At 47.4% G+C, this 70,712-nt stretch overlaps 2 protein-coding genes and 1 pseudogene across 3 annotated transcripts; 2 read left to right on the top strand and 1 right to left on the bottom strand.

The window, feature by feature from the left end:
• Nucleotides 1-4,618: 4,618 nt before the first annotated feature.
• On the bottom strand, nt 4,619-14,051 carry GHRH (growth hormone releasing hormone). Its single transcript, XM_027558154.1, has 5 exons — nt 13,979-14,051; nt 9,660-9,760; nt 9,288-9,392; nt 6,929-7,048; nt 4,619-4,757 (listed from the first exon to the last, which is right to left on the bottom strand). The coding sequence occupies exons 2-5, from the start codon at nt 9,737-9,739 to the stop codon at nt 4,742-4,744; spliced, it is 321 nt and encodes a 106-aa protein (XP_027413955.1). The 5' UTR covers nt 9,740-9,760; nt 13,979-14,051; the 3' UTR covers nt 4,619-4,741.
• Nucleotides 14,052-33,533: 19,482 nt separating this feature from the next.
• On the top strand, nt 33,534-34,872 carry LOC113902873 (annotated as a pseudogene).
• Nucleotides 34,873-40,608: 5,736 nt separating this feature from the next.
• Nucleotides 40,609-68,832, top strand: MANBAL (mannosidase beta like). 2 transcript variants are annotated; one of them, XM_027558589.1, is made up of 3 exons: nt 40,609-40,681; nt 50,040-50,248; nt 67,952-68,832. In XM_027558589.1, exons 2-3 carry the CDS (start codon nt 50,099-50,101, stop codon nt 68,057-68,059), a joined length of 258 nt encoding a protein of 85 aa, XP_027414390.1. In that variant the 5' UTR covers nt 40,609-40,681; nt 50,040-50,098; the 3' UTR covers nt 68,060-68,832. The 2 variants fall into 2 exon arrangements, with proteins under 2 accessions (XP_027414390.1, XP_027414391.1); XM_027558590.1 differs by having other exon boundaries at nt 40,658-40,681; nt 50,043-50,248.
• Nucleotides 68,833-70,712: the final 1,880 nt, after the last annotated feature.

Genomic DNA, 70,712 nt, shown 5'->3' with positions numbered 1-70,712 from the left:
CACAAGTAGGCAGCACAGCAGGTCAGTATCCAACTGACCTTTCTTCAGCCCGCTGGGCCTTAGTTTCCCATCAGTGAAAATGGGATAACACCTCTGAGGGCTTTATAAGGGTTAAATGAGGTCACATCCAAAACACACACCAGAGCGCCCGGCACTGACACTGACTCAGAGGTTGCTCAGATTAGTATAGACATTACTGTTGTTATTTCCTGTGTTGTTAGCAGGGGCCCAGGAGCAGTTTGTACTAGGTCCTTTTGTTTCTTTGTTGTTTGGTTGAATTCCTTTGCTTCCCCAGCATTTCCTGAGGGGCCTGGCATCTTGGAACAACACAAGGGCACTGTCCTGGAATCAGCTTTGACCCCTCCGAGCTGAAGGACCTGACCTCTTACCTCTGTTCTGCCCTCCCGCTAGGGCTGTGGTAGGGAGTCCATGAAGCAATGGATGAGAACCTCTTTGTGAGTTTTAATGCAAACATAAGGGATTATCATAAGAAACAAATCCTCCATTGATCAGAGCATGCTGTAGGACAAAAAAAAAATAATAAAAATAGCCCTTCATCTTAAGTGGGACCCTCAAGGGATCGGGAAGCTCCCAGCCCCTCTGTGGGCAGCGGTTAAGTCCTTTAAGCCGCCATTAGTGTGGTAGTTAATGGAGATAAAGCACCGGAATTGTGGCCATCACAGTCTTTTCCTTTATAACGAACGGCATTCACCTCGAAACCCACAAGTAGCAGCGGGCCCCAGCGGTCATTATTTCATTTGAAAAACTAATTGGAAGTTGAGAGAGCCCTCAGTCTTTGCTTTTGTGGGGACAGGCGGAGGAAAGAGATGAGCAGGTGGGTCTGGGGGATGGAGGGGGGTCGGGCTGGACACCATTCAGCAGCCGCCTCCTTTGTTCTGCTCCCCTGGCAGGTTCTCGGTGGCCGGCTCGGCTTGGTTGAAGTGGACTGCGGCCCTCAGAGGCCAGCCTTCTCCTCCGGAGGGGTCTTTTGTTCCCCATTGTGGGTATTGTCTGCTCCGTGGAGCCACCCGGGCTCCCTGTGGAGCCGTTCCCACGCTTCACATTCTTTCTTGGAGGATAAACTGTGGAGAGCAGGTGGTCTGAACGCTGTGAAACCCCAAGCTGGCTTTATGGTCCCGGTGTGGGAGACGGACCCACGGATCCAGCACTGACGTGTCTCAGACCGGAAAAGGACAGAGAGGAGATTGCTCACCTCCGAGTCCCCATCAACTCTAAGATGCTGTGAATATTTTCATGGTTTTAATCCAAACACACATCCCATCATCGAGACATTTCACTTAAAATTTTTTTTATTTATTATTATTTTTGAATTTTATTTTTATTTACTTATTTTTTTGGCCGTGCGTGCCTCAGGGCATACAGGATCCTAGTTCCCCGACCAGAGATGGAATCTGTGGCCCCTGCAATGAAAGCACAGATTCTTTTTTAAAAAAAAAATGTAGTTATTTAGTAGCTCTGAGTCTTAGTTGCGGAATGTGGGGTCTTTAGTTGCACTGTGACATGTGAACTCTTATTTGTGGCATGCCAGGATCTAGTTCTCTGATCAGGGATCAGACCCAGGCCCCCTGCATTGGAAGCATGGAGTCTTAGCCACTGGACCACCAGGAAGTCCCAAGGTCACCAATTCTTCAAAGAGGCAATGTGTTGGGATATGCCCAAGTAAAATGGTTCATGAAAAGAAAAAGTTGGGTAATCACTGACAAAGGTAACTCTGGACAGTGACTTCAACTCTCTGCTTCTCTTTATATTAATAGCAAAATTTCTCAAAAGAATTGACTCTGCCAGTGCCATCCAATAGAAATATAATGCAAGCCCCATTTGCTGTTGTTAAATTGCTAAGTCGTGTCCCACTCTCTGTGACCCCACAGACTGCATGCAGCGCACCAGGCTTGCAAGTTCCATAGGTGATTTGAAATTGTCTAGTAACCACAATAAAAAGGTAAGAAGGAAATAGGTGAAATCAAGCTTAATATATTTTATTTTAACCAAACTTATCAGATATATTATTTTAATAGGTAATCAATATAAAACATGAATGAGACATTTGGTATTCTTCTTTCATACTGTCTTTGAAATCCATGTAAAGCACATCTCAGTTGATATTAGCCACATCTTGTGTTCAGCAGCCACATGTGTTCAGTGGTCACCATACGGTACAGCCAGATCTCTACTCTCCGGATCTGATCCCTCTCGGACTATTTTCTCTTGAACCCACTAGAGTCAGACTTTTGCCTCCACCATGCACCCAATTTGTTCTTGCCAAGGTCATCATTGGCTTCCACGATCATTTTCACATTCGGTTCTCAACTGATGACCCATCAGCGGCATTTGGTACAGTCCATCACTCTCTTGAACTGCTTTCTGGAATTTCTCTCATAGTCTTTCTGCTTTTTCTTTCTCAGTCTCCTTTGCTGGTTCCTCATCTTTCCTCCAGCCTTTAAATACGGAGTGCCCTGGGGTAGTCCTTGTACTTCTGCTATTCTGTTCTTCTTTCTCGGTGATCTAACTCACTCTCCTGACTTTATTTTTAAATTTTTTTTTTAGGCTACAACCTCACAGCTTATGAGATCTTAGTTCCCCAACTAGGGATTGAACCTGGGGCCCCAGCAGTGAAAGCACTGAGCCCTAACCATTGGACTTCCAGGGGATTCTCTTTAAAAAAAAAAAGTTATTTTAATTAAAAAAATTAATTTCTAAAATTTAAATTAAATTTTAAAACAATTATATTAAAGTGTAGTTGATTTACAATGTTGTGTTAATTTCTGCTGTACAGCAAAGTGATTCAGTTATACATATATACTATTTTTCATATTATTTTCCTTTTTTTTTAAACTTTTTATTTTGTATGAATTGTAGTCAATTAACAGTGTTGTGATAGTTTCAGGTGAACAGCAAAGGGGCTCAGCCATACATGTACATGTATCCATTCTGCCCTAAACTCCCCATCCATCCAGGCTGCCACATGATTTTGAACAGAGTTCCATGTGCTGTATAGTAAGTTCTTGTTAAAAAATGAAAAAAAAATTTTTTAATCTCCTGACTTTATAGACCACCTAAAAGGTGACAGCTATCCAGACCTCTCTCCTGGCTTCAGACCTGCATACCCTGGTGCCTACTCAGCCCCCCTACTGGGGCCTTTAAAGGGCATCTCAGACTCAACATGTCTAAACCCCAACTCCTAATTCTCCCCCCACCTCCAAAGCTCCTAAATGGCGATTCCGTCCTTCCAGTTGCTCAGGCCTCAAACTTTGGAATTATTCTTAACTCCTCTCCAGTTCCCATACCTTATCCATCTACCCTGAGAATATATCCAGCATTTGACCCTTTCTGAGAGTGGCAGTAAATGCGAGTCAGATCATGTCATTCTTCTGCTTAAACTCTGCGGTGGCTCCCATCTCGCTGAGAGATCCTTTTGGTTCTTCCCACGGCCTCCAAGGACCTCCTCATGAGCTGGCCTCCCGCTCCCTCTTGGCCTCCCTTCCTCCGCTCTCAGCCTCACTGTGTTCTGGCTAGCCACACCGGCCTCCTGCGCCTCCTCCCTCCACACTCTTGCCTAGGGGCCTTTGTGTTGGGTTTTCACTGTTTTGAAAATGTTCCTCACCCAGTCATCCTCCTCTGAGTCATTCTCCTCAAGCCGACTCTTGAGGGACATAATTCAAATGTCCCTCATCAGAGAGGCCTTCCCTAACCACTGCACCACATACTCATTCATTATGGTTAAATTATCCCCTCCAGTACTCCCATTGCCTTAATTTTTTGCTCTTTGCAATCACCACCATCTTACAAATTCTGTATTTACTTGTTTTTATTATTCTTTCCCCCATTAGAATATAAGCTCTATGCTAGACTTCCCTGGTGGTCCAGTGGTTAAGAATCCGCCTGGCAATGCAGGGAACACAGGTTTGATCCCCAGTTTGGGAAGATACCACATGCCTCGGAGCAGCTAAGCTCGTGTGGGCACAATGACACAAGCCTGTGCCCCCTAGAGCCTGAGCTCTGTAACGGGAGAAGCCACTGTGATGAGAGCCCACACACTGCAACTGAAGTAGCCCCCGCTCTCAGCAACTAGAGAAAGACCATGCAGCAGTGAAGACCCAGCACAGCCAAAAAGAAAGAACGAACGTAAGCTCTATGAGGCCAGCGGCTTTGTTTGCCTAGCACAGCACTTGGCACATAGTGGGATCTCTAGAAACGTTTGTTGAGTGAATAAATGGCATTGCTCATAGGTGGATGAGTCACCAGTGAATGAAGGATGACTTGGGCTCAGAGTAGTCGAATATGGTTAAGAGCCCACTTCTGGGCTGGGTCCCCTATAGTTGAATCCCAGCTCTCTCCTTGTTGGCAGTGACCACGGCAATTCACTTCACCCTTCTGTGCCTCGGTTCCTCATCTGTGAAATGAGAATGATGCCAGTACCTCCTGTTAGGCTGTGTAGGGAGTCTATGAGGTTCTACACGTGAAGCTGCCCAGCTGGCACTCTGAGTGTTTGGTAAATGTTAGCTTTAAAAAAAAAAAAAAAAAGCTTGTAATACCACTTTGGGAAATGGAACTCTGTAAGATGTGAAAAAATTAGGCTGAAGATAAAAGAAAATTGAAATGCAGACCAGTATGGGGGAACTTTATTGTATTTATAAAGGAAAAAGTAGGTCAGAAATTTAAAAGGATTAACCGGATGCAGTTGTGTCTCAGCTGCAGGGAGCAGAAAATAGAGGCAGAATCTTCATCCTTGGGAATTCCTATTGCAGAAAGAAAGATAAAGCTTAGTCTGGGGGCACCGAAACCAAGGCAAGGTAGGACAGGACACTTGGAACTAGGGTGACCGTGACTCCAATGTTGAGACTGACCGACTCCCAAGATGACCTCAGTCTTAGCCCCAGCTCTCCCAACCCACTCCTATTGAGAGCCTGGGCAATCACTGGCCCTTGAAGAAGCCACTTCTAACTCCCAAACAGGGGTAGATGAGGTCATTCTTTCCAGCACACACGTTCACCACATCCCTTACCATTTATCACAAATTAAATAATCCACTGTGCACGTACTTGTTTAATTTCTGTCTACTTCAGTGTGTTATGAATTCCATGAGAGCAGAAACCAAGACTGGCCCATCCATGGCCATCCCCTCAGCCCAGAGCCTGGCCATCTTTGGATGACTTTTTGTTTTTTAAGATTTTTTTTTATATGGACCATTTTAGAAGACTTTACTGAATTAGTTACAATATTGCTTCTGTTTTATGTTTTCATGTTTTGGCCACAAGGCATATGGAATCTTATTTCCCAGACCAGGAATTGAACCCATGCCCCCTGCATTGGAAGGTGAAGTCTTAACCACTGGACCACCAGGGAAGTCCCTGGATGACTTTTAAGAGCTGGGAAGATGGAGAAACCTGAACTTATTAACTTAGAGGACTGTTATATGGACATAAAGCATGGTGGGTATGAAAGGCTGCTAACTGCCAAATCATTCTACTCTTAACGTATTAATGTAAGAATTCATTCAGCAGTTCTGTTTTCTCAGCACCGCCCCCCCCCCCCCGCCCCCGCCTCATGTCCTGGGATTTGCAACAGTTGAGCTGGAGGGGGAACAATGGCTGGGGCAACCTCTGGGGCCTTCCTGCCGCTCTAGGACTTTCAGCTCTGTGAAGCCTCTAGCTTTTAACCTGCAGGAACCAAGCCTGCATTCTTAGGACGTGGCCCTCCTTGGGGCCACTCTACCCCACTGGGGCCTGGTGGGAGCCCTGAAGCAGGTGAATAGTGACCTAATCCCAGCATGAGAGGCACGGGGCTGGGACGGTGTGGAGGGGGGAGGCATTATTCTCTAGGGACATTTATTTAAAAAAAGAATTCTATCCTCCAGGACCTTGGTGGTCATTGGAGCAAATCTGCTCCCTTCACAGAGGTGGGAACGGGGAAGATGACTGGCTGTGTGCAAAGACTTGGCTGCACAAGCAGACCTGGGGCTCAGGTGTCCATCCTGCCTCCGGGGTTGGTTCTCACCTTTGCTACGCTCTGCCTGTCCGCCTGCTGCGGCTTGCATCTCCCCAGGACAATACTTGGCCAGATCTCTGAGCTCTCGGTGTCTAATCAGGCTGGGAAGAAGGCGAGGGGGCACACGGAGAACTCTGCTGGGAACTGGATTTGCTTAATAGTTTGGGCTGGAGGTGTCTGGCAGAGTCACGCTGGGGCATGGTTGTGCTCACAGTTCAAAAATCGGGCTCTAAAATACAGCACAGTTTCTGCAAACAGTCGTGTCGTTTTGAAGAAATGGAGTTCGTGTGAAGGGCTCTGGGGAAGAAAGGCAGGTCTTGGGCCTGCCTAGTCCCTGACTTGGGGCTAGCTACTTCTTCTTCTTTGCCTCAGTTTTCCTCCTCTGTAAAATGGGAAAACTCACTCCTGATCTTCCCTGACTCCTCCTAGGATTGTGAGGGTCAGGGAGCTGGGGAGCGACTCATTCCCATCTCTCCCTCTCACAAGCACTACTCACAGTCCTCTACCCAAGGGTGTTGGGAGGGGCTGGTCTCCCTTTGATTTTACAGTTTGATGAACTTGGCAAGGGATCCAGGGCATGCATCTCAGACTAGGAGCATCAGAGTCCCCTGGGACTCTCGTTCAAATTCAGATTCCTGGGTCCTATCCCCAGGACTCATGAGTGAGGGACATTTCTGGACACAGACACTGAGGCTGGCCTCTGGCTCCACTGGAGATACAGGAGTGGATGAGAGCCAGACTCCATCACACATGTCCCCCCTTCTTCCGGTTCTTGATGTATGGAAGAACGGACCTCGTTCCCAGTTTTCTTGGAGAGGAGGAAAGTCCTTTTCCTGGCTACCCTTGGGGACAGAAGCCTCTGAGGTCCCTCAATACACACTTGTGCACACCTTCACACTTGTGCACACACACATATTCCCACCTGCGCTCCTGCAGCAGGCTCACCAAGGTGCTCTCCAGTGCCATCTGCTGTTGGTCTGTCCACACGCCGTCCACCTGACGGCCAAGCCGTACCTTTGCTCCTTGCTCCTGGTTTCTCTCTCTGTTTGATTAGAAAAAGAGGAACAACAGAAGTTGCTGTTTGAGTAGGAAGTGGAGGAGGCCTAGGAAAGTTCAGGGCAAAGGGAGCAGAGCGGGGGTGCATCCCTCGGCCTATTGCGATATCTGGCATAGATTCTTGCACCCAGCTGAATTAGACTCAGCAGCGTTTAAGAAGGCAGTGTGTATAGGAGTGAAGACTATAGGCTGTGAAGTACACATTTGCAAAATATCTTCCCACAGATGACTTATTAAGCACAAAGGAGAAGATGTTAACAGAGGAGAAACCTGGCAGCCGTCGTGTTACACAAGTGATCAAAGTTACCATCACCAATGGGTTCCAATGGGTTACAAGTGATCACCAATGGGACAACTGGACAACACGCGCCTCCCGGCAGGATGCACCGAGAAGGACGCATTACCTCTGTTGCATAATGTGAATCTATTCATGAGGAAGCACCCGGCAAGCCCAATATGAGGGACATTCTATGAAGAACTGCCCTTTACTAATAAAAAATGTCTGTGTCATAAAGACTGAGGAACTGATCCAGACTAAAAGAAACTAAATGCCACCTGGGGCTGGACTGAGTCCTGGATGAGGAAGATCAGTAATTGTTACAGGGACTTCCCTGGTGGTCCAGTGGCTAAGAATCCACCTTGCAATGTAGGCAACATGAGCTCAATCCCTGATGGGGGAACTAAGATCCTACATGCCACAGAGCAACTGAGCCCAAGCACCACAGTTCCTAAGCCCATGTGCCACAGCCAGAGAGTCCACGCGGCACAATGGAAGAGCCTGCGTGCTACAACTAAGACCTCACACAGCCAAAAATATTTTAAAATTTTTATAAAGGATATTTTGGGACAACTAGTGAAATTTAAATATGGACTCTAAGTGATAATTATACTGTGATTATATAAGAGAGTATCCTTTGATTAGCTATTAGAGGAGACACACAAAAGAACTTAAGGATAAAGGGTCATGATGACTATAATTCACTCTTAAATGGTTCAGCAAAACAATAATACTCATAATCATACCTGAGTTTGTGTACATATGTCTAGACCTGTATCTACCCATATATATATATATATAGAGAGAGAGAGAGAGAGAGAGAATGGAGAAGGCAATGGCACCCCACTCCAGTTCTCTTGCCTGGAAAATCCCACGGACAGAGGAGCCTGGTAGGCTGCAGTCCATGGGGTCGCTGGGAGTCGGACACAACTGAGCGACTTCACTTTCACTTTTACTTTCATGCACTGGAGAAGGAAATGGCAACCCACTCCAGTGTTCTTGCCTGGAGAATCCCAGGGACGGGGGAGCCTGGTGGGCTGCAGTCTATGGGGTCACACAGAGTCGGACACGACTGAAGCGACTTAGCAGCAGCAGAGAGAGAGAGAGAGAGAGAGAGAGAGAAAGAGAATGTGTGTGTGTGTGTATACATGCTCAGTCATGTCTGATTCTGCAACCCCATGGACTGTAGCCTGCCAGGCTCCTCTGTCCATGGGATTCTCCAGGCAAGAATAATGGAGTCGGTTGCCATTTCCTCCGCCAGGGAATCTTCCTGACCCAGGGATGGAACCTGCATCTTCTGCATTGCAGGCAGATTCTTTACCACTGAGTCATCAGGGAAGCCCCAGATATGGAGTAAGCAAATATAGTAAAAAAATATTAGGAATTGTTGACTCTTAGAGCAGGGCATGTTAAAGCCCTTTGTACTATTTCTGCAACTTCTCTGTAAGTTTGGAATTTTTTCAAAATGAAAATTAAAACATGTTTAGGCAGTCAGGCTGATTGGATGCTAATTTTGCCACTCATTGCTGTGTGTCCTTTAGAAGCTATTAATGTAACTTCTGTGTGATGGGGGTAAGAGGACATCCTTTGTAAAGTTGTTGGAAACAGCACATAAGAACCTGAGCATAATGGCTGACACTGCCAAGGGCTTGCTATGCACTGTGCCAGGTTGTATATTGATGAACCAGTGCAAAGTCTTTTTTTCTGGTAGAGTCAGTCAAGTGGTGACTGCTGTCAGTGTTACTACTGGAGCCCAACTCAGGGACAAGCATCTATGCTCAATGATCACTTATCAGTTAAGGGTTAAGACAAGGTTTGACACTGGAGCCCTTCTGCCCTGGCAAGTCCAGAAGTGACAGCTGCTGTGCAAGCGAAGACACCAGACTTGGTTCCTCCAAATCATGATGAACCGAGGGTGCAGGGAGAAGTCACGAGAACGCTGGCTCACCCCTGCTGCCTGTTCATGATATCCTGGAGTAGCTTGCGGGCAGACAGCTGGCCCAGAACCTTCCGGTAGCTGTTAGTGAAGATGGCATCTGCGTACCGTGGAATCCTAGTAGAAGGAGTCAGAGGTCAAAGGGTGGGGTGGGAGGCCCAGGGGACTGTGCTCACTTGGTCTCTGTGAGGTCTTTCTGTCGCCTCTTGCCCTGCTCGTCCCCAGAGAGGGCTGGAACCAGGGCTGGGTGGTGACCTCTCTGGGGCTCAGTCTGCCACCCTCCCAGAGATGAGCAAGGGAGGCTGCCTGAGGACCCAGCTGGGGACCAGCTCGAGTCTGCATCCTCAAAGGGCCTCTCTTGCTTCTCTTCTCAGAACTGCTTACCTGAGAGGCTGGGAAGGCAGGGAACCGTGGGAGCCGCTGCTGAGGGTGAGGGTCACGAGGAAGAACACCCAGAGCAGCATCCTTCACCCCTGTGCTGGTACCTGGGAAATGACAGACAGGAAGAAAAGGTCAGGCATAGCCATAGACACTGAGATGCCCTCTGCTAGCTCTGGCCCTCGGCCTGGTCCGTGAGAGCTATGATCCTTGTCTTTTGGAAGCTGTGGGGTAGGGAAGACAGAGCAGGCTCGAAGTCTGACACACCTGGGTTCAAGTTCTGCCTCTGCCAGTCACAAACTCTGGCCTCATTTTCTCCATCTGTAAAATGGTCATGATAAGGCTATGCCGCTGACCTCACAGGGTTGAACATACAATGAAAGACAATGGTGAAACTACCGCTTCCTACAGGGCATTCTACGTGGGACTCAGGCCTCAGCAACGAATAATATAATAATGTGTGCTAAATCGATTCAGTTGCGTCTGACACTTTGCGACCCACCAGGCTCCTCTGTCCGTGGGGATTCTTCAGGCGAGAAGACTGGAGTGGGGGAGGAGCAAACAGCTTCTCATATTTGCCTAAGTCCTCCCCTGCCCAGTGTGGCACTGACAGCGTTGAGTGGAGCTGACAGCTCAGGCTCTGAGTCAGAAAAACCCAAGTTCACATCCAGGCTTGGTCATCACTAGCTGTGCATCCCAGGACTAGGGGCTTCTCCTTTCCAGACCTCAGTTTCTCTATCCACAAAATGGACTCGATAACTGGACCTACTGCCTAGGGTCATGTGAGCATGAACTGAGATGAGGCGGCTGACGTGAGTGGTTGGCACAGGGGGTATTCTTCACGCACCTCTGCTCTGAGGACCTGTTCAGAGGGCAGGCTGTCTTGTCTTGTGTGGAGTTGGAGGGAAGGGAGAATGGCTGTGCCTCTTGCTCCAGAAGTTTAGATTTTGTCTAAGAGTTTTAGCCCTGGAAGAGACCAGGGACCTGGGGAGCCCGGTGGCAGAACCATCTCATAGATCATGTAATTATTCTTAATGGGGGCCTGCTGACACCATTCTCAGCAATTAGGAAGAATAGTCTACGGGGGACAGAGCCGCCTCTGCTAGGGCCATGCTCTGCTATCAACCCAGACTGCGGGGTGGAAACCGCTGGGCTCAGGGAGACTCAGTCACCTCAGGGTCAGGACTTCCCATCTCCCAGAGGCACCCCCCTGTCAGCCAGATGTCCCCTCTAGGGGCATACAGACCCCTCCAGATGCTTGGCCGGCCCTGGAAAGGGCAAGAGACAACTCACGGCCCACCATCTCCCTGAGTGTCTCCATTTCCGGCAGGTCCTGCTCAGAAGGGATTTCTGGCAGGTGGGGCAGCCCAGGAGGAATCCACTTCCATCCCTGGGCTCACTTCTCCTCTTAGGGTATCACCCTCCGTCTCCCAGACACTGGGATCTGGACTAAACCCGGGAGGCCTTGAGATCCCAGGAAGCATCCCTGCGGACTGTTCACTGCTGCCTGAGACCCTTGCACCCCCAGAGCTGGAGGGAGCGAGCAGCCATCCAGATCTCAAATGCGAGCCTCCTCTTTGATGTGCTCCCCTCCATCCCCCTCCCCCCAACAGCCTATGGTCCAGCTTCAGCTCAAACACTGTGAGTGACAGGGAGCTCACTACCTCCAAGCCAGTGTGTCCTACTTCCAGGCAGCTTTTCCTGTTTGGAAGCTTTTCCCATTGTGTCAAGTCCAAGTCCCCTTATCCTGCAAATATTTGTTAAGCTTTTACCACTCTGGTAAGGATCGGGGCTAGAGAAAAGATGAGACCATGGCCTCGCCTTTGACATCCACCAGCTGTGCCTCCCAGACCTTCTGTACCTTTAACCACACGATGAGCCCTTTAGATGCGTTTTGCACCTGATTTAGACCTTGGCTCCCCAGACCAAGGATCTTTAGCTTTCTGTCCTCATCACACATTATCACACCCATCTCTCTTTTCTAGACCTGCTCCTCTGCTGGAGTCTCCTAAACAGGGAGATCTTTGGGAGCAAAGGGGTCTCCTTGACATGACCACTACTTTTTCTGTCTCCCAGCTGCAGTCTGGGCTTTCTTGCCTTCTTTCCAGCTGCTCTTTCAATGACCTGAGCACATCCAAGCTCGCAATCACCTCTCTCACCTCTCAGAAGCCCTTGGCATTCCACTCCCTCCAGGGCAAAGCCCAAACCCCTGTTTTTGGCCTAAGCGCCATCTCAGCCTCTCCAACGCTTACCCCTTCTCCCAGGGATTCCCAGCCCCTGGGCCCCCCTGTCCCTCACAGCCCACCCTCACACTCACCCTCGGGAGCAGGTATCACGAGCTCTAGTTTTAGACAGCCAACGAAATGAACCCAGAGAGAAGGGCTTTTTTTCCATGGTCCTCCATCAAATTAGTCGCAGAGTGGGCACTTTAGAATGGGCCTCCCGCTCTGCGCGGCAGCCTCTTTGATACAATCCCCTATTCACAGGGCTCCCTATTCATGGTGGCGCTCCAGAATTCATCCCCTGCACATGGAAAGCAGTTCTGAGAAGACTGAAAGCGTTTGCTCTTTGTTACTGAGTCTCTGGGGAGGAGACAAGGGGGACAGACAGGAACACCTGCTTGGCTGGCCTGTCCCTGTGCACAGCAGGGGTTTGGGGAGCTGAAAATAACCTGAGATTGGCAGACTTTGGGAGTCAAGTCACAGGAAAGCCAGTAACCCCAGATCATTCAGAGGGAGGCTGGGCAACCTCATAATCTGGTCAACCAAGAAGCACAACATTCACCCAAAACCACGTACCCCAGGGATGGGTCAAAACACCATTGTAACTTCTGACCAGTGATAAGCTACTCCACGGGGTTACAAAATCCCATTGGACAAAGAGGGAAAACAACAAGAATCATCCAGTTGCTGGTATGATGAGGATAGATTGTGCCGCTAGGAATAAAAAAGTGGTCGTGGCAGACAGCTTCCACAGGGCGAGTCTAAGAAACTAGAATTCACTGAATTAAATCAAGCATGAGTCCAAGAACACCATCAACACCTCCTGGATGGTTCTGAAGGCATTTTAGGATTTATCGGCTGTCATTATGTGTATCAGTTAGCTCTCCACCATGCTTACAAACTAATTCCGTGATTAGATATATTTGAGGTCGTCTGGACTCAGGATAAATGGGCACTTAATCTACATTAGTTGGCACATTTTGCCAGACTTCATGCCAGGAATGCTCCAAGAATTCTGCAGACAAACTTTCAGTTAACAACAGAGGTAAGGTCTCAAGTACAAAACCAGCAAGGCCACTTTTGAACTTCTGGAAAAAAAACAAACAATCTTTTACCTCTTTTAAATCTTCTGCTATGTAATTTAAGAACCCTAAAGCAATGATGTCCTGATTCACTTTATAAACTGTTTCACCGCTAGTGTTCCAAGTCAAAGGAGATCTAAGTTATTCATGAAGAAGCATCTTGAATGGTCATTCAAAAGAACACCTCACCTTCTTCCAGAAAGGGTTCGAGGCGGCTTGTGATAAAAGATACAAATACTTTAGGATCATTGAATGCTGGGTTGAGAGACAAACGGGGGGTAATGGAGTACTCCAAGGGCAGATAATCGTGTCTAAAACCTAAAGTAAGGCGCACAGCTACAATTGCACAAGAAAGCAAAATATTATCAATTTCCAGGCAATTACGTTGAATCAGTTCTGAGTGATCAGTGCAAGGTACTGATTTGCACAGCCACTTGGAAAGTGTCAGTCGCTCAGTCGCGTCCAACTCTGTACAACCCCATGGACTGTAGCCCCCAGACTCCTCTGTCCATGGGGTTTTTCAGGTAAGAATACTGTAGTGGGTAGCCATTCCCTTCTCCAGGAGATCTTGCTGATCCAGGGATCAAACCTGGGTCTCCCACATTGCAGGCAGATTCTTTACCATCTGAGCCACCAGGGAAGCTGTAGTCCATGGCAGAATCCCGTGCTTGACAGGAGAATCTTGCCAGGTGATGCATTTGTCCTGGAAGCCCACCTGGCACACCCTTGAAAAAGCACGGAGACCTCATCTGCCCCTGACAGCCCACCTGGCACCTGTCTGCTGCTACTACCCCATGGACTGAGGTTCAAGCATTCAAGACAACCTCAAAATGGTACCCACCGTTCAAAGCATATTCCCGAGCCCCTAACAAGGGGCCTCAAATGTACTCACCAGTCCAGGGGCAGAGAGGATGGCAGTGGGCCTCTTGAACGTGGGGCCTCTGAGTTGGTGAGCAGCTCAATGTTCTCACTCCCATCCAGTCCAGCCCCCAGGGCCACCCCCCGCCCCTTGCCCGCTCACCTCCAAGGTGGCAGGTCTTCCTCTGCAGTGAGAGGTCGCTCCAGCTCCACAGGCCTCGGCGTCTGCTCCAGCGGCTGCGTGGCGCTCCCACCAATTATACCTTTATTTGCCTGGGCGTTGTTAGCGTCAGAGGGTCAATTACTCACAAGTCCGCCAAAGGATCATTTTTAGCATCACACTGACAAAACCTAATAGGGGAGAGAGGTTTTGCCCCTTGCAAATGAAGATTCATATCAAACTTTATCTTGGAGAGAAAGGACAGAGCGAGAAGTTATAACATTATTCCCAGAGGAAGCGTCTAATACTGCTCATCTAATAACTGGAGTACTCCTAACAGTGAGACAGCCAAGGGTTCATTTACTCTCTGAAATTAAATGAGCCTTTTAAAAAGTTCACATAATCTTGTTTTGTCCGTGTGCAACTTTATTTCACTTGACGACAGTCAACTTTACGGACGAAAGTGTTTTTTTCTCCCCTTAGTGAGGAGAGTTGTTTGCCATTTCCCTTGTCGCCCAATTATCAAAATGGTCCTCTATTTGGCCTAACCTCTTGCGGTCACAGGCCGGTGTAGGCAGCTGGCCTGGGGAGCATCGTTGTCTTGTGTCGAGGTGGCCAAAGTCGACAGCTGCCTCAGAGGGGTATGGAGTGAGAGGCAAGGAATGAGAAGTCTTAGGAGAATTGTACTTTCGGATTTCTCTAGCCTAATGCTAAAGAATCTTCAAGAATGGCATGAAAGTGTGGGAGGCAGAAGCCGTGCTTTCCCACACGGCTGCTGTCGAGCAGGGGAAATAGCTCTGAGCTAAGCGTCCAGACGCCTGCTGCCCTCCTGTGTCCATCCATCACTGCCTCGGTGACCCTCTGCAGGTTACTGGTACCCTCCAGGCCTCAGTTTCTTTACCATCAATTTCCTACTCCCATCCACAGAGAAACAGCAAAGGACAGTAGTTTTCAAGATTTTAAAAGAATTTGAAACCTAGATCTTTCTTTGGAAATCTAGGGAAGTGCAGTATCTGAATCAGACTTTTTCAAACAGGGCTGGTCTGGTTGAAGAGCAGGGAGTGGAGACTGCCTTTTAGGATACAGTTTTGCAGTTCACAGCTAGAATCTGTCATTTCTTTCTTAATTAGTTAATTGGCTATGTCCAGTCTTAATTGTGTCATGCGGGATCTTTCGTTGCAGCACACAGATTCTCTAGTTGTGGCATGCAGGGTTAGATGCTCAGTGGCATATGGAATCCTAATTCTCTGACCAGGGATCGGACCCACGTCCCCTGCATTGCAAGCGATTCTTAACCACTGGACCACCGGGGAAGTGCCAGAGCCAGTAGTTTCTGAAGGAACCTCCTAGCAGTGATACTTTATGATCCTGCTTCTTAGCTTGCACTGAACCAAGTTCTTGGCACAGACCAAACACGGGGTGTTCCCCAGAGAGGCAGGCACTGAGGGACAGGTGTCCTTGCAGGCCTGGACACAAAGCGGTCAGGTCAGGCCAGATCCCCAGGGAGTAAGGATGGACTGATGGGTCACAGCAGCCGGAGGCAGATGGAGGAGGCGGGAGCCTCTGGGGCAATGGGAGCTCATACAGTCAGGAGGTTATCTCAGCAAACACGAGGTGGGTACCATGGAGAGCTGGGCACCATGGAGAGCTGGGCACCCTGAACGGTCACCAGACCAGTGTGCAGATATAGGACACACAGAGTCGGCTGAAGAAACCATGGGGATCGAATTCAACCTCGGCTGAAGCTCTGTGACAGGGGTTGTGCTAAAGACTTTGTGCCTGATCTCAGTTTCCTCAACTGTAAAATGGGAATGATGAGGCTCAACTCGTGAGGTTGTGGGGTGAGGATTACACGTGATAGTGGATAAGATACAGGCCTGGAATACAATAAACCTCATAAATGAGCTCTTACCACTGCTATTTTTATTGCTGTTATAAACGAGGAAACAGGCACAGAGAGGGTGCCCACTTTCCAGCCGTCACACAGCAGGGCAGTGGCAGAGCCAAGACTCAAATATTTCTGACTTGCAAATTCATCGATCCATGACAAGCTAATATTCCATAGTCCACAAATTCTTTATTTAAGAGATCTTTTATTTATGTATATATTGAGAGACCCTTGGACTGCAAGGAGATCAAACCAGTCAATCCTAAAGGAAATCAGTCCTGAATATTTATTGGAAGGACTGATGCTGAAACTCCAATACTTTGGCCACCTGATGTGAAGAACTGACTCATTGGAAAAGACTCTGCTGCTGCTAAGTCGCTTCAGTCGTGTCCGACTCTGTGCGACCCCATAGACGGCAGCCCACCAGGCTCCCCTGTCCCTGGGATTCTCCAGGCAAGAACACTGGAGTGGGTTGCCATTTCCTTCTCCAATGCATGAAAGTGAAAAGTGAAAGGGAAGTGGCTCAGGTGTCCGACTCTTAGCGACCTCATGGACTGCAGCCCACCAGGCTCCTCCATCCATGGGATTTTCCAGGCAAGAGTACTGGAGTGGGGTGCCATTGCCTTCTCCAACCCTGATACTGGGAAAGGTTGAAACTAGGAGGAGAAAGGGATGGTAGAGGATAAGATAGATTGGATGGCATCACCGACTTGATAGACATGAGTTTGAGCAAGCTCCAGGAGTTGGTGATGGACAGGGAAGCCTGGCATGCTGCAGCCCATGGGGTTGCAAAGAGTCAAACAGGACTGAGTGACTGAACTGACTGATTTATTTATTCAGCTGCTCTGGGTCTTAGTTGTGGCATGTGGGATCCAGTTCCCTGACCAGGGATCGAACCTGGGCCCCCTGCATTGGGAATGTGGAGTCTTAGCCTCTGGACCATCGGGAAGTCCCCATAGACCACCAATTCTTGTTCTCCTGCCCCCCTTTTTTTTCCAAAGAGCCTTAACTTCTTTATTGAAGTACAATTCACGTACCACACAAGTCACTTGTTTGAAGTCTACAGTTCAATGTTTTCATAAGTTTATTCAGTTGGGCCACCATCACCTCAGGCAAGTAGACCTAGAGATGGACACACCACTACATGTTCCAAGAATTGAGAAAAGGGAGAAGTCACAGTAAAGCTGGGAGAGCATTGGACAGGAGCAGAGAGAAGCCTAAAGTGGGAGCAGGTGTTTGGGGCACAGATGGATTTGGATTTGAAAATCAGTTCTGCCACTTGTAGGCTGTGTGACGCAGGTCTAGGTGTTTAATCACTCTGAGCCTCAGTTATCGAGGCTCTGCATAGGGCGTGATAACCTCTGCCTTTCCAGGTTGTTATGAGCATCAGAAATATGTTTATAAAGTGTCTGGTACTCTTAGTCTGTGTTAGCCATTACTGCAGTTCTTATGAATAGAGCTGAGCTCTGAAAAGCTGGGTGCCATCCTGGGTGATGAGCTTAATTTGCTGTAAATTTTCAAACCCATCAAGGAAGAGGATGGAGGGAGGAAGCCAGCATGAGCTTTGAGAGTGAGAGTTCAGCCCCCTCCACCAGTTCTGGCTGCCAGCCGCCCTGGAGAGGGGTGGGAACAGCCCGCTCGCCACCCGGCTCTCTTCCCAGGACGGGTTTTCACCCAGCGTTAATTAGCGATCATGCCTGTGTGTAAGGGCTGGGGGCTTGAGCTGTGCAAAGAAAGCGCCCCAGAGAAAGGCTGGCTTTAAAAGACTCCAAAAGGCTAGGGCAGTGAAGCTCTACCGAGATACAAGCCGTGCATTTGTGTTGCAAATTTCCAGTGTGTAGGAGCCAGCCATTCAAAGAGGGTGACGCTGGAGGCCGAGGCCGGGGCGTCGGGGCGGAGGACGGAGGAAGTCGACAAAGGGGGCCTGTCCGAGGCCCTCAGACCCTGCTTTGTAAAAGCTGCTTTCACCCTCCCTGGATGATGGCAGGGCTCCCAGCTCGAGGTGACTGTGCAGGCATGGAAGGCCTGGACCCCAGACTCCCAGATTCCCGTGACACCCCCGGCCCGCTGCCCCCTCCTCCTCTCTGTGCCTGTTTTTATGGAGTCAAACTTGGCAGATGTCACAGGAGTGCTCCTGAGTGCCATGTCAAGGGGTTCAGGGTTAGCCTTGTTGGGTGGGCTCAGGCAAAGTCACGTGACCTCTCTGAGCCTCAGATTCCTCTTCTGTGAAATGGGGCCAATGGGGTCCTTTCTCCTACTTCATGTCCTACCTAAGCAGAAGGGGCTGTGACTGAAGGGTGATCCAATCACCATTAGACGTTCATCTCTTTCTGGAAAATTCTGCATTTGGGAAGGTCATTAGAAGAACTCTTTATAAGAGGTGATGTTGATTATATTTAGCAAATCAATTAAGTGACTGTTGCTCAGAAATGTTACTGCCATTAGTACTTTATTTAAAAAAATAACTGTTTTTTTGCTGTGCTGGGACTTTGTTGCTGGATGGGCTTTTCTCTAGTTGCAGTGCACAGACTACTCTCTAGTTGCGGTGTGCGGGTTTCTCTTTACAGTGGCTTCTCTTGTTAGGGGGCACGTGCTCTAGGGTGAGCGGGCTTCAGTAGTCGATATTCCTGGGCTCTAGAGCACAGCCTCAGTAGTTGTGGTGCACGGGCTTAGTTGCTCAATGGCATGTAGGATCTTCCTGGATCAGGGATCGAACCTGAGTCTCCTGCATTTGGCAGGCGGATTCTTTACCACTGAGCCACCAAGGAAGCCCTCCCATGATTACTTTAACCAGTCACCTTGCTTGCAATCTTTGGACCAGCCCCAGGTCAGTTATTATGGCTGTGAACCATTGCATCTGGGCTGGTAGACCCAAGGCAGCAGGAAGGCTGTTCCCAGCTGACCCTTTAGGCAAGCTTCCCGTCGTGAAGATCTATCTGACCACCCTTCAGAATGCACTTTGGATCCCTTCTCTCCGAGAAGCTTTCCCTACTTGTCTTGCCTTGTGACTCACAGATTTTATATGTGGAAAAGTATCTTTCCTGAGACTCTTGGGGTGTCTGGGACCAGATTCATATCTGAGCCCCTCAAAGCATTTAATTTCCTCTAGTTTTACTGAGATATAAAGCTTTCTGATCAGGTCCCTAAACCAGTGGCATGGGCGGCATGTTAGAAATGCAGAATCTTGGGCTCCACCCCAGACGACCGAATTAAAAACAAAATCCTGTTTGTTCCAGGATTCTAAAGGCATCCCACACCTAAGATGGTCTCTGAACGTCCTGTAGTTTTCCCACCAGGAGGAGGGCTGTGACTGCAGGCAGCCAGGAGATGGCGCTGTTCCCCAGTCATTGACCATGTCGAGCCCTGGGAAGAAAGTCAGAGGTCCCACAGCCAGGGCTTTGTTCCTTATGAAATCCCGGGAGCGCCCAGGGTCCAGGTCAATTACTTCCATCAGGCCATGCCCTCCTCAGCCCCTTGTGCCGCCCACACCCTCATCTTTCTTTACCCAGGTCCTGCCCTGGGTTCTCAGCTATGTTTCCAGTTAGGAGAGGCTGTGTGATCCCCAAGCTCAGCCCCTGTCCCAGAGTCCCCAGGAAGAAGCACAAAGGAGAAAGCAGCACTTGGAGCCTCCCTCCGGCCTGGCTCACCAGCCTTCTCACTGGGAGTCAGAGTTGTTGCATCTTAGTGACAAGAGGGCCTGCAGACCCAGAGAGAGGAAGTTCCCAGTAATTCAGTGTCTACAGAAAAAACCCAAGGCCCGCCTGGGACTCCAGTTTCCAGTTCCCCATTTGATGTGGGTGACCCATACCAGGGACCAGATTACGGCTTCACTTCCGTCTGTGGTCAGAGTGCAGTTCAGGGAGCTGCATTAGCCGTGGATGGGGCAAACCTGGCCAAAGAGCCCTGACTCCAGACTGGAAGCAGTGCTGCTGGGGTTTCCCTGTGGGGCCAAAGCTCCCAGTCTGGCCACATCCTCCTGGCCTTTCCTGACTCTGCATCATTTGGTTCCTGAACATGTAGGCCACAGAGCAGAATGATCAGCTTCCACGCTCGGTCCCATTCTTTTTTTTTTAATTGGAAGCTAATTACAATATTGTGGTGGTTTTTGCCATACATTGACATGAATCAGCCATGAGTGTACACGTGTTCCCCATCTTGAACCCTCCTCCCACTTCCCTACCCATCCCATCCCTCTGGGTCATCCCAGTGCACCAGCCCTGAGCACCTTGCCTCATGCATCGAACCTGGACTGGGGATCTATTTCATATATGATAATATACATGTTTCAATGCTATTCTCTCAAGTCATACCTTGAGAGAATACCTCACCTTCTCCCACAGAGTCTAAAAGTCTGTTCTTTACATCTGTGTCTCTTTTGCTGTCTTGCATATACGGTTATTGTTACCATCTTTCTAAATTCCATATATATGCATTAATATACTGTATTGGTGTTTTTCTTTCTGACTTACTTCGCTCTGTATAATAGGCTCCAGTTTCATCCACCTCATTAGAACTGATTCAAATGCATTCTTTTTAATAGCTGAGTAATATTCCATTGTGTATACGTATCACAGCTTTCTTATCCATTTGTCTGCCGATGGACATCTAGGTTGCTTCCATGTCCTGGCTATTGTAAACAGTGCTGCGATGATCATTGGGATACATGTGTCTCTTTCAATTCTGGTTTCCTCGGTGTGTATGCCCAGCAGTGGGATTGCTGGGTCATATGGCAGTTCTATTTCCAGTTTTTTAAGGAAATCTCCACACTGTTCTCCATAGAGGCTGTACTAGTTTGCATTCCCACCATTGGCCCCATTCTTAAAGCTAGAATTCTCCTCTAACTGGGGAATCTATTCCTAAGAGATGGCTGAGACCTGGCTTCTTGACTCCAGTTACTCCAGCCCCTGAGTCAGCCCCACTCACCACCACCTAATCATTTACTGGAATCTAGCTGCCCTGGTTACAGCAGTATAGCAATAACATCTCTCTCTATCTCTCTCTCTCTTTTTTTAAATTATTTTTCATTTGGCTGCACTGGGTGTTAGTTGCTGCATGTGGGATCTGGTTCCCCAACCAGGGATCGAACCTGGGCCCCCTGCACCGCGAGCGTGATGCGTACTATGTGCTACTCATGTACATGATCTCATTCAATAACCTTAAAGGGTAGGAACACAAAGTGACCTTATTTTTATGGTGGAAGAAACTTGAGTATTGGAGCCATTGGGTAACTTGTCCGGTCTCACACAGACCGTAAATGGAGAAGCCAGGACTAGGAGTGGCACCTGTCTGCCACCAGACATGCCTTACTGCCTTCTACCCCAGTCTCAGCATCTTTTTTTTTTTTTTTTTCCGGTTGTGCCACAATACTTGTGGGATCTTAGTTCCCCGACCAGGGATCAAATTCAGGCCCTCGGCAGTGACAGTGTGGAGTTCTAATCACTGGATCGCCAGGGAATTTCCCCAGCCTCAGCACCTGAAGGCTGATTTCTTCCTGCTCCTCACAACAGATATCAGGTTTCTCTTTGAGCAGTATCAGTAGGCTCTCTGTGGACCCTGTGAGGTGGAATGATAAATGTGATTAAGTGAGGATTTCCCGAGGCTGATGCCAGGAAAGTTGTGATGGAAGATGGCCATGCACTCATCATCGTGACAGTGACATTTCTGATTAACATCAGAACTTTGGTCTGCCGATTTCAACCGGGGAACCTGGAACCAGAAGTCCTGGGTTCACATTGGACCCGATTTATACATCCCGTCAGGTTAGAGATGGTTTTAGGCACACCCAGGCGTTTTAGAATACTAATCAAAGATGAAAATTCATCATTAGTTTATTTGCATATTTCATCATTCATTTCAGGCTCTCATCTATCCTTTGATAATTCATCCATCAGACATCAATGTAATAAAACCTGCCGGGAGCTATGCATTATGTTTATGATCCAGGAGCCAAGAAGTAGTAAGATGCAATTCAAATTAATTAATATTTATCAAGTGCCTGCCGGGTGCCGTTCACTGTGTAGGGGGCTCTGGGCGTTCTGTGAAGTGACTTTGGCGGAGACTTCCTTCTAGCTGGGAAGGCAGGCAAATGAATCATTACATACCCTGTGATACATGCAGTCTGCAACAGAGGTGTGTGCCTAGTGCTATAGGAGATAATTGGATGCAATTGGAGTTTCAGCTTCAGCATCAGTCCTTCCAATGAATATTCAGAGTTGATTTCCTTTAGGATTGACTGGTTTGATCTCCTTGCTGTCTAAGGGACTCTCAAGAGTCTTCTCTCACACCACAGTTTGAAGGCATCACTTCTTCGGCGCTCAGCCTTTTTTTTTTATTGTCCATCTCTCACATCTGTACATGACTCCTGAGAAGATGACATTTAGGTTAGGTCTTAAAGAAAGGGGAAACATTAATATAGCATGAATAGAGGCCTGGAGGCATGATCCAGGCAAGCAGTTTGGTGTGACTAGAGTGAGGGTCCTCAGCTTTTGTGTGCATCAGGCCTGGACCCCTCCAGATTCAGTTGTCTGGGGTAGGACCCAGGGTTCTGCATTTCCCAACAAGGCCCCAGATGATTCTGATGCTGGTGTGAGAGATGGCAGTCCGAGATGCCCAGGCCGGGGGCTTCCTTGGCAGCGAATGCAGAGGATGACTCTGGAACAATATGTGCACAGGCCAGGCTATGCAGGGTGTCAAATACCGAGCCCAGGAATTTGGAACTTTTCTCTTCTTAGCAGAGAGAGCCCCTGGGAGGCCTTCCAGTCCAAGAGTGCTGGTTTTGGATGGAGAGTTGTGCCAGCAGCCTGGAGCAGGGACTAGAAAGCAGAGGGGTCCCAGGGAAGGAGCCCAGGTGGGAGGCTTTTACAGCTGGCCAGGCCTGTGGGCCTGAGCAGAGGATGTGGTAGGAGCCCCTGAGGTGGATTTGAGGGAGCTCTGGGAGATGGGAGTGTGGGGCTGAGGCAGATAGGATGGAGTGGGGAGAGGAGAAGGGGGAGGGAAAAGAGGGGAGGGGTGGGGAGCCTGGAGGGTGTTCAGATGCTTTGTAGGGGGCAGATTAAGAGAAGGAGCAATGAGTTCCAATTTACATGTGTTGGGATTTTCAGACTCATGGCACCTCCACAAGGAAGTGGGGAACAGGCACTCAGATCCAGCCTGGATCTCGATCTGGGTAGGGTGAGGATGGTGGGAAGGTTGGGTGTGAGGGTGGGGGACGGGGGAAGCGGCAGGGTGGGTGGATGGGAGAGCCAGCACAGAGAAGGCAGTAGGATGAGCCTCTGAAGAGCCAGGGCCTCCATGGTAACTCAGCTGGTAAAGAATCTGCCTGCAATGCAGGAAACTCCGGTTCCATTCCTGAGTTGGGAAGATCCTCTGGAGAAGGGATAGGCTACCCACTTCAGTACTTGGGCTTCCCTGGTGGCTCAGCTGGTAAAGAATCCGCCTGCAGTGTGGGAGACCTGGGTTCGATCCCTGGGTTGGAAAGATCCCGTGGAGAAGGGAAAGGCTACCCGCTCCAGTATTCTGGCCTGGAGAATTCCATGGACGGTATAGTCTATGGGGTCGAAAAGAGTCGGACACGACTGAGTGACTTTCACTGAAGAGCCAAGGGGCTCGGGTGGGATCTTGGAGAAAAAGATACACTTTTAGGGCTGGTGGAGGCAGACTTAGAAAAAGTGGAGGAAAAGAACAAATTAGAAAAATAGGCTGTTGGTTGGTTGTCGATGTATTATCTCCACTCTGCAGATGGGGAAGTGAGAACTAAGACACTTAAATGGCTTGTCCTCGGTCCCTCTGCTCATGAGGGTAGAGCTGGGGTTTTGAATCTAAGCCTCTTTGGCTCCAAAATCTATAAGCTCTCTTCTGGGCTGCAACCCCAGGAGGCAAATCCCACCCCCAGATAGGGAATACACAGATTCATAGATTGGGGGAGGGGAAGAGGCCGCAAAAGAAACTAGAGAAAGCCAGTGGAGAGCTTTGTATGAAGGGAGCGGGTTTTTCTTTACCTCTCCCCCATAAGAATATTCTGAAGCAAATCCCAGACTTCATATCACATCATCCATAAATATTTCAGTCTGTATCTCAATATGATAAGGACTCTTTCTTTAACATCGGCACAATACCATTATCACACTTACAGAAAAATCTAACTGTAATTCCTATTAACTGAACCTATTGAGGGCAATTTGACAAGACCTCAGAATGTGCTTATCTTTAGCCGGTATTGTCACAGAACCATGATAAGGAATTTAAATTTTCCCAAGATAATTACAGTGAAGGCCGAACAGGGGATTGGAAATGCAGAAGATTTGAGAAGCTCTGGGGGCCCTGGAATGGAAATGTTATAAAAGGAAAAAAAAAAAAAAAGTCTGGAAAGGTTTGCAGAGTACAAAAGAAAAGAATCTTCTTTCCAGCTTCCCTTTTCCTCACGCAAGGGCCTTTAGTCATAAATGTGAAATGGGAACCAGGTCTAAAGCGAAACGAAACAGATAAAAATAACACAATGAGTAGCTGCTAAACCTAACAAGACAGACTCATGGGGCTGGTTTCCCACCAAGGCTCTCCAGCCTGCTCACTTCGTAGATAAGGACTGTCTTGCAGCTGCTCTGAGGACATTCGCTTTCTGGGAGGTCCTGCGTATTATTTATAACTTGGAGTATCAGCTGGACACGACCCTTCCACTGGGCTTCAGGAAACCTGATTTCTAGGTCCAGCTCCTCTACGAACTTGCTCTGTGATATTGGCCAAGTTACTTCCCCTCTCTGAGCTGATCTGCAACATGAGGGTGTTAGACCCCAAGAAGTTCCCTTTTAAGCTTTTAACTCTGTGATTCAATGGATACCTAATGAAATGGCACTCATGCCCTTGAGTTTACAAAGCATTACCGGGATATGGTATGATGTTACCCGTGTCTGCAGAATGCGTGGCCAGATGAAGGATGCCACGCTTTTATCAGGCAGGTTCGTGGTCCAAAATCTCCTGCGGTTGCTCTCGGTTGAGCCCCCGGAAGACATCTGAAAGGTGGCTCCATGTGAGCTCTCGGGAAAACCAGCAGTGGATGGAGACCAGATGGAAACTGCACGGAGCCATCTGCAGATGGAGCTGGTTGCCTGAGGCCCAGGAAGCAAATTGTAGAAATAAGTTTAAATGACAGCCCGATGATTTTTGTATAGCAGGTAAAAGGGTTGATGGATGGTAACCAGGGATTGGAGGCTGAGAGGGAGCTACAGGGAAGGGGCCAGTGAGAAGCTGTCAGACCATGTTGCTATATGCTGCTGGGATTCTGGGCCTCGGCCTGGGGAGCTGCGTTCGAGCAGAATCTTAGGACCTGGGTTCGGTGGGGAGCCAGAGGAAGATACAAGAGAACATGAGCTGGAAAGGGCAGAAGGGTAGGAGAGAAACAAAACAGACCCTGTCTGGGGCCAGAAGAGCAGCCCTGTCCAGAAACCCTGACCCCCACCAGTTCCCCACCATCACGCTGGGAGGAGAGGACGTGCAGAGCTCAGCTCCAACTGCCCCGTTTCTTTTCTTCAATTCCTCTAATGAGCTCTGCTCTTTCCTACAAAGAGCTTTTGCCAGAGCTGTGTCCTCTACCTGGAAGGTAACTCTTCTCCTCTGGTCAACTTCCACTTAGACCTCAGCTCAAACCTGCCACCTCCAGGAAGCCCTCCTTGATCTCCCTATCTAAGACAAACCACTTCGTCTTTAGGTCCTCACCACCGTTACATACTTGAAAAAAAAAAAAAACAGCACTCTTCACTGTTTATAATTTGTCGTGTTTTTATGTGATCCTTTTGTATTTTTTGAATATTTATTCATTTACTCATAATGAAATTATGGTCTAAATATCTCCAATATCTAGGAAACCAGAGGATACATTTATACAAAGTCAGCCTTTCAAGTATTCAAAGGTGCAAAAATGACAGTTTAGTATCTCAAACTACTGGTTTAGCAGACCAGCTCCCTCACTTCCACACATCAATATTTGACGCAAAAATGTTCTTTTGGCAAAACCTGTAATGCTAAGAGGAAGGACAAGGTGCCATTTCATAATGTGAGCCTTTTTTAAAATCCAAATTTTGAAATAACTTCAAGCTTTCAGAAAAATTCTAGAAATAATATCAATACAAAGAACTCCTTCCCATATACTCTGCCTCCATTCAACAATTGTCAGTATTTTGTCTCATTTGCTTTATCATTTTCTCTCCCTGTTTCTCTCCGTGTATGTATATATGTAATAGATTATATAGGTAATATATACAATCATAAATGTATAGATAATATATGATATATGATTATTTTTCTGAACTTCTTGAGATAAGTTGCAGATATCTTGCCCCTTTACCCTGAAATACTTAAGCATTATTTCCTGAGAACAAGATCATTCACTTACAAAACCACAGCACAATTAAACTGTCTGATTCTTTGAATAATGTCTGTCTCCTTTTACTTAAATGTAGGCTCCATAACGGCTGGGGCCACTCTTGCCCGCTGCCCACGTTTGCATCACCCATCATAGCATCTGGCACACCTCTGGTGCTCTACAGATATTTGTTGAATGTACAAGAAATCCTGAATTTGGAGGGACCTGTCACTAAAACTGCATTCTGCCCCAGCCGGGAGCTTTCTCACTCGGGATGCTGTGTGCACTAAACGGGGTTGGGTGTTCGGACTTGTCTGCCTGCTTCCATTTCTGTGGGGCATCAGAATCCCACTGCGGGAAATTACAGCGCCTGAAGATTTGGCTTCTGTCAGTTTCAAATCCTCTCCCACCAGCCCTGGCCCTAGCTCAGTCACAGTCTTGACTGGCAGCCGCCTTTCCTCCGGCCCCATGACACCTGTTGGCCATCACACCCAGTTAATTGGCCCCATGAGAGAGTTCTGGCAAAGGCAGCTGGTATGCCGGCCAATCTTCCCAGGCAATTGCTTGCATGAGGCATTGGCCTTGGCTTTGGAAACTGCCCTCAAAGGCCTTGGCCCACCTGGTGTTTGGGGCTACCTTACAACCCACACTGGGTGTTGTAGTTCCTTAGTTAACAGAGGAGCTGATGGAGGGGATGAACGTGCTTTACCCCGAAAGACTGAAGCATTATTTCCTGTTTCAGGGCGAGCGGGAGGTGGAGCCCAAAGCTCATGGAATCCTGAGTACAAGAGGCCTTTTGAGATGGTTAGGATGCTGGTCTCCAAGCCTCAGTTTCTGAACCTTCTGAGAACTTGTTAGAAATGCTCCACCTCATACCTATTGAATCTGAATCTCTTGGGATGGGTCCAGCAATCTGTGTGTGTGTGTGTTTTAAATCATTATTATCTTTTAATTAAAAAAAATTTTTTTTTTTCAGCTGCATTAGGTCTTCGTTGTGGTTCGCGGCTCTCGCATAGCGGCACCCGGGCTCTAGAGTGTGCAGGTTCCATAGCTGTGGCTCTCGGGTTCTTTAGCTGAAGAACAGGCTCAGTTGCCCTGTGGCATGCGGTATCCCAGTGATCGATCCCAGGGATCGAACCCGTGTCCCCTGTATGGGAAGACAGATTCCCAACCACTGGACCATCAGGGAAGTCTCACAATCTGTGTTTTCGATCCCTCGGTTGGAAAGATCCCCTGGAGGAGGGCATGGCAACCCATTCCAGTATTCTTGCCTGGAGAATCCCCATGGACAGAGGAGTCTGGTGGGCTACAGTCCATGCGGTCTCAAAGAGTCGAACACGACCGAGCGACTAAGCACAGCACAGCACATCAGGTGATTTGGCTACATGCTCAGGTTTGTGACCCTCTGCTCTAGGCTGACCCCACCAGTTTTCAAGGGAGGACCTCAATCCTCAGGAAGGTCACCTTGACGCCTCCTCTCATGCAGGCATCTTCTCTGCTCATTGCAGCATATCTGCAGCTTGCTGGTGGGTTGTTTTTTTTTTTTTTTTAATGTTTTCAGAATCATAAATAAGCTTATCACAGGCTATTACATTACCATGGCAACCTGGCAGCTGGTTAGAAAGAAGCAGGTAGCACAGCTGCCTTGGGGTCTCAGTGGCACTAAAGTAATTGTGGATTTTTTCTCTGCCAGTCTCTGCATGGCCTCTTTGTTTTTCTCCTCTTCTCCTCCTCCTTTCTTCTCTGTTTGGCCCTTATTCCTCTCTTATCTCATTAGAAGCAACATGTGTTCTAATTGTTTTAGATTTTCCAAGGGCTGCCAAATCTAACCTCTCCTTTGAAACTAACAGTAACACCATGAAATGGGCCGACGTGAGCAGGGCTATTTTGCTGCTTTTTTATACCCATCAAAATGCTGTATTAAAATGTTCTTGAATTGATTAATTTATATTTTGATAAGGTACCTGCATAGAGTGCAAAATAAGGTACAAAATGGCACACACTAAGAGTAAGTCGTGGACTTCCCTGGTGGCCCAGCGGCTAAAAATCTGCCCGCTGATGCAGGGGACGTGGGTTTGATCCCTGATCCAGGAAGATTCCACATGAGATGGGGGCAACTAAGCCTGTGCCCTGTGACTAGTGAGCCTACATGCCCTAGAGCCTGTGCTCTGCAACAAGAGAAGCCACCACGATGAGAAGTCCACTCGCTGCAACTAGAGAAAGCCTGTGCGCGTCAACAAAGACCCAGTGCAGCCAGAAAAATAAAATAATTTTTTAAAAAGAGTATGTCACTCCGTGACTCACCAGGATCCAGATCTTAGTGATCCTTCTCTAGCATTTAGAGTTGCCTCGTGCTTTTTAATAGCTGCATATTCCATGGCTGTAGATGTACCATCACTTATTTAAGTGGTCCCCTGTTGATAGATATTTGGGTTACTTCCAGTCTTTTGCTATTTTCATCCCCATTTTACAGCCTGGGAACTCCATGATTCAGAGAAGGAAGTGTGGTCTGTGGAAACTCCCAAAGCAGTTGTGTGCATCTGCAGGCATTGCTTAGCTACTGAATCTAAGAAAAAAGGAAGAGTTGACTGACTCCTGAATTGCAGACAAGAAAGAGCTACCCAGAGACCTGATTTCTTTTCTTGCTTGCTAGTGTCTTACCTAGTTCAATTAAATTCTGCTAACATTGCCTGATGCCTGATATGTAATTAAATAATTGTTTGTGAAAGTGTTTCATATCTGTCCTCCCTGCTAGGTGATAATCTTTGTTATGGCAGGGACTGTGTTTTCTTCCCTACTGCATCCCTAGCGAGTATTATACTCCTAGCAAACACTGAGTATACAGTAGATGCTCAACAAATAGTTGTTGAATGAATGAATGAATGGGCCAGGATTCTGTGTGGTTAAGACAAAGGGCTTGGAGGCCTGGGCTTGAATCCTAACACTTATTAGCTGTATAATCGAAGACCCGTCACTCAGCATCTCTGTGCCTCAGTTTCCTTGGCTGTGAAATGGGAATGCACTCTCCTGTTTGTTGGCAGGATCAAGTGAGTAATTGCAGATCAAGTGTCTAACACAAGGTCTGTAGAAAGTGAAGCTCAGCCATTTCTCTCAGCTTCTTCCAGGGTCATGTACAGCAGGGGAATTCTGATGGGGGAAACAAAAAAATCTTCTAAGACAAGGTAATTTGAGCTGGGCCCTGGGGAGGAGTTAAGATTCCGATTTGTGTGCCTAGGGCCAGATCTCTTTACTGAGTTCATCCAACTACAAAATGGAGATGATACACCTAGTTTCTGGCTTCCTCTGGGGACATGGTCCCACTTAAAGCTCCCGAGAAGAAAGGTAGTGCACAATTAAAAGGCACCATCATTATTTAGCTGGAAAAGTGCCTTCACAGAACAAGTGAACTGATCTCCACTAAATATGACTCTGCTTGTGTTGTGCATAATTGAATAGTGTGGATTTTTAAAAAAATTTTGTATTGGGGTATAGCTGATTAACAAACACTGTTGTGATAGTTTCGGGTGAGCGTTGAAGAGATATTCATATACATGTATCCATTCTCCCCCAAGGGCTTCCCAGGTGGTGTTAGTGGTAGAGAATCCGCCTGCCAATGCCGGAGACACAAGAGACATTGGTTTGATCCCTGGGTCAGGAAGATCCCCTGGAGGAGGAAATGACAACCTGTTCTAGTATTCTTGCCTGGAAAAACTCCATGAACAGAGGAGCCTGGGGGCCTACATACAGTCCATGGGGCTGCAAATAGTCAGATATGATGGAGCAACTAAACCCCAAACTCTGGTCCCATCCAGGCTGCTGCATAACATTGAGCAGAGTTCCATGTGCTACACAGTAGGTCCTTGTTAGTTATCCATTTTAAATATAACGGTGTGTGCATGTGCATCCCAGACTCCCTAATTATCCCTTCCCCCCATTCTTCCCCATGGCAGCTAGAATCTCCTTCATGAAGTCTGCGAGTCTGTCTTTGTTTTGTAATTAAGGTCATTTGTATCATTTCTTTTTAGATTCCACACATGAGGGATGCCATATGATATTTCTCCTTCTCTGTCTGACTTACTTCATTCAGCATGACACTCTCTAGGTCCTTTCATGTTGCCACAAATGGCATTATTTCATTCTTTTTAATGACTGAGTAATATTCCATTGCATATATGTACCACATATTGTTTATCCATTTCTCTGCTGATGGACATTTAAGTTGCTTCCGTGTCTGGACTATTGTAAACAGTGCTGCAATGAACATCGGGGTGCGTGTATCTTTTGGGATCATGTTTTTCTCCAGATACATGCCCAGGAGTGGGATTGCAGGGTCATATGGTAGCTCCTGTTTTAGCTTTTTAAGGAACCTCCATTCTGTTTTCCATAGTGGCTCTACCAATCTACATTCCTACCCAAAAGTGTGGAGGGTTCCCATATGCTCTCCAGCATTTATTGTTTGTGGGTTTTTTGATGATAGCCATCCTGGCTGGTGTGAGGTGATATCTTATTGTAGTTTTGATTTGCGTTTCTCTGATAATTAGTGATGCAGAACATCTTTTCATGTGCCTGGTTTAATGCAGCACTTCATAAAGGTGGAGGTAATTAGCACCATCCAGATGCTGGCTTCCTGTGAAGTTTTTGCTGCTTCCATGGCTGAAGGATTTTCAAGGAGATGAAGCTCTGGACTCTTTCCAGAACTTCAGTACTCTGGAAGTATGAGCCCTGACCTGGTCTTTGCTTCAGCTGTAACCTCCTCCTGGAGATTGAATGTCACCTACTCTAGGATGCCCTCCATGATCAATGAAAGCAAAGTCTGATGCTTCTTCTGGGTTCTTATGTCGTTCTGCACACACTTCTTTTGTAGAAACGCAAAATATCTTATTGTGTTCGTTTGTATCTATGTCTGTCTCTCTCACCAGAGCCTAAGATCTTATTCCAGTGTTTCCCTGACATATAGTTGGCTCTCAGTGAATTTCTGCTGGATACAACTTTTCAGGTTTCAAAACTGTGGGAAACCTGGGGTCTTGAGAACAAGTTATAGCATCTGGATTTTCCTGGGAAGGGCAAACCCTCTGTGGTGTTGATGTGTACTCTACCTTCTGATAGAAGTCCTGTGTGATGACTTAATGAGCCCATGGGTGAACCTCTCCTCCTCTGAAGCAGACATGCTCCTGGAATATTTTAGAGCACAGTATTAGGATCTGAGTTTACTGATGCTGAAGCTGGAGCTCCAATACTTTGGCCACCTGATGTGAGGAGCCGAACTTGATGACCAATGACCATCATGGGAACAGACCTTGATGCTGGGAAAGATTGAAAGCAAAAGAAGTCAGCAGAGGTTGAGATGGTTGGATAACATCACTGACTCAATGGACATGATTCTGGGAGATAGTGAAGGACAGGGAAGCCTGGTGTGCTTCTATGGACACTAAATGTGTCCAGTTTAGTGACTGGACAACAACAACAAACCATGGGTTTATAATTTTTTTAACGAATTAATTTATTTTTGGCTGTGCTGGGTCTTGATTGATATGTGTGGGCCTTCTTTAGTTGCCATGAGTGGGGGCTACTCTCTAGTTGCGATACATGAGCTTCTCATTATAGCGGCTTCTCTTTTGTGGAGCACAGGCTCTAGAGCACAGGCTTAGGAGCTGTGGGGCATGGGCCCAGTTGCCCCACAGCATATGGAATCTTCCTGGACTAGAGATCAAATCCATGTCCCCTGCATGGACAGGTGAGTCTTAACCACTAGACCACCAGGGAAGTCCACCATGGGTTTATAGACACTCAAGTGTGAAATCTAGCCTTTAGTTCAAGTTCACACCTTGTAGAAAGCAAGAGAACAGTCCATGAACTATCAGAGTTGGTTATCTGCTAGAAGGCTCCTGGAGGCCCAGAGAAAGAATCCAAAATATGATGAGCCTCCACTATTGTTTAGGCTCTGCTGGCTCCAAGATGAATGTGTTCCTTGCCTTTCTGGCACATAAAGTATGTCCTCCCCATTTGGAGGGAAATACATAAAATATGCTTCTTCACCAATGGATACATTCTGGATTTACCAGGATGCACCACACTCAACATTCCTCGTTTCTTGCTGGAGCCAAACCTAAGGGCAGAGAAGGAGTTAATGGAACACGGCAGGACTGAAGGCGCTCAGGCAGGAACCACCCAAGGTCAGGAGTGGCCAGGATCCAGTTGATCCGAACAAGGCCCTAGACTTGGGACCCTTCGAGCTGGCACTCCTGCCCCAGGTTCAGAATCTGGAGTGGGGGCTTCTGATGGGTCGTGGTTAAGTTCAGCATCTTTGCTCCAGCCTAAGGAGAGGGTGTGTTCATCCCATCCATCTGCCACAGTGAGGGGGGCCTGTCTCCTCCTACCTCTTGGGAGTCCCACAAATGCGGGTTCAGATTTTGGGCAGCCCAAGAGACAAATGGCAGTTTTTCCCCAACTCTGTGAATTCCATATTCTCTTGTAGTACTCTTCAGAAGAGCTCCATGTCCTGCTCACTCAACAAACATTCATTTCAACCTACACGTACCCCAGGCAGGGTGCTAGGTGCTGGGAGGTAGGAGTAAACAATGGAGACAGAGTTTATATCCTAGAAGGGGAGAGACTGATGACAACAAGCACATAAGACAACCTGTGATGAATGCTATAAAGGAAATAGGCAGGAAGCTGTGATAGAAAGTAAAAGAGATCTACTTAGAGAAGTTTTGTAATCTAGTCCCCAAAACTTAGTGGCCTAAAATATCCATCCATGATTTTGTGGGTCAGGAATTTGGGAAAGGCTGGGCAGAGAGGTTCACCTCTGCTCCAAGTGGGATAAGTTGAGGTGTTTGGGGCTGAGGCATCCCATTCCAAGATGGTTTCTTTTTTGCTCACAACTTTGTAGTGAAAAATTTCAAATATACAAAAAAAAAAAAAAAAAAAAGTTGAAAGAATTGTATAGCACATGCTATGCCTACCACTTAGATTCTACACTTAACATTCTACCATCTTTGCTCTATCACACATCTGTCTATCTTTCTACCTCTCCAAATGGCTTCTTCACTTCTAGGTCTGGTGTCTGCTCAGATTCCCTTCCTCCCTATGTGGCTTGGACTTCTCACAGCTCACTGGTCTAGGGCTGGTCATACCTCTTAGCTGATGGCTGACCTTCAGGCCAGTTGGGCGCGAAGTCTGAGATGGACACAGCATCTCTTCCATTGTATGTAGTTGGTCCAAGCAATCATAGGGCAGAAAAGACCCTACCCTGTGGGATGAACAACACTGCTGGAGCCATTTCTAGAAAAAATAACTAGCTAGAAAAGGTGATCATGGGAAATGTTTCTGAAAAGGTAGTGTTTGGGATGAGCCCTGAGTGATGCGAATGAGCCTCTCTTGTGAAGAGCAGGGAGAAGAGGTGAAGACATCAACAAAGGCAAAGGTTTGGAGGTGGAAAAGCAAGTCTTGTGCCTCACTTTCCTTTGTGTATGTGTTAACTGCTCAGTCGTGTCTGACTCTTCGCGACTTGGTGGACTGTAGCCCGCCAGGCTCCTCTGTGCAGGGAATTCTCCAGGTAAGAATACTGGAGTGGAGTCTCTGGCCCGACCTTCAAGTGCGCCTGTGTGCGCCTGGTGGGATCGAGTTCTGAGGCTGCAGCCGTAGAGCCGCCGGGGGTTTGAAGCCAGGGGCCGAGTTCGTATCCCCGCGGCGATGCTGTTCGACAAGGCACTGGAGAGACCACAACGCTGCCTCCTGGGCGTCATGAATTCCCATTCAGCTTCCAGCTGCCACCGATGCTAGTGACTTCCTTTGAAGGCAAACACGGCAGTGTCAGATACTGCATCAAAGCCACCCTCCACCGGCCCTGGTCCCTGCCCATCGGACAAAGAAGGCGTTTACTGTTATTGAGCCTGTGGACAGCAACACACCGGCTCTGCTGGCCCCTCAAGCCGGAGCTCGGGAAAAGATCGCCCAATCCTGGTACAATAACCGTGGCCTTGTCTCCCTCTCAGCCAAGATCGACGGCAAGGGCTACACACCAGGTGAAGTGATCCCTGTCTTCGCTGAGATTGACAACGGCTCCACGTGCCCCGTGCTCCCTCGGGCAGCCGTGGTCCAGACCCAGACCTTCATGGAGCGAGGTGCCCGAAAACAGAAGCGAGCCGTGGTGGCTAGCCTCTCGGGGGAGCTTGTGGGCCCCAGGCGGCGGGCACTGTGGCAGGGCCGGGCTCTGCGGATCCCTCCCGTCCTTCTATCTTGCACGGTCGTCTGCTACACGTGGACTATGCCCTCAAGGTCTGTGTGGACATCCCGGGCTCATCCAAGCTGCTCTTGGAGCTCCCACTGGTCTTAGGCACCATCCCCCTGTACCCTTTCGGCAGCCGCTCATCCAGCGTGGGCAGCCATGCCAGCTTCCTGATGGACTGGGGGCTGGGGTTCCTGCCAGAGCGGCCTGAAGCCCCTCCTGAGTACTCCGAGGTGGTGCCCGATGAGGAGGTGGCAGCCATGGAACAGAGCCTCTTGCCACTACTGCAAGACCCTGATGTGAGCATGGAAGTCCCCTTCTTTGCCTACATCCAGGAGTTCCACTACCGTCCACCATCCCTGTACTCCGAGGATGATCCCAACCCACCCTCCGAGGCCAGGAGGCCCTGCTGCATGACCTGCTGAGCATCAAGTGGAAACTTCAAAGGATAAGGTGTTTACACATGCTTCCAGCCACCGTGGACATGAGCAAGGAGTGGCTAGATGAAGAACAGACTGGGCTGACTACATTGAAGTTGGGAAAACTGAGTCTCAGAACAAAATGGGGCCATTCCAACATCACACAAGGGAAGAGCCAGTCTGGAGTCTTGACGTATCTGGACTGGTCCTCATAAGGTACCAGATACCCACAGTAGGATCTGAGAAACCATTCGACCAGTCTGTGTCGGCCTATGTTCCCTCAGAAACCTCCAGTCTGGGAGCGACAGAACCAGACATAAATACTTCCAGACCCAAGGACCAGAGGAAAGGACCGCGAGCTGGGAGAGTCCAAAGAGGGAGTGGAGAAGGCTTCCTGGGGAAAGGGCATTTTAGCTAAGGCTTTGGTGTATGAACAAGAGCTTGGTAGGCAGGCAAGCAAGAGGAAAAGTCAAAGAAGGTCAGAGCTGACTGATGTTCGGAGACTGTCCCCTTCATCTTTGGAGTGGGGCTCAGAGAGCAAGCACCTCAGTCGAGGCCATACTGCAAGGTCCAGGAGGCGAGAGCGCCTAGGAACGAGGTATTCAGGAAAGCAGACCATCAGGGCCATGTGGGGCTGAAGGGTGGCAGGTGCAGCGGCTCCAGCCTTAAAACCTTTGAAAACCAGAGACTCCTGTCCCAGGCTGGAGCGCCTGGGTGCCTCCACACACTCCAGCACATGAGCACTGCCTGGGTACTGCATGGCCTGAAAAACACAGGTTCAAAGGAAGACAGACAAGACCGGCTACATAACTTGCAGAATGAAGCCGTGGGGCTACTTGTTCAAGAATTAAGAATTTCAAGACAGGGACAGCAGAGCATTAACCCAGGCTGTGGGGACAGAGGTCAGCCTGGGGTGACAGAGTAGGGCCACAGTATGCTTCTGAACACCCGCTGTGTCCCAGAGGGACAAAATATGATGGGCAGCTGGACAAGCCTCCTAGTGCAGAGACCCGGCTGAGGCAGGGCCCCCGCCTGGGACTCCACATTTCTGATAGGCCTTAAATTGTTCTCTTTTGTACATTTTTTTAAAAATAAAAATCACAGAGGACGAAAAAAGAAAGAATATTGGAGTAAGTAGCCATTCCCTTCTCCAGGGGATCTTCCCAACTCAGAAACCTGGGTCTCTTGCATTGCAGGTAGATTCTTTACTGTCTGAGCCACCAGGAAAACCCCACTTTCCTTCGCCCATATCCAAATTCAGCCCATCATCTGGGACCCACATTGAGCCACCTTCCTCATGAAGCCCTCCTGGATACCTCGTTCCCTGTTGATCCTTCCCTTCATCCTAGAGCACTCAAGCCTGGAATGCCCATCTGGCTTGAACAGCTTGGTTAGGTAGCTCAGTGGTTATACACACCATCTCTGTGGGGCCTTGGGGAAGTTGCTTAACTTCTCCGGTCCTGCTTTTCTTCACCTGTAGATGAGAATAATAATATCTGCTTTACAGGGAAGCTGCTGGGAGAATATTGATATATGTAAAGCGCTGGGCACCTGGTGAATACTCAATAAATAGCAGCTATAATTAATCATTTCAAACTGGTTCACCCTGTTGCGTTCATCTAGTTTGGAAATGTTTCTCAGAGCAGACACCATGCTTTTTGCAACTTTTTCTCTTTCATCGTGCAAACAGTGTGCCTCACAGAGATGTTATGGATAAGAATGAGCATGCCGCAGAATTCTCCACCGTGCTGTGGTGCTAATGAAGCCAGGCAGGGCGCAGAGATGAGTAAGACTCAGATGGATCCCTCCAGAAGCTTCCAGAGAGTAAGGAAGTAGCTGTGCTTGCAGCAGCCGTGCTGGGAATATTTCACATTTGGATACTGATATTAACAGGTTTCAAAGCACCTGCACATCTGTATTAGTTTGCTAGGGCTGCCATAATGTGGTACCACAAACTGGGTGGTTTCAACAAGAGATAATTATTTTCTCACAGTTGTGCCGGCTGCTGCTGCTGCTGCTAAGTCGCGTCAGTCGTGTCCGACTCTGTGCGACCCCATAGATGGCAGCCCACCAGGCTCCCCCGTCTCTGGGATTCTCCAGGGAAGAATACTGGAGAGGGTTGCCATTTCCTTCTTCAATGCATGAAAGTGAAAAGTGAAAGGGAAGTCACTCAGTCGTGTCCAACTCTTAGCGACCCCATGGACTGTAGCCTACCAGGCTCCTCCATCCATGGGATTCTCCAGGCAAGAGTACTGGAGTGGGCTGCCATTGCCTTCTCCGGCTGTGCCGGCTAGGAATCAGAAATCAAGGATGAGGGCTGTGGGGAGGAATCCCTCCACGTCTCTCCCATGGTTTCCTGTAGTTTTCTGGCGATCTTTGTCATTCCTAGGCTTGTGAAAGCATCACCCTGGTCTCTGCTTCCATCTTCACATGGCATTCTCCCTAAGTGTGCATGGTGTCCAAATTTCTCCCTTTAATAAAGATACCAGTCATATTGGGTTAGGGTCCATCCTAATAACCTCAGTTTAACTTGATTACCTCTGCGAAGACCATGTCTCTGCATACGATCACATTCTGAAGTACTGGGGTTGGTTCTCCACCAAATCATTTTTGGGGGACACAATTCAAAACATAAGACATCTCCATCTCCTATGGCCCTCCTCATCCACACCCCACCGTGAGCCCCTCCAGGACAAACACCAAGTCTTATCTTAAAATATCTGTACATTACTTTCTCTCTCTTTTTTTTTTGGCCATGCTGTGCAGCTTGTGGGATCTTAGTTCCCCTACCAGGGATCGAACCTGGGCTCTGAAACTGCTAAGTCCTAACCACTGGACCACCAGGGAATTCCCCTAAATATTTGTACCTTTCAGGCCTCAGCTTCTCCCCACTCTTTTACGCATCAAGCCTTTTCAACAGCCTTCCCACCTCCTACTATCCTTATGCCTCTTTTGCCTGGCAAATTCCTATCCATCCTTTGTTTCTTAGTTTAAATATTACCTCCACAGAGAGACCTTTCCTGATCACCCTTTCTTGATTGCATTTCCCATGTTATTTACTCTCTCATGGTTTCCTCTTCTTTCTTCCTTATACATCTCATGGTTAATAATATACATTTCTTTGCAATTGATTAATGAAGGTGTCAGATAACCCCTAACCTCTAAACACAGAGAGGGTAGGGACCAACCTACTGACTATTGGCCTTCCTGATTCCATAGTGTATGATTCAGAGTAGAAACTATAGATATCTGTTGAATGAATGCAGAAACACATCCTTGGATCCTCCAGATCATCTCACACAGTAAGGGTGATAGTGGATATTGAATGAATTATAATCATTTCTGTCTGTGTCCTCTAGGAGAAAATGAACTCCTTGAGGGAAAGATGGGGTCTCATTCTTGTTTTTGAATCTCTGGCATCCCCCTCCTCCTCCTTGATCTTCTCTGTACTAGTTCTGTATGCTGAAAGCAAATTACCCTGGAACTTAGACACTTAAAATCGTTTCTATGGGTCAGGAATTGAAGAGTGATTTTGTTGTTTTTAGCTCAAGGTCTCTCAATCATATTCAAGATTTTAGCCAGGGATGCAGTCATCTGAAGGCTCGGCTGGAGCTGGAGGATCCACTCCCAAGATGACTCACACATATAGCTGGCAAGTTGGAGGTGGTTGTTGGCAAGAGACTCAGTTATCATTCATGCAAGCCTCTCCCCAGGGCTGCTTGAGTATCATAATATGGATCCCTCATGAATGATGAAAAGAGCGCAAAGAGGAAGAACAATATCTTTTATGTCTTAATCTTGGAACTCATACTCCATGATTTCCATTATATCCTATTAACTATCTGTTAGCCCTATTTGGTGTGAGAAGGGGCTATACACGGGCATGGATCCTATGATTCAAAAATCATTCAGGTCCAAAGTGGAGGCTGATTACCATGTCCAACTAGAGTTCCCTTCCCCCTTCATTATTTGCCCAACCCACACTCAGTCAGGAACTGTACTGCCATCCAAACACTTGTCACATTATATGATAGTGGGTTCAAACTGTAAGCTTTGTGAGGGCAGAGACTCCATCTGTCTAGTTCAACAACCAGCACAAGCCATAGAGTAGGTACTTGGTGAATGTTTTGAATGAATTTTAATAATTTGCTTCTGTCTGAATTATAAAACTGTGCTTGTCTCCTTTCTGCATTGCAGGCTCCTAGCTCAGGGCCTCACATGGAATTAAGGCATCTATACAGTGTAAATCAACTACAATGAAGTATCACCTCACAATGGTCAGAAGGACCATCATTAAAAAGTCTACAAATAACAAATGCTAGAGAGGATGTGGAGAAAAGGGAACCCTCCTATACTGTTGGTGGGAACGTAAATTTGCTGCAGTCACTATGGAGAAAAGTATGGAAATTCCTTAAAAAAACTAGAGTTACCAAATGATCTAGCAATCCCACTCCTGGGCATATGTCCAAGAAAACTCTAATTCAAAAGGATACATGCACCCCAGTGTTCACAGCAGCACTACTCACAGTAGCCAAGACATGGAAACCACCTGAATGTCCATCAATTGATGAATGGATAAAGAAGATGTGGTATGTATATACAATGGAATATTACTCAGTCATAAAAACATTGCCATTTGCAGCAATATGGATGGACCTAAAGATTGTTATACTAAGTGAAGTAAATCAGAGAAAGCCAAATACCATGTGTGCTGTGCTTAGTTGCTCAGTTGTGTCTGACTCTCTGTGACCCCATGGACTGTGGCCCACCAGGCTCCTCTGTCCATGGGGATTCTTCAGGCAAGTATACTAGAGTGGGTTGCCATGCCCTCCTCCACAGGAATCTTCCCAACCCAGGAATTGAACCCAAGTCTCCAGCATTGCAGGCAGATTCTTTACCATCTGAGCCACCAGGGGAGCCCAAATACCATGCGATATCACCTCCATGTGGAATCCTTTAAAAAATGATACAAATGAACTTATTTATAAAACAGAAATAGACTCACAGACATAGAAATCAAACTTATGGTTACCAAACAGGATGAGGGGAAGGGATAAATTAGGCGTCTGGGATTAACAGATACACTATGTGTAAAATGGGCTTGTTTCTCTAGAGGTTCAGTGGTAAAGAATCCACCTGACAAAGCAGGAGATGCAGAAAATGCAGGCTCAATCCCTGGGTTGGGAGGATCCCCTGGAGAAGGAAAGGGCAATCCACTCCCGTATTCTTGCCTGGAAAATCCCATGGACAGAGAAGCCTGGCAGGCTACAGTCCATGGGGTCGCAAAAGAATCAGACGTGGCTCAGCGACTCAACAACAACAACAACAAACATAAAATAGATAAACAATAAGGGCCTACTGTATAGCACAGGGAACTATATTCAATATCTTATAACCACCTATAATGGAAAAGAATAAAAAAAATATATATATATATAGCTGAATCACTTTGCTGTACACCTAAAACTTACACACCACTACAAACACACCTAAAACTTACAAACTAGTTTGTAAATCAAACTTAAAAAAAAAAAAATGAAGGCGTCTATAAACGTGTATAAATGTTTGCTGAAATGGGCTGTGATACAGAGCCTTAGAGAATCGAGGGAACCTGGCTTTCACTTCTGTAGGCCTCTCTCCAGCTCCAAACCACAGGGTTGGGACAAAAGGCTAACAAAGCCCAGCAGCCTGGATCCACCAACCCTAGCAACGCGGAGGGGCGGAACCGAGCCAGCTGGTTGCTTAGGGGCGTCACTTCCGGGCCCCAAGGTCGCAAGAAACCACTTCCGGGGGGCGCTGCGCGGCGGCGCGGGAGGTGAGTACCGAAGCCCCCGCGGTCGGTTCGGGCTTCGGGGCGGGGCGTCGTCGCCGAGGCTGTGGTACAGGAGCGGGGATTAGGCTCCGGCGCCGCTGCCCCTGTCCCGGAGGCGCTGCTCTGCTGGCCCGGGGACCGCTCCGTGTTTGGCGCAAATAACTTCCTGGGTCGCTTGTTCGGAAGTTACTTGCGGAGGGGAGTTTGACTCCCAGGGTGGCGGAGGGCCTTGCTTTGCTCGTGTCCAGCGCCTTAACTCTGAGCTGGGACCAGACCCGGTGCTCCTCACAGTTGTGACCTGGCCTTTCTTCCCAAGGGCGGAGCATTCGGAGGAGCCAGAGCTCCGGAGTCAGTCTGGCCGGGGTTCGGATCCTTAGTGTACCGTATTACTCGGTAACTGTGGGCGAGCTCTGGTTGCTTCTCTGGTTCTCAGTTTTATCCTCTGTAAAATGGGTGTATAGAGTTGATTGGAGGGTTAAATGAGATGGTGAATGCAAAAGGCCTAATAAATGTACAATGCGTGTTTGCTGATTTTTTTTTTTTTTTTTTTTTGAGAGAAGTGAGAAATGAATCTGTGAAACCACATTTTTTCTTGTGGCAACCACATCAGAATGACATTTTACAGGACATCTGCCCGTCTTTTTCAGCCCACTGGCTGCCAGCTTTTACTGCTCTGGGAGATGGCTTATCTTTGCATAGGACAAAATTCGAACTCAGTTTTGAGCAGTTCTTGGGAATTTGTTGTAATGGGAGGGGTCTGGGTAAACAGCACAGGGTAGTTAGTAATTCCTGACACTGATTTTCTGTTACCCATTCTGTTCCAGTTGAAGTCTCAGAGCAGAATTCTAAAATCATTTCATTAGAAGCCAAGGATACCCTACCAAGATACTTGGAATCTGGGTTTTTCTGTGTTAGACAAGACTTAGTTTCTGTTTGCTAAGTCTGGACATCTATACATGTTTGAAGGGTTATTTATTTTGAAATGTTGACTTTTTTCCAATAAACTTAATTTTAGAATAATTTTAGATTTTCAAAATTACTCTAAAGATACTACAGTGAGTGGCGCATATGTCCCCCCAACAATTTTCCCTATTATTAACATTTTACATTAGTATAATATTTATGTCACAGTTAATGAACCAGTATTGGTAACTAACTAAAGTCCATGCTTTCTTCAGATTTGCTCAGTTTTTTCTTTGCTCAGTCCTTTTTCTGTTCCAGGATCCCACATTATGTTTAGTCGTGTCTCCTTAGGTTTCTAGGACTGTGGTAGTTTCTCAGACTTTTCGTGTAGAAAAGTCTTCTTGACAGTTTTGAGTATTACTGGTCAGATATCTTATAAAATGACTCTCGTTTGGGATTTGTTTGATGTTTTTCTTATGATGACATTGGAGTTACAGGTTTGGGGGAGGAAGATCCCGGAGGTAAAGTGCCATTCTCATCACCTCACAGGGTATATACTATGCTGTGTGTACCTCACACCGTCACAGTGGGGTACGTACTGTCAGTATACGTCATCACTGTCGATGTTACCCCAGATCACTAGCTTGAAGTAGTCAAGTTCTTCCACTGTAAAGTTACTCTCCTTCTACTACTCTTCCATATTGTACTCCTGGAAGGAAGTCATTATGCACAGCCCATCCTTAAGGAGTGTGGAGTTATACTTCACACTTTAAGACAGATTATTTACATAAATTATTTTAAATTCTCCTTGGGAAGTTTGTTTGCTTATTAAATAATATCAGTACGGCCTTGAATAATTCTTTTCATACTTTGGATTATAATCCAGGACTACTTAATTTATTTTGTTGGGCAGATTGTTCTGGCTTTGGCCATCGAAGTGGGTCTTATATCCCTTTGACATACCCTGATCAATGTGTTTTGTTTTTTTTGAACACTTTCTTACTTTCTGTTACAGGCTCATCTTATATATTTCCTGCTTCAGTCCTAGAGTTAACCGTTTCTCTAAGGAGCCCCTGGCTCATTGTATTGGAGAATCATATTAGACACCAAGGTCTGGGTGCTAGGTGTGCTTATTGCTACTGTTTGGAATTCCCGTTTCTAGGCCCTCTCAGAAAATGCGAGGCAAGAGACATATGTGTGTAAGCTAGCCTCTCCCCCGCCCCTCTTTCTATATATATATATATATAGCTGTCTGTAATAATCTAAATATGACTTTTACTGATATCCACAACACTTATCCATCCACGTGGACCATCCAGCCTCCTCTGGCTTATCTATAACCTTCTATTCCCAACTGTAACAAACCTGGCTCCCACCATCTGCCATCCATTGACTCAATAGTGCAATTCCAGTGTGTGTGTATAGTTTCAGAATTGTTAACTGTATACCATGCAGAAAACAACAGCCCATGTACAGTTCCTCTTGCTTTTAGTCTTCTCAATTCTGTCCATTTCCACAGTTACTGAGGTCAGCACCTCATTCCCCCTACCCCTTCCGTGAAATTACCTCATCCATTTGTAATATATTTCGACTCAGAATGTCACATTCTACATCCCATCTTGGATACCTAAATGATTTTTTTTTTTTAATTTGTGTACATTAAAGTTTACTCTTTGTGCTGTAAAGTTCTGTGGGTTTTGACAAATACTTCCTATCTTATATTCACTGTTACAGTATCATACAGAATAATTTCACCTTCAGGTCTCGTTGTTAATTTCTCTCTTTTAGATTTCATCCCAGAAATCCTGTTGGCCCTCTCTTTAGAATGTATCTATAACCTGAGAATTTACCACCTCCACTGCTGCCTGCTGCTGCCAAGTCGCTTCACTCGTGTCCGACTCTGTGCGACCCCAGAGACGGCAGCCCACCGGGCTCCCCCATCCCTGGGATTCTCCAGGCAAGAACACTGAAGTGGGCTGCCGTTTCCTTCTCCAATGCATGAAAGTGAAAAGTGAAAGTGAAGTCGCTCAGTCGTATCCGACTCTTAGCGACCCCATGGACTGCAGCCTACCAGGCTCCTCCGTCCATGGGATTCTCCAGGAAAGAGTACTGGAGTGGGGTGCCATTGCCTGGTGCAGATGTGTCGTTTTGACTAATAATTGTTGTTTAGTCGCTAAGTCATGTCCAACTCTTTTGCGACTCCATGGACTGTAGCCTACCAGGCTCCTCTGTCTGTGGGATTTCCTAGGCTAGAATACTGCAGTGGATTGCCATTTCCTTCTCCAGTGGATCTTCCCTACTCAAGGACTGATCCCGGGACTCCTGCATTGCCTAGAGGACTCAGTTCTTTACCACTAGTATAGTAGCCTCTTAACTAGTCTCCCTGTTTCAGATTCTTGTCCCTCTGCAATCTGTTCTCAATACAGCAGCCACAGGGACCCTTTAAAAATGAGTCAGATGATGTTTCTTTGCTAAGAACCTTCCAGTGGCTGCCCTTTGACCCAGAGTCCTACTGGTCTTAAACAGCTGCTCACTTTATGCTCCTCTGATCATAAAGTTCATTTCTGCCTCAGACCTTATCCCTTGTTCTCCTCCGTCTTGGGGTACCTAACAGATGTTGAAATAACTTGTTCTTTCACTTTCTTCTTTGCCTCTGCTGAAATGTTGCCTTCTCAGGGTGGCCTTTCCCTGACCACCTCATATAAAATGGCACTCCTTACCTCCCTCTCTATATTTTCTCATACTACTCACTGCCGACATTACATTATATCTTTGTGTTTGGGTGCCTCTGATTGTATAGAAACTCCATGGCTGGGACTCAGTAACTCTGTGTTAAGTTAATGAATGTCTCAGACCACTGGTGTCTGATATTCATGGATGAGCCTCAAGGGGTCTGATGACCTTATGAAATTATTTTCCATGTTTGATAATAAATGGGTCTGTGTGTGTGTGTTAGTTGCTTAGTTGTGTCCAACTCTGCGACCTCATGGACTGTAGCCCACCAGGCTCCTTTGTCCATGGGATTCTCCAGGCAAGAATACTGGAGTGGGTTGCCATTTCCTTCTCCAAAATGAGTCTGTACTTTTTATTAAATTCCAGTGGGGGTACGAGTATCCCCATGTGTTAAAAAACAAACAAACAAACCAAACCTTTGCTCTTAAGCAAGTCTGGAGCACCACAGGGTTAGAGACATAGCAGGATGTTCAGCTTTGCCTTGATTCAGTGGGCGAGCCTACGTAGGCCCCGTGCCTCTCAGCTCCCCCCCCTTGTTAAATGAGGCTGCTCTTTAAAGATGGGAAACAAGCACAGGTTTGATCAGTTACCAGATATTTGTGTCAGTCCCTGGAACAAACTCAAAATGGACCCTGGGTCCCAGCTACCTCAGGAGCTTATTATAGTGGAACAATAAGAATATTAGACTGTGTGGTATTTCTCAAACAATAAGAAATGAATTTTGACCCAGAACATGCATGCTGGGATGTAGATGGATATAACTGGAAAAAAAAAAAAAAGCTTCAAGATATAATGCTCACCCTTACTAATGTGATATTGTCTATTATACTGGTTAATAAAATTAAAAAGTGTCAGCGGCAAGCCCCTTAATGGTTTCCATGGCTCACTAATGGGCCAAAACCTGCAGTTTGAGAACCATTGACCCCCAGGTAAGTTTCAGTCTTACCCACCAGGCAGTTTGAATCCTGACTTTGCTCCTTGTCAGCCAAGTAATCCCTGGGTAGGCCACATAACCTCTTTGAGCCTCGGTTTCCTCATCCTTATTAGTGATACCCCCTGTCTGTAATGGTTGTGAATTGAATGAGTTAGACTGTAAAGCACTGTGCTCATCTAGCAGATGATCTGCTGTGACAGTGGAGGGGGTCGGGGAGCAAAGCCTGTCACGGAGTCAGAGCTAAGAGCTTCTTCATTGGGAGCCAAAGGATGAGTAGCACTCTTGTGACTTCTGTAGTCAGGAAAGGAAAACCCAGAAATCCAGGCAGGCGGGCGAGGAAGTAAAGTACGGGTGCAGAGAAAACTAGACAGGAGTTCTAAAGCAGACACAGGATGTAGAGAGCATTTTATGTTTTCTAGAACATTACCACAGCTATCCTCTGGTTATACTTGTGCTGTCCAGTCTGGGAGTCCTCTAACCACATGTGATGATTTATAAATTAATTGAAGTTAAAATGAAAAATTCAGTTCCTCAGTCCTCCTTTAAGTGCTTACTGGCCACATGTGGCTACCATATTGGAGAGCAGAAGCATAGAACATTTCAGTCATTGCAGAAAGTTCTCCTGGGCAACATTTCATTAGACTCTATAAAAAGTTTTATGAAGAGAGCAGATAGGGCATGGATTTTTCTTTTAGATTATATTAATTTTTTCAATAAGATTCTCCCCTGAATTAAAACGTATGGCCCCTTCACTTTTAATAGCAACTATTTACATTTTCTTATGGCCTCTTTTGATCTTTAGCCAGTGAAATCACAATTTATACATGGTTGCAGTGATAGTGTTTATGTAATTGTTTAATTTTTTCATGTAATATAAATTTGCAAAGACTTTGCACTGGCCTGATACACAACATCTGTATTTGCTGTTTAAGCCAAGGGGCAACATGCCATGGTATACCATAATTGGGTTAACATTACGGTACATCGTGGCTTCTCTATTGTTGGACACTTGAGTTGCTTCCTGGTTTTCAGTATTCTGAATAGCACTGCCATGAACTCTTTTTTTTGTACCTGAAGCCTTTTTCTTCTTTTGAATTGTTTCCTTACTGTAAATTCCAGGAAGTGAGTTACTCAGTCAAAGGATATAATAATCACTTTTATGACTCTTGTTAGGTGTTGCCTAATTGCTATTTAAAAAAAACTCTAAATGCATCATAGCTTTGAATGCATTATTGTTGTTTGGCTCCTGAGAACATCAATAAGTCTCTAGATTGGTCCAAAGTGTAGCTAATTGGTAATAGAAGCAGAGTCTGTGCCCCTAGCCTGACTCTTGGCCCCATGTTTTTATTGTATTAGAAATATTCTTAACAATGTTGCTGTTAGTAACACTAATAAATCTAAATATTGATAAACCCCCTAGGCTGGTTACAGCCTTAAAGGTAAAGTTTAGGGCCAAGGGCATTTTTAAAAAGTGTGTATTTATGAGGTGTAACTGAAAAATGAGAGACCTTCTTTATGCCTTGCTATGCACACAGTATGAGGATGCAGTGCCCTGCCTGGCTGTATGTTTCCTCTCGTGAAGCTGTTCTTGCAGCCGCCTTGGAATTCACTTCAGAGCCAGTGTCTGAGCCACTACAAACAATCTGCCGAGGGTCTGAGCGTCATACCTTGTATTTGACCAAAAATGGTATTCCTGGGCTTGAGGCTCCACCTGATTCACCACCCTGCGATCCAGATGATGTTGGGTTCTTTCCAGAAGTCAGATCTTTTCTGGGAGGATAAGATCTGCCAGCTCTGAGGGTTTGGGGGTGGGGGAGTGAACCTCAGACTTTGAAAACCATTCCCAAGGGAGACAGGAGTGGCGTGGAACAATGGCCACCTTGTTGGCACAGGCGCATGACCTTCCTAAGAGACTAGGTTAAAAGGTAGACCATGTGTATTTGCATAAACCCCCCAGTCTATTCACTTCAAAGATCATTTTTGTCATCCTTTAGTCACTCCGCGTTCATGTTGGAAAAATGTTGCAGAGCAACGAAGTGTCAGAGCCAAAGCGGAGGAAGCTTTTCGGGCAAACGCAGAGCCATCCATAGGGGTATAACGCAGGCCACGTGTTTAATTTAGTTTTCTAGTAGCTATGTTTAAAAAGTAAGAAGAAATAGGTACAGTTTTTTTGTGTGTGGTAAAGTATCCATAGCATAAAATTTATCATTTTAACCACTTCTAAGTGTACAGCGTGTGTAACCATCACCACTATTTCCAGAACGTTTTCATAATGCCAGGCTGCAACTCTGTACCCGTTAAACAGTAACCATTACTCCATCCCCCCTCCTCAGGTCCCTGTAACCTTATAGTCTAGTTTCTGTCTCTATGAGTTTGCCTTTCCTAGGTACCTAGCAAGTGGAATCATACAATGTTGTCCTTTTGCATCTGCCTTATTTCACTTAACTGTGTTTTCATGATTCATTTATGTAGTAGCATGTGTCAGAATTTTATTCATCTCAACAGCCGAGTAAACATACGTGTGGGTGTTTATATATAATATACCACATTTCGTTTATCAGCTCATCTGTTGATTGATACTTGGTTGTTTCTGTCTTCTCACTATTGTGTATAGTGTAGCTGTGAACATTGGTGTACAAGTATCTGAGTCCATGCTTGCAATTCTATTGGGTATATATACTTAGGAGTGGAATTGCTAGATCATATGATAATTTTAGGTTTAAGTTTTTTAGAACCTGCCAAACTGTTTGCCAGTTTGTCTTTCACTCTCTTGATAATGCCCTTTGATGCACAAAAATCTTCAATTCTGATGAAGTCAGTTTATTTTTTCTTTTGTTGCCTGTGGTTTGGCATCTAAGAGGTCATTGCCAAATCCAATGTCATAAAGATTCCTCCTGTGTTTTCTTCAATAAGTTTAATAGTTTTAGCTCTTAAGTTTAGTTCTTTGAAACATTTTGAGTTAACTTCCATTCATTCTTCTGCATGTGGATATCTAGTTTTCCCAGTACTATTTGTTAACAAAACTATCCTTCCCCATTGGATGGTCTTGGCACCTTTGTTCAGAGATCAGTTGACTGTATATGTGAGGATTTACTTCTGTGCTCTTTATTCTGTTCCATTGCCCTAGATTCTTATGCCAGTATCACACTCTTTTGATTATTGTAGCTTTATAATACATTTTGAAATCAGAAAGTGAATCCTCCAACTTTGTTCTTTTTTTAAGATAGATGAAATTGATAATTTATTTAGCCCAGTGTATCTTTTCAACATGCCATCAATATGGATTCAATATAAAACATTGCTAGTGAGATATTTTTCATTCTTAGGATCATCCTTGCTTATAAATTGTGTGTGTATCTAACTTAACAGCCATCTCAGTTTGGACTAGCTGTGTTTCAACTCTCAATAGCCACGTGATATCATGACCATGATATCAGACAGCCTAGATTTAGCAGAAAGTTTCCTTGTGGCATAGATCCCTGAAAATACAAAGGGCTGTGGAGTCAGATGGGTCTGGTTCCCAAAACTTTTCCCCTTTCTTGAGAAAATTGGGGTGGGCCAGAGGAAGCCACTCATGGGTGCTGTGGTAGAGGGGGAGCAGTTCAGTCCAGGACAGGAGGAGGGCAGTGCTAAAAGCATGCTCAGGAGGTGATATGAGCTCAGCCTTAGAGGCAGAGTGGGGATTTGGCAAGCGGTCAGAGTGGGAGAGGGCATTCTTGGCAGAGTATGCAGTTTGGGTAAAGGCCTAGGATTTGAAAGAGCTCAGTGCTCTTGGAGAATTACAGGCAGGTCTTTCAGCTTGACCAGGGTGTTAGGAGTTGGGGGCTCTGGTGAAAGGAGGGTCTGGAGAGGTGGATTGAGACTGGACCTGCCACCGCTGACCACCACTGCCCCTGTCGTCTGTGTCCCCAGCATCTCTTATTTGGATTACTGATAGTAGCCTCCTCACGGGTCTCCTCATGTCCATTCTTGCCCTACTTAAAATGTAAGTCAGATCATGTCACTTTTCTGCTCAAAACCCTTCTGTGGCGACTTCATAAAATCAGAGTGTCAGGGTGCTTCCAGGTCAGTCCCTCTCCTCTCTATCTTACCTCCTCCTTCTCCCTCCTGCACTCGTCTCTGGCCATTTTGGACTCATATCCCTGACCACAGGCCTCTACACTTGCTTTTCTCTCTGCTTGGGCTACACTTCCCAGAGATGCCGCCCTGCCTCACTCTCACGCTTCCCGTCTCCGCCACTTCGTTCCTGTCTTGTCTTCAGAGAGGCCTTTCCTGTCACTCTATACAAAATAAAATGATGCCCTTCTGAAGCTTTTTTTCAAACAGTGACCACTAGCTGGCATGTTCCATCTGGATGAGTTCTTTGTCTTCCTCTGTCCTTCTGTCCTTAGAAGTTGGCCTCGAGAGAAGAGAAGACTGTTTTGCTCAGCCTTCAGTGCTTGGTGTTCAATAAGTATTTGTTAAATGAATGACTGGATGTATAAGTGAACAAGTAAAGAAAACCTGAAACAGAGCAGACCTTCAGCAAATGTATGTTGATTTGAGATTTTTGTTGAAGTGTTTACATTTATTTATTTTCTGTAACTTCATATTTGGAAAAGATTTAAAACATAGAAGAAAATTGAAAGAATGATTCGGTGGCTCTGCGCATATCCTCCATTTAGATTCAAGAGCTGTTAACATTTCACCACAGTTGCTTTACATATTCTTGCATGTATGTGGGCGTGTTTGTGTAAGTGGAACCGTTTAAACATCAGTTGTGGAAACGTGACATTAACTCTTTGAATTTAGAAGTTGGCTCTGGAGAGCGGTGAGTTGGAGGGGACCTCAGGCAGCAGGCAGCTGGGGCCATGGCTTCCGACCTGGACTTCTCCCCTCCCGAGGTGCCTGAGCCCACGTTCCTGGAGAACCTGCTGCGGTATGGACTCTTCCTGGGGGCCATCTTCCAGCTCATCTGCGTGCTGGCCATCATCATTCCTGTTCCCAAGTCCCACGAGGCGGTGAGTCCTTCTCCGTGAGCCTCAGCTCCTCAGGCTGGGTTCTGGGTCCTGAAAATTACAGACTTCACAGCCGTGAAGACTAGCCGGGATTATGCGGGGCTTGATTGATTTAAAGTGTCTCCAAATTCCCACCTGGTGGCACTGGCCATGTGGTTCATACCTTGTTTGTTTGCATGTGTGAGAAACAGATTTTTATTTAGTACCTACTTACCATGTGTCAGACTCTGCTGAAAGATGTGGTGTCTGCCCTCAAGGAACTTCTAGTCTTTGGGAGAAGGGCAGATATGAAACAAATATACACATTTCCCTGTACAGGGTACTGAGAAGGTGTGTAACAGGGGGAGGACCTGAACTTACACTTCTCTCCCAGGGAGAAGGAACTGCATGTGTAGGGACCCAAGGAATGAAGGAATGGGCTCACCCCTGAATGCAGGTGACTGTGGCCAGAGCACAGAGGGGACGTGATGAGAGGTACAGCCAGAAGAGTGGGGGTGGGGGCCCAGGGCTTTTAAAGAAGAGTGATGTAATCAGATTGACTTTCTTGTTATTTCGGCTTTTATTCATTAGGTCTGTATTTCTGTAGCTCTACAGCCTCCTTCCTCCACCCTACCTTCACTTTTCTCGTGACACTGATTTGTTGGAGGAGGTAGGTCATCGTCTACCACATCCAGGATTTGGCTGATTGCTTCTGTGTGGTGTCATCTGACATGTTCAACTTGTTCCTCGTATTTTCTGTCAATGAGAAGTGCAGTCTAGAGGCTTGATTCAATTCAGGTCCAGTTATTTAGTGAGACCACCTCATAGCTAGTGCTGTGGGTGTCTTGTTCTTTGAAATCAACAGGCAGTTAGTGTCTGTCTGTCATATAGAGATTCTAAGATATCCGTGGGTTCAGGTGGTCATAGCTGATCCCTCTGTTACAAAATCTTCATCCCTCTTTCACCTAAATGGTTTTAGCATCCATTGATCATTGCTTAGAGCCATTTTTCCTTCTGCATTTTATTACCTGGAATTCTTCAGTGAAGAAGATGTTTTTGTCACACCTATATGATTAGTCTGAAATGCTGTTCATAGTAAAAGGCAGGATAAATGCTTGATTTTTTCCCTCTATTAGTTTTCAGAGTTGTGAGTTTGGACTCTAGCAACCTCCAATCTTGACCAATAAAGCTTTGATTTTCAATGGGAACCCCATCCAGTTGTGTGAAAGACTGTCTACCAAGGGAACCCATTAGAGACTCATTGCCTAGGGTTTTACTGGGGACAGATCACATAAGCACCCTCTGCCTAACACAAACCAAAATTCCAGACTTCCAGCAGGAAGGCAGGTTTTCAACATAAACCATGTTGTTTCCACAGACAGGTTAGGCATAGTGAGCCATTCTTATCAGTTCTGGGAATTGTGGGAACCACCCGAAATCCAGTTTCCCAAATGTCAGCCAAGGGCCAGCTTTGCAAGCTGGGTTTTCTAAGGACAGCAGTTTACTTTTTTTTTTTAATGTAAACTTTGTTCAGCACACCTGAAACATACTTATTATAGCTTTCAAATAACTATGTTATTTTTCTCTATTAACAGTAAGATTTAGAATGAAATTCATGATTTCTTTATGTTTCTTTCTGGGCCCCCAAATGTGTCCCAGTTTGGGATGTATATATATTCAGAGTACTGTGTTTAGAAGCCTTTTCTTCACATTGGTATACTCCCACCATGACATAACACTGATTTGCTTCATTTTGTTTTTCACTTTTAGAGGTTTTTCCTTTTGATTTAGTTTAAAATTATGTAAACTTTTATATTACAAATTTTGCCAAAGTCAAAACTGTGTAACAGGATGCAGTTACAGAAATCTCCTTGAATCTGTATATCTTGCACCCTTTCCCCTTCCTCCCCGGTAGGCACCCATTTTTATTTGATTTATCCCCCTTTTGTTTCTTTTTTCTGAAGGTGTATGCAAATGTAATGTGTGTGTGATATTTATTTATTCATTTATTTTCTCCCTTTGATGTACAAACGATACTAAACACAGTTTTACATGTTTCCTTATTTAACAGGATATTCTGGAGATTATATATCTGGGGAAGGAGCATGCTGGGTTCAGTTTTTAACAAAGGCCTTTAAAATGTCCAGGTGATTATATCAAGTAGGCAGTTGTATCTACTGGTCTGTATGAGGAGGAGGGTCTGTCTTTGCAACCCCATGGACCGCAGCCTGCACCAACCTCCTCCATCCATGGGATTTTCTAGGCAAGAGTACTGGAGTGGGTTGCCGTTTCCTTCTCCAGGGAATCTTCCCGACCCAGGGATTGAACCCAGGTCTCCCACATTGTAGACAGACTCTTTACTGTCTGAAGTCCCTTCACTTCACTTCACTTCAAGATATAATTACAGAGAAGGCAATGGCACCCCACTCCAGTACTCTTGCCTGGAAAATCCCATGGATGGAGGAGCCTGGTAGGCTGCTGTCAATGGGGTTGCTAGAAGTCGGACAGGACTGAGCAGCTTCACTTTCACTTTTCACTTTCATGTGTTGGTAAAGGAAGTGGCAACCCACTCCAGTGTTCTTGCCTGGAGAATCCCAGGGACGGGGGAGCCTGGTGGGCTGCCGTCTATGGGGTCACACAGAGTCGGACACGACTGAAGCGACTTAGCAGCAAGATATAGTTAAAGCCATGAGAGAGGATGAGGTCTCTTAGGAGGGAATGTGGAGCAGAGGCAAGAGCTAGATGGGCCTCTGGGTGAACAGCTTGTTTCTCCCCTCTGGACAGCTACTCCAAAACAGCAGGAGAGAGAAGGGCTGAGCCTGCCCAGTTAAGAGATAAAAGACCACATATTTCTCATTCTCAAAGTCAAGGAGACTTTCTCAACTACACATAGCCAGAAAGGCTCCTTGGAGGTAACGAGAGGAGATGTCAGCTTGTAGTAAGTGATGTCAGCTTACCCATAGGCCCCTTCGCTAGAATCCATCTTGGCCAAGAGATGCGTGGGCTCACATGGAAGGGCCCTGAAATATAATGATGCCAAGTACAGACTCAGAACCAGGCAAAGTAAGGTTATTGGCTGAAGGAAAACCTGGAAGAAATGCCCCATAAAAGTGATTATAATAAAACCACCATGAAGGTGAAATTCTCTGAGCTCACCTGTGTGTCTGTCCATACTTACTCTTTTTCCTCCTAATAAACACTACTTGTTTCACTTTCAGTTTTCTAGCACCATTTATTGAAGACATTGTCTTTTCACCTATATATTCTTGTCTCTTTCGTTGTAAATTAATTGACCATAAGAGCATGGGTTTATTTCTGAGCTCCGTTCTGTTCCATTGATCTATGTGCCATTACAATACTGATTTGATTACTATAGCTTTATATAGTCTGAAGTCAGAGTGCATAATTCCTCCAGCTCTGTTCTTCTTTCTCAAGGTTGTTTTGGCTATTTGGGGTCTTATGTGTTGCCATACAAGTTTTAAAATTATTTGCTCTAGTTCTGTGAAAAATGCCCTTGGTATTTTGACAGGATTTCATTGATTCTGTAGATTGCCTTGGGTAGTATGGTCATTTTAACAATATTGATTCTTCCAATCCAAGAGCATGGGATTTCTTCCCATCAGTTTGTGTCATCCTCCATCTCTTTTGTCAGTGTCTTATAGTTTTCCAAGTACAGGTCTTTTACCTCCTTAGGTATTAATAGGTTTATTCTTAGGTACTGTATTCTTTTTGACATGATGGTAAATGAGATTGTTTCCTTAATTGCTCTTTCTGATAGTTCATTGTTGATGTATAGAAATACAACAGATTTCTGTATCACTAATGAGCTCTTGCAGTTCTCTGGTGGCCTATTTAGGATTTTGTATGTATGGTAGACAGATAGTATCATCTGCAGACAGGGAAATTTTACTTCTTTTCTAATTTGGATTTCTTTTATTTCTTTTTCTTATCTGATTGCTGTGGCTAGGACTTCCAGTGTTGCGTTGGATTAAAGTGGTGAGAGTAGGCATCCTTTTTCTTGATCTTAGAGGAAATGCTTTCAGCTTTTCACCATTGAGTGTGACATTAGCTGTGTGTTTGTCATATCTGGCCTTTATTATGTTGAAGTATGTCCTCTGTGCCTACTTTCTGGAAAGTTTTTATCATGAATGGATGTTGGATTTTGTCAAAAGCTTTTTCTGCATCTGTTGGGTCTCTGTTCATATGGTTTTTATTCTTCAGTTAATATGGTATATCATGTTGATTGACCCTTGCCTCTCTGGGATAATCTCTCTTAGTCATGGTGTGTGAACCTTTTAACATACTGTTGGATTTGGTATGCTGATACTGTGTTGAGGATTTTTGCGTCACTGTGTTCATCAGTGATATCACCCTTTAATTTTCTTTATTTGTGACATCTTTGATTTTGGTATCAACAACCTCATCTTTTTAAAAAAATTAGAATATAATTGCTTTACAGTGTTGTGTTGGTTTCTGCTGTACAGTATTGTGCATCAGCCATATGTACACTGTCTGCTCCCTGTTGAGCCTCCCTCCTCCCCATCTTGCCCCTCTAGATCATCACAAAGCACGGGGCTGAGCTCCCTGTGCTGCAGCCGCTCCCCACCAGCTCTGTTTCACTCATGGGAGTGTACGTATGTCCCTGCCACTCTCTTAGTCCGTCCTGCCATCTCCTGCCCTCCGTCTCCTCCCCACGTACTCAAGTCCATTCTCTATGTCGGCGTCTCCGTTCCTGTCCTGCAGATAGGTTCATCAGTGCCATTTTTCTAGATTTTGTATATATGCCTTAATATATGGTATTTGTTTTTCTCTTTCTGACTGACTTTACTCTGTAATAGCCTCATGTTTTAAAATACAAATGTGGCACAAAACATCTCATTTTCTTTTATCTTCAAGTTTAGGGGAATAAGGAACACAAATGAATTATCTTTGTAACTGAAGGTTCCTGTGTTACGTTTTTTGTTTCTATTTGTTTTTTGGTTTTTCAGTGGATCAGTAGCAAAAAATATAGTACCATTAATTTGACTTTTTATTAATGCGTCATGCCCAAAAATGGTCCTCAGTTATGCAGGGATTCCATTGCTGGCTTTCCTCTGCATGCCCCCATAAGGCAGGCTTTTCCCAAACTCTTAAGTAAATGGAAAAGAAACACCAAATTCTGTGTGTATAAACAGCTCTACGAAGAGAGAATGAGTGCTAAGACTGTGGTTAGAGATTGTGCTCAGCCGCTAGCTGTGACTAGAATTTGGATAGGAAGGGAAAAAGAAAGGGGTTTTAACTTGGGGCTGGGGTGCTCTTGTGGAGGAAAGGAGCCTGTGGGAATGGGGACAGCTGTGGGGACTCTAGGCAGCTTGAGAGCAGGAGCAAAGTACCTGGAAGCTGAAGGTGACAAGGAGGTGGGAGAGGATGGATATGGGCTGGGGGGCCCAGAGAACAGTCTTGTTCTCTCAGCCACATTGCTTAGGGGAAAATCATGCCTCTTGCTTAGCCTATAGAAGCAAGGTTTATTAGTGGCTTTTCGGGTCAGAAGATAATATTTTTGGCTCTAGATGATGGGAAAGGCTTTGAAAGGCAAAAGAATGTCTTTCCTGTTGTTCCAGTAAGCCGATTTTCTGCAACTAGTTTATGACTTCAGTATTTCAATACTTAGCAGATTATTTGAAAGCTCTTTTGGGGGTAATCAGGGAAGGAAAAAAGGAACACAGAGAAATGCTTCCCACCCCACCCCCCTTTCTTTTCTATAGTGGGAACGAGAACTAATTTGTAAAATTAAAACCAAAGCCCCTAGAATCCTAAGCCAGATGATAACGTTTTCTCATTGACACCTCATTAAACCAAGACCCGAGAAAACAAACATTTGGTTGAGCCTGATTGGGGCCTGGGCCACATTTAATCCAAGCATTTCCTCGTAGGCCAGGTTCTAAAATCTAAGAAGGTAGATCCTGTACCATTTCGGTCAGCTCCAGGATGCAGCGGTGTTTCATCTCTCATGCTCAGTCTGATGTTTGTATGGCGGCCATGGTGGAAAGGATTCTGGGGCTGCTTTTAGGCTTCAGAGTAAGGAAATTATTTGTTGATGTCTGCCGTGAGCAAGGGACTGGCGAGCGTTATCGTGAATTGCCTTTCCTTGGTCTGGTCTGTGATTCTTTATCTGGCTGTTTCCACCTGGGGAATTTTCAGAGGCCTCGGCTGCACCCGTGGAGATTCTGGTTCAGTTGTTCTCTGAAGCCTTGGATCAGAAATTTCTTCAAGTGCCCAGGTGATCCTGTCATGCAGCCACTGGTCCTTAGACTGTCTCCCTGAAGCACAAACCGATTTGGGGCACACAGGAGGTGTTCCGCTCTATGTGTCAAGTTTGTAATAACAGATGACACCCAAGTGGGAAGGGAAGAGCTGGCAAGAAGTTGGGGATGGAGACCTGGGGATTCTTTTAACCAACATAGTATTACTTCTCGAAACCCTAAGAATGAGTTGCTAAGCCTTTCAAGGGAAATGAAGATTCAGGGAAGGCCTGGACTTGAGGCATGCCTGGCTTGCTTGAGGCAGTTCTTATGCAGTGTGGAGATACTGAAAAGATATGGGTGGTCTCCCTGAGCAGGGATGCAACTGGGCCTCTGGAAGGGGTGGGACCCCATCACTCACATCCCCTCTGCCTCCCCTCCTGTGCGTCTCCTGTCTCTCACTTCTCTTGCCTTCCTTCCTCTGCTCGCTGTCCCTGTGATGAGATACAACATGGCCACTAACAGATTCTCAAGTTTGCATCTTTCACCTGCAGCCTCTGGAGCCTGCCTTCCTGCTTGGTCCCAGTTCCAGAATCCCCAGAGAAGGAGCTGTACCTGGGACCCAGCTTGGGACTGCTGTGGCCAGTGTGAGAGAGGGGAGCATCCTGTGGTGTGACCTCTGTGGGGGAGTGGGAAGTCAGTTCCCAAGGGAGCAGGAGTGCCATGCAGACAAAACTGGGGTCTCCGTTCCTTCACTCTCTTGGAGACGGACAGACTAATGGGCAGAGGACTAGAAGACTCTGGTCTCACTGCAGACCCCCATGTGGCTCGAGGAGGACACCGAGACTGGGCTGAGTGATGGAGGGAAGGCTGCTCCACCTGAAGAGGACATACTCAGACTGCCTCCTTCAGAGCTGGGTTTCAGTAGAACTAAATTCTTAGCAGAGTTCTGGACCCCTAGAGCGCCCCTAGATAAAGACTGCAGAAGCCTGTGCGTTTCCTGCAGTTCTGTGCAAAAACGTGATGCTTCCATGCTTAGACACATTTTCTGGGAAGATAGCCTATAGCTTTTCTCCAAGTGGAGAGCAGTAGTTTGAACGAGGTGGGACCCACATTCCAGGAATGAAGGAGTAGGTAATGAGGAAGCGAAGGTCGGGAGTCCTCTCCGTGTTCCCCACAGCCTACCTGAGCATCCTCCCCAAGCCTCTTTTGGATCCGCTTCTGCCCAGAATGTTGATCCTGTCCATCCTGGGTAAGCAGGTATTGACTTTTTTTGTTCAGTGACTCATGTTGTAGGTAGTAATGGTTCATCTGCTAGTCACAAACTCTCCTAGTGGTGTAAATACCGACTGTTCTCAGGTCTTCATATGCTTATGTCACGTGTGCCTAGCCAGCTGCCGGCCTTTCGGCAGGTGCTTTCACTGCCACCCTGCCGTCTTTGCGGGCTTGCCTCAGTCTCTTCTGTTAATGGGGACTCTTTCAGTTGAAAACTCAGAAACTCAACTCCAGCAGTTTCCTTAGAGGCTATAGGGGACTCTTTAGGTGGTCCAGTGGCTCAGACTCCATGCTCCCAATGCAGGGAGCTTGGGAAGATCCCAAATGCCGCACCTATGGAAAATCCCACACGTGGCCACAAAGGTCCCCATGCCATCATTAAGACCCGGTAGAGCCAAATAAATAAGTAAAAAAAATTTTGAGGAGGTTAGAAAGAGACTGTATGGGCTTTTAGAACTGGGAATGTCAAGACTGGATCCAGAAGCTGAAAGGTCATCAGGGCTCCCTTTGTCTCTCCATCTCCTGCCTTCCCGCCAGTGCTGGCTTCATTCTTAGGGCCTTGCCACACGTCAGCAGAATGGCTGCAGCAGCCCCAGTCTGTGTCCTTATTGCCCATGTTCTATAAGCAAAGAAAGCCATTTCTCTGCCTTTGCTCGCTTTCCCGATCTCGTGGAAGGCCTCTGCTTGGCCCTGGCCTCGCCACATGTCTGTACTTTGGCTCATAGGTGGGAAGGGGCATTGGGTACCATTTCTGGCCAGGCCACATTTAACGGGCCGTGGCTGTGGTCACAGTGACTGAGAGCCCCCCAGAATCACATGGGACAAGGAAAGAGCATGGCCTTGATGGGCAGGGGTGGGGGAGGGCAGACAAAGACAACTGGTGCCCAGCACTGTGATCCAGCGGAGGAGAGCTCACCAGAATTGATGGCAGGAGTGGCATTCCATGCGATGCCCACGTAGACTTCACTGTCAACCAGGAAGCCCCGAGATGGATGGAGCCTTCCTTTGGTAGTGGGGCCGTGGCCTGGAAGTTCCTGTTGGGATATCCAGCATGGAGGTCTTGATTTGATTTGATTTTGTTATCTTGGCCATGCTGTGTAGCAAACTGGATCTTAGTTACTCAGCCAGGGATTGAACCCATGCCCCCACCATCGGAAGCTCAAAGTCTTAACCACTGGACTGCCAGAGAAGTCCCAGGTCTTGATTTTAAACTCAGCCCCCCATGGCCAGTGAAGGCTGCCGCAGTAAATGATTAACTTGGGCAAGGTGTATACCTGTTCTCCACACCTCAGGAGGTAGTCTCACAGAACCACCTCTTCAGTTCTGCCCTGTTTTTTTTAAGCTTGGGAGGGGTTTGCAGTTGAATTGGGCAGCAGGATGTTTTTTACTTAATGAGCCGTTCTCAAGAGATTGCCACACAGTGGGTAGGGCAAAGGTCTAAACATGGTCTTGAGATGCTCACGGACATGCATGAAGCCACAGACCAGCTGGTGGGCGGGGCCTGCGGGGTGCTGAATCGTGTCTGGGGTAAGCTGCATGGGCCGTTCTCTCTAATCATAGCTCTCCTTGCCTGCCAAGCGCGTCCTGGACTCTGTCTCTGTTCGCCTGTGGAACTCACATGAACAGCTTCCCCCGCTTGATTTCAGCTGGTCCTGTCCTCCGCTCAAGGCCAGTTCTAGTCCCAGCCCGCAAGGTGTCCCAGCCGCCACCCTGCCCAGGGCCTCAGGCAAGAGTGCACAGCAGGGCAGACTGGAATTCAGCCCCGGGCGCCTTACCCTCTCCGAGCCCGTGTCCTGAGCTAGAAAAGGAGGGCATTCACGCCCGACCCATGTGGTCCTCTTTTTTTTAATATAATTAAAAAAAAAATTAGAGTATAGGTGCTTTACAGTGTTGTGTTCCGCTATACAGAAAGCCAGTCAGCCATACATATTCATATATCCCCTCTTTTTTGGATTTCCTTCCTGTTTAGGTCACCATAGAGCATTGAGTGGGATTCCCTGGTGGCTCAGACAGTAAAGAATCCTCCTGCAATGCAGGAGACTTGGGTTCAATCCTTGGGTGGGGAAGATCTAGAGGAGGGCATGGCAACCCACTCCAGTATTCTTGCCTGGAGAATCCCATGGACAGAGGAGCCTAGCGGGCTGCAGTCGATGGGGTCGCAAAGAATCAGACATCACTGAGCACTAAGCACAGCAAGAGCGTTGAGAAGAGTTCCCTGAGCTATACAGTAGGTTCTCATTAGTTATCGATTTTATACGTGATCGTGTATATATGTCTGTCCCACACCGTCCTTGAGGATTGGGTGAGATAAGACCCATGGGGCTGCCTGCGCACAGCACAGGGTCTCCTTTGCCAGGATCATTTCAGAGGAGAGAAGAGCTTCAGTCTGTGTAGAATGACATTTTGTCCTGATTTATTGGACTCAGTCCACCCTGAACTGTATAATGGAAATTATAAAAATTCTGTGTGCTCTCCCTGCTGGAAGAGATTGGATGCACTGTGGCACAGATTCGATTATTTGAAGCTGATGAATAGCAGCAATTTCCTGGCCTCATAAGTGGCTGTGGAGCTGCTTCATTATTGATGAGCCCTGTATCACGGAGGACGCCTCCGCAGACTCAGGAACTCCCTGGGTGGAGGGGTTCTTTCACTCCCTAACGTGAGATTGCGGGGGGAACTTGCTGCAGAGGAGGCGCGACTGAAAGGTGGGGCTGTCGTGTTCGGAGTCTGCCGTCTGCCTAGCTTGTACCAGCAATGCGCATTTGAAGAGAAATGAAAAGTCAGCCATTTATTCAGAGTCATTCTTGCCAGCTAAGAATTTGGAACTTGCTCTGTGTGGCTAGGACCCCAGCAGCCGAATCACGTGTGTAACAGCTGCCTTTGTTTCCCTCCCCCTTTCGGGGAAGGGGCTCTTCCCCACTGTCTGAGTCGCTAAGTCTTGGTGAGCCTCTTGGTGAGGCCTGTAAAATGGGGCTCCCAGGGATGGGCTCACCAAGGTGAGGGGAGGCGCAGCGGCTGCTGTTTGTGAGGCAGTCATACAGCACACATCGCGAAGTGCTCCTCCTCTTGGTTCCCCTGCGCTGCCTGACCCAGAACCTGCGTGCGCTGGGCGCAGACGGATGGGCTGTGGGTGCTGAGCACCTGTGCAGAGTGGGAAAGACACAGCGCATCTGGGAGTTACTGGCTGGCCAGTCGCCCAGAAGTGGCAAAGTGGGCTGCATGAGGGGGCGTGCCCGGGGACAGGGCCAAAGCTGCAGTTGGAATAGCTCTGGAGGCCACTCAGGGGTTCTTGGAATCTGCCTTATACGAAGAGGGAACCAGCAACATGTTTAAAACAGAAAACAGTCTGGTCAGGATGGTTGTTTTAGGAGAATAGACTGAAAGCAGTGTGGCGGATGGTGAGGAAAACCTTGAGGTGGGCAGGCAGGAGACTGGGGCGTTGGGGTGGGCGGTGCAGGGGTCGTCTGAGCCAGCTCAGTAGTGTGTCTAGAGGGGACTGGGCAGAGCTGAGAGCTCTGTGGAAAGCCGAATGGACTGGCTATGGTGACAGATTGGATGTGGGGGCATGCAGGGAATGGTGAGAACTCAGAAATGGCTCAGTGGTTTGTAGCTTGGGGAGTTGGGTGCGTGACAGTGCTAGAACCTGAGCTGGAGAAGAGAGGAGGAGGCCTGGGGTGAAGAGGAGACAGACAAGGCGCTCGGATGACTCAAGGACTGTGTCCACGTGCCCGTGGAGAGCTGCTCTCAACTGTAGGAGCAAAGCCTGACTCGAGGAGCACAAAACCGCTTTCCTGACTCCTGCCGCAAGCAGGGGGTCCTGAGCCACCCATCGGCAGGGTCCTGAACAAGCTGTTTTTGTCAGTCCACCATCCCCCGTGCTTCCAGATTCGGCTAAACAGAAAGTAGATTCACAGTTCACTCCGATTCTTGATGTCCATCAGCCCGAGGCCACTAGGAAACCTGAAAGAGGCAATATACCATTCGGCTTAGGTTCATCCTGGCCTTGCTGCTTACCAGCGGAGGCAGGTCACATAACCTCTCTGAATGTCTCTTCTTTAAAATGGGGCATGTTACGGCATTTTGTGAGGGAAAAATAAGACATGTCCAGACCACAGAACATGGAGCCTGGCATGTTGTAAATATTAGCAGCTATTGTGGCTCTTACTGTTACTGTTCTTATTTATGGCTATGTCTAGATGTTGACTTAGGGTGCGTATATTGGGTTTAAAATCTGCTGTGTCCTCTGTCCCTATGCAAAAAGTGAGGCCTAGTCTTTTTAAATTAATTTATTTACACTATTTTTTGGTCCATGAATCAAGGCAAATTGAAAGTGGTCAAACAAGAGATGGAAAGAGTGAATGTCGACATTCTAGGAATCAGCAAACTGAAATGGACTGGAATGGGTGAATTTAACTCAGATGACCATTATATCTACTACTGCGGGCAGGAATCCCTCAGAAGAAATGGAGTAGCCATCATGGTCAACAGAAGAGTCCAAAATGCAGTACTTGGATGCAATCTCAAAAACGACAGAATGATCTCTGTTTGTTTCCAAGGCAAACCATTCAATATCAGAGTAATCCAAGTCTATGCCCCAACCAGTAACGCTGAAGAAGCTGAAGTTGAACAGTTCTATGAAGACCTACAAGATCTTTTAGAACTAACACCCAAGAAAGATGTCCTTTTCATTATAGGGGACTGGAATGCAAAAGTAGGAAGTCAAGAAACACCTGAAGTAACAGGCAAATTTGGCCTTGGAATACAGAATGAAGCAGGGCAAAGACTAATAGAGTTTTGCCAAGAAAATGCACTGGTCATAGCAAACACCCTCTTCCAACAACACAAGAGAAGACTCTACACATGGACATCACCAGATGGTCAACACCAAAATCAGATTGATTATATTCTTTGCAGCCAAATATGGAGAAGCTCTATACAGTCAGCAAAAATAAGACCAGGAGCTGACTGTGGCTCAGACCATGAACTCCTTATTGCCAAATTCGACTTAAATTGAAGAAAGTAGGGAAAACCACTAGACCATTCAGGTATGACCTAAATCAAATCCCTCATGATTATACAGTGGAAGTGAGAAATAGATTTAAGGGCCTAGATCTGATAGATAGAGTGCCTGATGAACTATGGAATGAGGTTCGTGACATTGTATAGGAGACAGGGATCAAGACCGTCCCCATGGAAAAGAAATGCAAAAAAGCAAAATGGCTGTCTGGGGAGGCCTTACAAATAGCTGTGAAAAGAAGAGAAGCGAAAAGCAAAGGAGAAAAGGAAAGATAAATATCTGAATGCAGAGTTCCAAAGAACAGCAAGAAGAGATAAGAAAGCCTTCTTCAGCGATCAATGCAAAGAAATAGAGGAAAACAACAGAAGGGAAAGACTAGAGATCTCTTCAAGAAAATCAGAGATACCAAAGGAACATTTCATGCAAAGATGGGCTCGATAAAGGACAGAAATGGTATGGACCCAACAGAAGCAGAAGATATTAAGAAGAGATGGCAAGAATACACAGAAGAACTGTACAAAAAAGAGCTTCACAACCCAGATAATCACGATGGTGTGATCACTGACCTAGAGCCAGACATCCTGGAGTGTAAAGTCAAGTGGGCCTTAGAAAGCATCACTACGAACAAAGCTAGTGGAGGTGATGGAATTCCAGTTGAGCTCTTTCAAATCCTGAAAGATGATGCTGTGAAAGTGCTACACTCAATATGTCAGCAAATTTGGAAAACTCAGCAGTGGCCACAGGACTGGAAAAGGGCAGTTTTCATTCCAATCCCAAAGAAAGGCAATGCCAAAGAATGCTCAAACTACCGCACAATTGCACTCATCTCACACGCTAGTAAAGTAATGCTCAAAATTCTCCAAGCCAGGCTTCAGCAGTACGTGAACTGTGAACTTCCTGATGTTCAAGCTGGTTTTAGAAAAGGCAGAGCAACCAAAGATCAAATTGCCAACATCCGCTGGATCATGGAAAAAGCAGGAGAGTTCCAGAAAAACATCTATTTCTGCTTTATTGACTATGCCAAAGCCTTTGACTGTGTGGATCACAATAAACTGTGGAAAATTCTGAAAGAGATGGGAATACCAGACCACCTGATCTGCCTCTTGAGAAATTTGTATGCAGGTCAGGAAGCAACAGTTAGAACTGGACATGGAACAACAGACTGGTTCCAAATAGGAAAAGGAGTACATCAAGGCTGTATATTGTCACCCTGTTTATTTAACTTATATGCAGAGTACATCATGAGAAACGCTGGACTGGAAGAAACACAAGCTGGAATCAAGATTCCCGGTAGAAATATAAATAACCTCAGATATGCAGATGACACCACCCTTATGGCAGAAAGTGAAGAGGAACTCAAAAGCCTCTTGATGAAAGTGAAAGTGGAGAGTGAAAAAGTGGGCTTAAAGCTCAACATTCAGAAAATGAAGATCATGGCATTCAGTCCCATCACTTCATGGGAGATAGATGGGGAAACAGTGTCAGACTTTATTTTTCTGGGCTCCAAAATCACTGCAGATGGTGACTGCAGCCATGAAATTAAGACGCTTACTCCTTGGAAGGAAAGTTATGACCAACCTAGATAGCATATTCAAGAGCAGAGACATTACTTTGCCAACAAAGGTTCGTCTAGTCAAGGCTATGGTTTTTCCTGTGGTCATGTATGGATGTGAGAGTTGGACTGTGAAGATGGCTGAGCGCCGAAGAATTGATGCTTTTGAACTGTGGTGTTGGAGAAGACTCCTGAGAGTCCCTTGGACTGCAAGGAGATCCAACCAGTCCATTCTGAAGGAGATCAGCCCTGGGATTTCTTTGGAAGGAATGATGCTAAAGCTGAAACTCCAGTACTTTGGCCACCTCATGCGAAGAGTTGACTCATTGGAAAAGACTCTGATGCTGGGAGGGATTGGGGGCAGGAGGAGAAGGGGACGACAGAGGATGAGATGGCTGGATGGCATCACTGACTCGATGGACGTGAGTCTGAGTGAACTCCGGGAGTTGGTGATGGACAGGGAAGCCTGGTGTGCTGCGATTCATGGGGCTGCAAAGAGTCGGACACAGCTGAGCGACTGATCTGATCTGATTTTTTGGCTTCACTACTGTGCCCGAGCTTTCTTTAGTTGTGGCGAGCAGGGCCTGCTCTTCGTTTTGGGCTTCTCTTGTTGCGAGCACAGGCTCTAGGGCGCGTGGGCTTCAGTGGTTGTGGGTACACAGGCTTCGTTCCTCCACCGCATGTGGGATCTTCCCGAAGGAGGGATCGAACCCACGTCCCCTGCATTGGCAGGCAGATTCTTGCTGACTGAGCCACTCAGGGAAGCCCCAGATCTAGTCTTAAGTGCTGTATTTTCATGATGATAAAGCAAGGGAGAAGTTCCCATGGTTATGGGAGATCTTGTGTGTTCTTTGATTTCATTCATTCTTTCAGAAACAGTTGAAGCCGTCTAAGGGGCTCACAGGCTAGGAGGGGAGACCATCATGAGCACGTGCGTTGTTGAGGTTCCTGGGCGTCAGGGTGGAGGGCATGCACCTGCTGGAAGAAGAGTGGAGGAAGAAGGCTGGAAGGGAGTAGCGGTGTGTTCCTGGGGGGCCAGACCGTGGGGAGGGCTTTGCTGGGCGGCCAAGGAGAGAAGGGTGCTCCTCTTACTTAGGGCTGAGCAGTGGAAGCACTGGGGTCTGGCCTGGTGTGGGGGATGGAGGAGAGGCTGGAGAGGTGGCCTCCTTAGCTGCCATCCCAGGACATAAAAGACTGTGGGTGATGGAAGCCACTGGAAGGTTTAACGTGGAAAGGATCTGCATTTTAGAAAAATTCTTTTGGCAGGTACACGAGTCATGGCATAAAGAATTAGGGCCTTTGATGCTCAAGACAGTGGCCAAGTCAAGGTGGAGGAGGTGAAGTCAGCAGGATTTGGTGACTGTTGGACAGAGGGGAGCAAAGGGGCGGCGGAGTCGCTGGGACTCGGGTTGTTCTGCCTACTGGAGGGGGTGTGGTGGAGGAGGAAGGCCAGGCCGGCTGCAGAGGGGCCATGCTCTGTCTGCGACACTTGAGCTGGAGGTGCCTGGGAGGTGCCCGTTCCACGCTGGGCCAGGAGAGAGATCTGGGCGGTGACAGACAGGATGAGGTGCCAGAGAGGTCTGTGGAGTAAAGGAGGGATGGCAGCTGGGTGTTCTCGTCTCTGGGTTATGAACCGGCCCCACTAAAATCAGAGGAGACCCCAGGTTTGAGCTGAGAGTGGGGCTCCATCCCTGGAGATCCTGGCAGGCCTGGCAAGTCCCTTGTGCAGAAACCCTTCTGTTTAATCAGATCTTGTTTGCTCGGGGCACGCAGGGACTGATGGGTTTCCACTGGCCACACAGGTACTGGACTGGGGACTGTTTCCAGTTCCCAAAGTCTCCAGAGGCGTTGTGCTTGTGAGGTCGGCCTTAAACCATCGCCCTCCTGCTGGCTCTGCAGCTGTCAGCCTGTGCGCTTGACACAGTGTCTCCTCTGAGGTTTTATTCTCTTTGTTTTTTTAATAGGGTAGCTTTTTTTCCCTTTTTTCTTCTTCCTTCCTTCTTCCCTTCCACCCTCCCTCCTTCTCTTTCATAAACAGCATCACTGCAAGGGGACTGGTTGAGCTCAATCAGAGATCTGGCCAGCCAGGGGCTGGCCCCCTGGTTATCTAGGGAGGATCACCCATGGGTGCTTGGAACTGGGCTGGGCCTTTACGCCTGGTTTCCTTGCTGGCAGGCGAGGAGGGTGGAGAGCTAGTGAAGGCTGATAAGAGGCAGCCGGTGTACCTTTGGACTGGGCCTTAGGTGGGACCGCCCGTCTACAACCACAGTCCAGCCTCTTCTGTCTGAGGGAAGCTCGAGGCTGGGGCCAGAAGCCGACAGTGAGCAGAGAAGGACTGAGAGTGAAGCGAGCTGGGAGCTGGCCAGTGAGACACGAAGAAATGCTTTTCTAGAAACACCGTGCTCCCTCGTTGTCTTCTGAGTCTGCTTTTCTCCCATTTTTAACAAAAGAACACAAGTACTGAAAATGTTTCTTTACCACAGTGCTGGGGCCAGTGGAGTGGCGGGAGCCAGGGCAGGGGGCGGGGCCACTGAATAAAGGGACGGCCAGTGCGCAGCCCATTTCTTCCATGAGGCTAGTGTCACCGGATGTTTAAAGTTTTCAAGAAAAGCAAGGACTCCACGTTGAATGGGAAATCTCCCAACTGGCTCGAATTCCTAAAAATAAACACTGCAGGCCAAGTGAGGTCTGCCTGTGGGCCCGACCAGGCCTGCGGACCGTGGCTCGTGTTCTCTGTGCTATATGGGAACTCTAGCATCCTTCCTGGCTGAGTTTATCACAGGGAGGAGGAGACTCCCAACAGGACAGGGCCCACTCCAGAGTCTCCTCTGACATGAGCCTGTGAGGCTGGGGCAGGCCAGTTCCCCTCCCCACAGTCCACTTTCTTTATCAGCCCCTTGAAGGCCGGGGCTGGCTTTGTGGTTTTAAACTTTTTTTCAGCAGCAGAACCTTTGTTTAAACCAGATCGTACAGGGAACAAATCACAGTGTACATGACAGATAAAAACCAGAGCTGCCCCGGACACAGGGAGAGTCTTGAGTTGTGCCCAGAGGCTGCCCTCTGCCCTTTCCCACAGGGCACCCCTGCCAGGCGCCACAGAACCTTGTGTAGCGGCTGCGCTCTCCACCCTTCCCTTCCCCGCCTCTGTGGCTTGAATGGGAGTAGAGGATAGCAGGGCCAGAAGGAGAGCAAGCGGCAGAAAGCCTGCCCACCGCCGCCTCCCCAGCCGTACTCTGCCCAGGCCCTGCTCACTGCGTCCCACCGGCCCCTGGGTGCGTTTCCCGGGTTCTCCCCGAGCATTTTGGCCTCATATCAGCCCTGCAAGGTGCGCATCACTGTTTCCATCCCATAGGTGGGTGAGCCGAGATGCAGAAAGGGGAAGGGAGTTGCCCACAAGGTCACTTGGCTGGAACTGGGGGAGCCTCGGTGCCCCCCAGGCCTGTGAGACTCCAAAGTCCGCCCCTCCCCTCAGGCCTCCTCCCTTATCCTTCACCTGCTCCCCGGGGACAGTCCAGGAACACACGGCTCCCAGGTCCCCGTGGTGATGGTTTCATCCCTGGTTTCTCTGCTTCTGTTTGCAGAGTCCTTTCAGACGTGATCTCATTTCGCTGGTGTCAGGCTTGATTTGTCTAAGCGGGACTCTCCTCTCTGTCATCACACAGGAGGCAGAACCATCCGAGCCCCGAAGTGCAGAGGTGACGAGGAAACCCAAGGCCACTGCTCCTTCTGCAAACAAGAGACCCAAGAAGGAGGCGAAGAAGAAGCGGTAGAAGGGGCGGCCTTCGCAGCCTGGCACGAGGGCCCTGAGGGCAGCCCTCCTGTGGCACACGGTCTCAAGTGGCTGGGATGCCCTGTGACCACAGAGATCTGGACAATCCTGACAGTGCCCGGGCCCCGGAGTGCAGACCACCACTTCTTCCTTCTGCCTTCCTGAGGGGTTCGGGCCAAGGGGGCTGAAATACCCTGTGAACAGAGACTGTCCTGGAAGCTTCTTGAAAAGTTGGGTCACCTCACAGAGTTCCATTTTCTGACTTAATCCCCGTGTCCTACTTTTAGTCACCCCCTTGTAGTTTTACACTACGCTTTAGAGTCCTTATCTACTGCCGCAACCACCACCCTCTGCCATTATCTATACCCCGCAGATCAGATCTCTTGCTTATCAGTCACCTTCGTCTCTGCTTGTGCAGAGGGAGCCAGGCCAGGCCTCCCCTGTTTGTTTAAGTCAAGGCGCCAAGGCCATTAGCACAGTGGTCCCACTGGTGCAGCAACCAGGCCTTAAGAGGCCTGGTCCTCCTCCAGCCGATGGAAGGGATTTGGCTTGAATGAGTGTGTATTCTTGAGTCCCGACTTCCTGAGCATCTCAAATAGGGGATAGGGACAGGGACTTGTCAGTCACAGACAAACCTCTGTCCAGCCCATCACAGCACATTGAGGGTGTAGCTTTTTGCTTCTGTCTGTATCCCCTCCTCTCCCTCCATTTCCTTCAACCCCTGACCACAGTCATTTGGGGAAGTAAAGGTCAATGAATGGCCCCGCACGCTGAGCCTCTTGTGTGTTGTCTGTGCTGAGGCGGAGCCTGGTCCCTGCCCTGGAGGGTGAGGCAGGGCACACCCCTGGAAAAGAAGGTGACCTGAGTGGGGTCTGGTCAGAGCAGATCTGGGATGAGTTTCAGGACGGGTCCAGCCAACTGCTTCATGTAGCCCTTAGTCACTGTCAGTGGAAACGCTATGAACATCCACGTGTGTGTTAGAGTTTCGTGGGCCAGGTCCCACTCCGTCCCCGGATCCGGCTGCCTGTGAGGACGCCACTTATCCTCAGAGTGGCTTGAGGAGAACCCACTCGGAGGCCTCACGTGGCCTGGGGTGGGTCACACAGTTCTAGTCACATGCCCGAATCGCCAGGGAGAAGCCTTGACTGTGGTACCTCCGAATGCCCGGCTGGTTTAGTTTGCCAAACACACTCCCAGAGGTCACAGCTGAGGAGGAGGAGCTTAAGGGATGAGCGTGCGTCCTCTCCCTTTCAAAGATGGGAGACTGAAGTCCTGATGACTCGTGAGTGCCAGGACTTGAACTTGGACCCAGTCCTTGGCCCCTTTCCTGATATTTAACAGCTCTTCAGTGAGTGTTAGCAGGTGGGTGCTGTGATGGCCAGTCTGCTGCAAGGGCCCGGAAGGATCCCAGCACCCCAAGTTTCAGGGGACGGAAGCGTCTGCATGACAAAGCACTGGACACAGCCATATCCCAGGGGAAGGGGCTTCTGCTGAGTGTGTTCTCAGATGTTTACTGAGGGTCTGACACCTCACACCACGCTAGGCCGGGGGATGCCCAAACAGGAAGCTTCTGAGAAGCCCAGTGGGAGACTGAGACGTGTACACAGGCTTGGTGTGGAGAGCTGCCCAGTGGGGAGCTGTGGGAGCTGGGTAGGGGCCCCCAGCTCAGCCTTGGGGGGCAGCACAGCCACGTGGCAGAGGGGAGTAACTGAACTGAGTCTTAAAAGCCCAACTGGAGCTGAGACCAGAGGGAAATGATGCTGGGAGAGCAGGGGTCAGACCTCTCGAGCAGATCTGTCCAGCTGCCTGGAGGAAGACAGCTCTGGAATGGCAGGGCTGCCTTGTAGTCCAGCTCCCATACACTGTCTCCCGTAGAGGCTGTTGGCCAGAGAACAGTCCTCTGCTCCGCCATCCTTGCTCTGCACTCACTTTGGATAGTGTTGGCAGGATTTGGCACTCTCGAGGCTTCCAGGACCCCGCCCTGGCCTGGTTTTCTTCCTAAGTCACTGGTTCCTCCTCAGCAAAGGGACCCAGTCCTTGATCAGTCCTTGATCGCTCTGCCTGTACTTCCTGGGAGAGCTCATCCAGGCTCATGGCTTTAAATACCAACATGCCGATATCTCACCAACATCCCTCCAGATCCCTCACCCAAACTCCAGACTCATAAATCGACTTTCTACTCAGTATCTCCCTCTGGATACCCAACAGGCATCTCAAAGTCCTGACACCAGCAGCCCCAGGCCTGACTTTGTGGTCTTCCCATCTTGGAGAGCATCTCAGTCCTTTCAGTTGTTGATCCTTGACTCCCCTCTTTTCCGTGACACCTCACTTTTGATTCCTAAGTGGTTCCTTGCAACTTGACCTTCAAAATCCAGATTTAGACCCATCTCACTGCTTCCCTCTATTGCCATGGTCCAGCTGGCATCATCTCATGGATATTGCAGCCACCTGCAATATCCCACAGACTCTGCAATGGAGAGTCTGTTCTCGACACAGCAGCCAGAAGCATCCCATTAAAACCCATAAGGTTATGTCCCTCACCTGCTCCCAGCTTATTTGGATAAAGGTCATAGTCCTCACTGGGACCCAGAAGGATCTGCAAGAGCCATTGAAGCTTCTTCCCCCCTCTGACCTCAAGAGAGACCACTCCTCTC

This window comes from Bos indicus x Bos taurus, chromosome 13 (genome assembly GCF_003369695.1).
Source record: "Bos indicus x Bos taurus breed Angus x Brahman F1 hybrid chromosome 13, Bos_hybrid_MaternalHap_v2.0, whole genome shotgun sequence".
Lineage (NCBI taxonomy): Eukaryota > Metazoa > Chordata > Mammalia > Artiodactyla > Bovidae > Bos > Bos indicus x Bos taurus.
This window is presented reverse-complemented; position numbering and strand designations above follow the sequence as displayed.

Bases quoted from the DNA above. Each gene is read 5' to 3' on its own strand.
- GHRH (XM_027558154.1), bottom strand. From the start codon at position 9,739: ATGCTGCTCTGGGTGTTCTTCCTCGTGACCCTCACCCTCAGCAGCGGC. The intron at 9,393-9,659 runs GTAAGCAGTTCT...TCCTTCTACTAG, and splicing joins CTGCCTTCCCAGCCTCTCAG to GATTCCACGGTACGCAGATG. The intron at 7,049-9,287 runs GTGAGCCAGCGT...CTAATCAAACAG, and splicing joins ATCATGAACAGGCAGCAGGG to AGAGAGAAACCAGGAGCAAG.
- MANBAL (XM_027558589.1), top strand. From the start codon at position 50,099: ATGGCTTCCGACCTGGACTTCTCCCCTCCCGAGGTGCCTGAGCCCACG. The intron at 50,249-67,951 runs GTGAGTCCTTCT...GTCATCACACAG, and splicing joins TTCCCAAGTCCCACGAGGCG to GAGGCAGAACCATCCGAGCC.